At 38.4% G+C, this 72,089-nt stretch overlaps 3 protein-coding genes and 1 long non-coding RNA gene across 5 annotated transcripts in view; 1 reads left to right on the top strand and 3 right to left on the bottom strand.

The window, feature by feature from the left end:
• Positions 1-11,196, bottom strand: part of LOC130075927 (bone morphogenetic protein 10-like) — a 14,562-nt gene extending 3,366 nt beyond the window's left edge. The window contains 2 exon segments of the mRNA XM_056240760.1: positions 2,510-3,088; positions 11,154-11,196. Of these exon segments, the coding sequence (XP_056096735.1) occupies positions 2,510-3,088; positions 11,154-11,196 (622 nt within the window).
• Positions 11,197-22,192: 10,996 nt separating this feature from the next.
• Positions 22,193-38,735, bottom strand: npffr1l3 (neuropeptide FF receptor 1 like 3). The gene is made up of 4 exons (XM_056240754.1): positions 38,647-38,735; positions 36,709-37,057; positions 30,897-30,996; positions 22,193-23,166 (listed from the first exon to the last, which is right to left on the bottom strand). Exons 2-4 carry the CDS (start codon positions 37,040-37,042, stop codon positions 22,230-22,232), a joined length of 1,371 nt encoding a protein of 456 aa, XP_056096729.1. The 5' UTR covers positions 37,043-37,057; positions 38,647-38,735; the 3' UTR covers positions 22,193-22,229.
• An 18,988-nt stretch (positions 38,736-57,723) lies between these two features.
• The window catches only part of LOC130075925 (uncharacterized), a 77,543-nt gene continuing 63,177 nt past the window's right edge, over positions 57,724-72,089 (top strand). The window contains exon 1 of the long non-coding RNA XR_008805587.1: positions 57,724-57,898. This is a non-coding gene — a long non-coding RNA (uncharacterized LOC130075925). The remainder of the gene's footprint in view (positions 57,899-72,089) is intronic.
• The window catches only part of arvcfa (ARVCF delta catenin family member a), a 39,265-nt gene continuing 30,212 nt past the window's right edge, over positions 63,037-72,089 (bottom strand). For both annotated transcript variants that reach the window (XM_056240746.1, XM_056240745.1), the window contains 8 exons: positions 71,747-71,874; positions 68,803-68,953; positions 68,266-68,458; positions 67,333-67,444; positions 66,137-66,224; positions 64,817-64,893; positions 63,676-63,779; positions 63,037-63,060 (listed from right to left, as the gene is read on the bottom strand). In XM_056240746.1, coding sequence (XP_056096721.1) covers positions 63,687-63,779; positions 64,817-64,893; positions 66,137-66,224; positions 67,333-67,444; positions 68,266-68,458; positions 68,803-68,953; positions 71,747-71,874 — 842 coding nt within the window. In that variant the 3' untranslated portion in view covers positions 63,037-63,060; positions 63,676-63,686. The remainder of the gene's footprint in view (positions 63,061-63,675; positions 63,780-64,816; positions 64,894-66,136; positions 66,225-67,332; positions 67,445-68,265; positions 68,459-68,802; positions 68,954-71,746; positions 71,875-72,089) is intronic.

The raw sequence follows: 72,089 nt of genomic DNA on the forward strand, positions 1-72,089 counted from the left end.
TTGTTAAAAAATGATAATAATATATATTTATAATTAATATAAAAATAATAATTATCATTTTTAATTTGAAATAATAATATTAATTTATATATTTATTAAAATAGTATGATATAAATAATATAAATTTAAACACCAGGAGAAAAACAAGAAACATTTTAATTTTTAATTTAAAGAATAACTAACAATAATAAGTATTATTAAAATAATCATTGGATTTAATTGTAAAAAAAAAATGACAATAATATTATATATAAATAGTATAAAAATAATAATTAAACATTTTAATAATAATAAATATATTATTAAAATACAATATACATTATTATAATAATACAAACACCAGAAGAAAAACAAGAATGGTTAAATAATAATAATAAGTATTATTAAAATGACAATAATAATATTATATAATAAATAATATAAAAATAATTCAGATTTTAATTTTTTAATAATAATATTAATTGATATATTTATTAAAATATTGTAATACTAATAATATAAATTATAATAATAATCATCATTTTTATTTTTATTTTCAAATATTAATAATCATATTTATTAAACAATATAAGACTAATAATATAAAACAATATTAAAATAATGATCACATCATTTTTAAATTAAAGAATGGTTAAATAATTTTAATACTAATAATAATTATCATTTCAAAAGTAAGTTCATTCAAGTTTTTTTTTAAGAAAAATCGAATAATGATTTCTGAAATATTGCACAAGTACAAAAGCATGGAAAAGGATGGAAAAACAGAAATACTCAATAATTAATAAATCACAATTGATGAACTTAGCAACATTGAGTTATTAAACTGAATTGATCTGAATAATGACACTGTTGTCTTCTGCTGCTCATTTTGTTTCATAATTGATACATTTTGTTATTTTATTGTTTATTAATGTGAAGCTTCTGTATTTATTGATTCATTTAGTAACATTATTGTTTATTAATGTGAAGCTTCTGTATTTATTGATTCATTTAGTAACATTATTGTTTATTAATGTGAAGCTTCTGTATTTATTGATTCATTTAGTAACATTATTGTTTATTAATGTGAAGCTTCTGTATTTATTGATTCATTTTGTTACTTTATTGTTTATTAATGTAAAGCTTCTGTATTTATTGATTCATTTTGTTACTTTATTGTTTATTAATGTGAAGCTTCTGTATTTATTGATTCATTTAGTAACATTATTGTTTATTAATGTGAAGCTTCTGTATTTATTGATTCATTTTGTTACTTTATTGTTTATCAATGCGAAGCTGTATTACAAAGCCTGTGAAGAGACGACTCAACGCCGCCGATATGGACTCTCTATGGTGGACGGCTCTGATCCTCAATAACTCGTCTCCATACCGGCGTGATTACTTCGACTTCCAACCAGATGGAAATGGGCAAATACTCTAAATGTTCCGATCCAATCTGACCTGTAACGCTGCCCGACTCACACACTGTTCCTCCGTTGGCCAGAGGAGAACTGAGACTGAGTCTGGTTATCTCAAGGGTTTTTCTCCATTCTGTCCCTGATGGAGTTTCGGTTCCTCTCCACTGTTGCCTTGGCTTGTGGCTTGCTTAGTTGGGGACATTTAATATTCAACTATATTATTGATCTGCTTTTCTTAAGGTGGACCCTGACGCAATTTTCTTTTAGAAACAAACTTTGTTGTATTATTTTCATGTTATCACGGTGAAGCTGCTTTGATACAATCTGTATTGTAAAAAACACTATATAAATGAAGGTGACTTGACTATTTATTGATTCATTTTGTTACTTTATTGTTTATTAATGTGAAGCTTCAGTATTTATTGACTAATTTATATACATAATTGTTTATTAATGTGAAGCTTCAGTATTTATTGATTCATTTTGTTACTTTATTGTTTATTAATGTGAAGCTTCAGTATTTATTGACTAATTTATATACATTATTGTTTATTAATGTGAAGCTTTTGTATTTATTGATTCATTTTGTTACTTTATTGTTTACTAATGTGAAGCTTTTGTATTTATTGATTCATTTAGTTTCTTTATTGTTTATTAATGTGAAGCTTTTGTATTTATTGACTAATTTTGTTACTTTATTGTTTATTAATGTGAAGCTTCAGTATTTATTGAATCATTTTGTTACATTATTGTTTATTAATGTGAAGCTTCAGTATTTATTGATTCATTTTGTTACTTTATTGTTTATTAATGTTAAGCTTCAGTATTTATTGACTAATTTTGTTACTTTATTGTTTACTAATGTGAAGCTTCTGTATTTATTGATTCATATAGTTTCTTTATTGTTTATTAATGTGAAGCTTTTGTATTTATTGACTAATTTTGTTACTTTATTGTTTAATAATGTGAAGCTTCTTCTGTATTATATAAAGCACTGTATAAATACATGTGACTTGACAAGCTGCATAAATCCTGTTAAAAACAAACAAGGCAGATTCGTTTGCTTTTAGTAACTACCGTTGTCACGACCCAGACCCGGACTGACCCGTTACCTTCGTTCCTGAAGCTCCTCACGATGCTGGCGGACGGCGTGGCGCTGCGCTCGGTGGCGAACCGGTTGTAAAGTTCCAGCATGTACTCGGGAGGTTTGGTGCGGCTGGAGCGCGGCTTCAATCCGGGCCCCGGATCCGTCAGGTTCAGCATGTGGAGGAACTGCCCCAGAACCTCCTGCATGTCCACACTATCCACACCACCGTCCCGCTGGTCCAGACGGGGAATCGGACCACAGTGACCCGACGACACCAGCAGAACACAGAGACCCAAGACTCGAGGAAACACAGAAAGAGCCATTAGAAGTAGTGTGAGTTGTTAGGATGATGTGATGTGAGTTTCGGACACCTGGTGTGTGCGCCGGCCCGGTTCTCTCCCTCGGCCCCTGACAGGTTGATGTGGTGCGAGAAGAGAAACAGCCTCGTCCTTGTGGATCTTGTGATCGGGGATAGAGGGCAGGACTGCGCTGTCGACCCGCTTGTGCTGACAAGTTTGGAGATGTTGCCACTTGGTCTGTGGGCCTTTCCTGAGGGCCACTGGGTTCCTCACACTCTCTGTATCTTCTTTCCATGCATGCCTTTCTCAAACCTGCAGCTCAAACGTATATACGCTCTGACTACACGTACATTCATATACAGTGAGTAGACGCTCTTATTCACACTCTTCAAAATAAAGGTTTGACAAAGAGGGTTTTCACAGCGACTCCATATAAGGGCCAGTTCTCGAAGTCCCCCTAGTCAATCATTTTATCGCTTAAAACTCACGAAAATTACATATTTAAACGTTTTTTCTTCACGCCTTTTAATATCTTGAATGTATATTACACAATTGTGACTTTATATCACACAATCGTTCACGCAATCGTGACTTTATATCACGCAATCGGGACTATAACGCGCAATTGTAACTTTATATCACACAATTGTGACTATATCACGCAATTGTGACTTTATAACCCAATTGTGACTTTATAACGCAATTGTGACTTTATAACGCAATTGTGACTTTATATCACGCAATTGTGACTTTATATCACACAATTGTGACTTTATATCACGCAATTGTGACTTTATATCACACAATTGTGACTATATCACGCAATTGTGACTTTATAACGCAATTGTGACTTTATAACACGCAATTGTGACTTTATATCACACAATTGTGACTATATCACGCAATTGTGACTTTATAACCCAATTGTGACTTTATAACGCAATTGTGACTTTATAACACGCAATTGTGACTTTATATCACGCAATTGTGACTTTATATCACACAATTGTGACTATATCACGCAATTGTGACTTTATAACCCAATTGTGACTTTATAACGCAATTGTGACTTTATAACACGCAATTGTGACTTTATATCACACAATCGTGACTTTATATCACACAATCGTGACTTTATATCACGCAATCGTGACTTTATATCACGCAATCGTGACTTTATATCACACAATTGTGACTTTATAACACGCAATTGTGACTTTATATCACACAATTGTGACTTTATATCACGCAATTGTGACTTTATAACACGCAATTGTGACTTTATCTCACACAATTGTGACTTTATATCACACAACTGTGGCTTTATATCACGCAATTGTGACTTTATATCACTCAATTGTGACTTTATATCACGCAATTGTGACTTTATATCACGCAATTGTGACTTTATATCACGCAATCGTGACTTTATATCACACAATTGTGACTTTATATCACACAATTGTGGCTTTATATCACGCAATTGTGACTTTATATCACGCAATTGTGACTTTATATCACGCAATTGTGACTTTATATCACGCAATTGTGACTTTATATCACACAATCGTGACTTTATATCACGCAATTGTGACTTTATATCACGCAATCGGGACTATAACGCGCAATTGTAACTTTATATCACACAATTGTGACTATATCACGCAATTGTGACTTTATATCACGCAATTGTGACTTTATAACACGCAATAGTGACTTTATATCACGCAATTGTGACTTTATATCACACAATTGTGACTTTATACCACGCAATTTTGACTTTATATCACACAATTGTGACTTAATATCACGCAATTGTGACTTTTTATCACGCAATTGTGACTATATCACGCAATTGTGACTTTATATCACGCAATTGTGACTTTATAACACGCAATAGTGACTTTACATCACGCAATTGTGACTTTATATCACACAATTGTGACTTTATACCACGCAATTTTGACTTTATATCACGCAATTGTGACTTTATATCACGCAATTGTGACTTTATATCACACAATTGTGACTTTATATCACGCAATTGTGACTTTATATCACGCAATTGTGACTATATCACGCAATTGTGACTTTATATCACGCAATTGTGACTTTATAACACGCAATAGTGACTTTATATCACGCAATTGTGACTTTATATCACGCAATTGTGACTTTATATCACGCAATAGTGACTTTATATCACACAATTGTGACTTTATATCACGCAATTTTGACTTTATATCACGCAATTGTGACTTTATATCACGCAATTGTGACTTTATATCACGCAATTGTGACTTTATAACACGCAATAGTGACTTTATATCACACAATTGTGACTTTATATCATGCAATTGTGACTTTATATCACGCAATTTTGCTTTTATATCACGCAATTGTGACTATATTACGCAATTGTGACTTTATATCACGCAATTGTGACTTTATATCACACAATTGTCACTTTATATCACGCAATTTTGCTTTTATATCACGCAATTGTGACTATATTACGCAATTGTGACTTTATATCATGCAATTGTGACTTTATATCACACAATTGTGGCTTTATATCACGCAATTGTGACTTTATATCACGCAATTGTGACTTTATATCACGCAATTGTGACTTTATATCATTCAATCGGGACTATAACGCGCAATTGTAACTTTATATCACACAATTGTGACTATATCACGCAATTGTGACTTTATAACGCAATTGTGACTTTATAACACGCAATTGTAACTTTATATCACGCAATTGTGACTTTATAACACGCAATAGTGACTTTATATCACGCAATAGTGACTTTATATCACACAATCGTGACTTTATATCACGCAATTGTGACTTTATATCATGCAATCGGGACTATAACGCGCAATTGTAACTTTATATCACACAATTGTGACTATATCACGCAATTGTGACTTTATAACGCAATTGTGACTTTATAACACGCAATTGTAACTTTATATCACGCAATTGTGACTTTATATCACGCAATTGTGACTTTATATCACGCAATAGTGACTTTATATCACGCAATTGTGACTTTATATCACACAATTGTGACTTTATATCACGCAATTTTGACTTTATATCACGCAATTGTGACTTTATATCATGCAATCGTGACTTTATATCACGCAATTGTGACTTTATATCACGCAATTGTGACTTTATATCACGCAATTGTGACTTTATATCACGCAATTGTGACTTTTTATATCACGCAATTGTGACTTTATATCACGCAATTGTGACTTTATATCACGCAATTGTGACTTTATAACACGCAATTGTGACTTTATATCACGCAATTGTAACTTTATATCACGCAATTGTGACTTTATAACACGCAATAGTGACTTTATATCACGCAATTGTGACTTTATATCACGCAATTGTGACTTTATATCACGCAATAGTGACTTTATATCACGCAATTGTGACTTTATATCACACAATTGTGACTTTATATCACGCAATTTTGACTTTATATCACGCAATTGTGACTTTATATCATGCAATCGTGACTTTATATCACGCAATTGTGACTTTATATCACGCAATTGTGACTTTATATCACGCAATTGTGACTTTATATCACGCAATTGTGACTTTTTATATCACGCAATTGTGACTTTATATCACGCAATTGTGACTTTATATCACGCAATTGTGACTTTATAACACGCAATTGTGACTTTATATCACACAATTGTGACTTTATATCATGCAATTGTGACTTTATATTACGCAATTGTGACTTTATATCGCGCAATTGTGAATTTATAACACGCAATAGTGACTTTATATCACGCAATTGTGACTTTATATCACACAATTGTGACTTTATATCACGCAATTTTGCTTTTATATCACGCAATTGTGACTATATCACGCAATTGTGACTTTATATCACGCAATTGTGACTTTATATCACACAATTGTGGCTTTATATCACGCAATTGTGACTTTATATCACGCAATTGTGACTTTATATCACGCAATTGTGACTTTATATCACACAATCGTGACTTTATATCACGCAATTGTGACTTTATATCATGCAATCGGGACTATAACGCGCAATTGTAACTTTATATCACACAATTGTGACTATATCACGCAATTGTGACTTTATAACGCAATTGTGACTTTATAACACGCAATTGTAACTTTATATCACGCAATTGTGACTTTATATCACGCAATTGTGACTTTATATCACACAATTGTGACTTTATATCACACAATTGTGACTTTATATCACGCAATTGTGACTTTTATATCACGCAATTGTGACTATATTACGCAATTGTGACTTTATATCACGCAATTGTGACTTTATATCACGCAATTGTGAGTTTATATCACGCAATTGTGACTATATCACGCAATTGTGACTTTATATTATGCAATTTTGACTTTATATCACGCAATTGTGACTTTATATCATGCAATTGTGACTTTATATCATGCAATTTTGACTTTATATCACGCAATTGTGACTTTATATCACACAATTGTGACTTTATATCATGCAATTCTGAGATAAAAAGTCGCAATTACCTTTTTTATTTTTTATTCTGTGGCGGAAATCCATATGAATTTGCTCATGGTTTGTCTTAAAGCATATTAAAAACACCACATAGACACATAAACAACACTAAAAGCTGTATTTTCACCACAGGGGGACTTTAAAAGAACTATTGTTTTAGCATGAAGAACATTTTAGTAATCTGAACAACCTTTTTCCACTAGAACATTTGAAAGGTTCCATGGATGTTTATGGGACCATCGATGCCAATAAACCTTTTTTCCTTTTTTTTAAGAGGTCAGAGCGACATACGGAAAGATTGTGTGATCAACAGATGACAAACATTCAAGAAAAGTGATTCCTGCACAAAAAACACAAATAAATACTGCAAAACCAGATGCAAACACAATGTTCTCCCGCAAAAAAGGATGGAAAACTGAAAAACTGAATCTGTAACATCACATCATCACAGCAAAACAAGAGAGTCTGCCTGATTTGACCTTGCAATCTGAATTTAATGTTATTCTAAATATTCACAAAGAAATGACTCTTATGAGGCGGTTCCTTTTAACAAATTAATGCATACTTTCTTCCAGTGAAGCTGCTTAGAAACATTCTGAATTGCACAAAGCGCTGTATACACAGTATATAATGACAAGCAGTATTACAAAGCAACCACTAGGCGTCAGTGTAAAGTCATGCAGGTGATATGTAATGTAATGCAGGTTTACTGTAAGACTATTATTTTAATAGCATTATCAGTTTGATGAGATGATGTGCATTCAAGCACCACTTAGAAAGAGGTTTAAAGAGCACAATGAGGGCTAATGAAGGACTGGGTTGCTGTGATTGGGATATCGTAACCAGCTCGACATTATACGGTTCTCCCTGACGCCTGATTCGAGCGCTTGATTAACCCTCCCTGCAGGGGTCTGATAGCAGCATTTATTGTGTTTTTCTGTCGGTATATACAGCGTCAGAGACACACGGTATAGACGCATTCATCCACAACAGCCATGCAGTGATAAACATGGAGTGGTTTTAAAATAAGTTGCAAAATGTACGCCACAATGGAGAAACGGTGGTGCAAATTATCTCGACGGGAAGGGTTTAATCGCAGGATGGACTGAGATACACAGCTGAGATTGCAGTCGTTTTTCCGTTTCCAGCTGTGCTGTTCTGCCAGACTGAGAGATTCAACAACACACAGCCCAAACTACAGAGAAAACACTGATGAACCACTGGAAACCTCAAGGCTTTCCCATTATGAGAGCTTTTTATGATTTTGTTTTAACCTTCATCCTTCCCTCAGGCTATTTTGACCCGGAAAATATTTTTGATTAAACAAAAACAGAAGGGTGTTCATCAGAGAGGTCCAAGACCCCAGGACTTTTGTCGCACAAAATTTGGTAACACTTGAAGGGGTGTGCATAAGACTGACATGACACCTTCATAATCATGACATGACACATGTTATGAATATGAAGGAAGTTTTATGCATGTTTATGACAACTGGCATTAAGTGTCATTCGCTCAATTATGACATTTTTAATGCAAATATGACATTGTTTGAGATGTCTTTGTTATGACACCTTGACATAAACCAATACATCATAACATGTCAGTGTCTTGGTAATGACAACTTGACATTACTAAGACAACACAACCTGTCATAAATATGACACAGCAGATTAATTATCAAACTTAAGAAACCACGGTAACACTTTACTTGAAGGGGTGTGCATAAGACTGACATGACACCTTCATAATCATGACATGACACATGTTATGAATATGAAGGAAGTTTTATGCATGTTTATGACAACTGGCATTAAGTGTCATTCGCTCAATTATGACATTTTTAATGCAAATATGACATTGTTTGAGATGTCTTTGTTATGACACCTTGACATAAACCAATACATCATAACCTGTCAGTGTCTTGGTAATGACAACTTGACATTACTAAGACAACACAACCTGTCATAAATATGACACAGCAGATTAATTATCAAACTTAAGAAACCACGGTAACACTTTACTTGAAGGGGTGTGCATAAGACTGACATTACACCTTCATAATCATGACATGACACATGTTATGAATATGAAGTAGGGTTTATGCATGTTTATGACAACTGTCATTAATGACATAAACCATAACATCATAACCTAGTGTCTTTGTCATGACAACTTGACATTACATTAAGTTAAACTGTCATGTGGCTGGTGTTGACATTGGCTGTCATGAGGCATTATAACTGTGTCATGAATATTTTTCTTGACCTCGACTACAGTGGTACACATTGAATTTGTCATTAAAATGTTATAATGGCCTCATGACAGCCAATGTCAAAACCAACCACATGACAGTTTAATGTAATGTTATTGAAACGTATGAACATGAATATTGCTTGCCACAGCTAGCCATATTTCGATTAGTTAAAATGTATGAGAATTAAACATTGAATTTATATTTATCTGGCTATTGTGTCAAACACATTCAGTTTATTACCAGAAATCTGACCAGTTTCATTTATATATGACTGACAAATATGCATAACATTAAGTTTATTAGTTAGTTAATGCTAAAACAGTAATTTTATATGCAAATCAAATACATAAATCTAATCTTCAATTTGGGCATTCGTATTTTGTGAGAGCAAGAGGAAGATTATGAGGGACAACTTTCTGATAGTCTGACTTCTGACTCTCCTCCTACTGTCAAAAATCAAGCCCATAATTTTAATTTTTTTACAATCAAAAATCTTTATTTTTGTGCAATCATATGATTACAGTTGCATGAGTCCATCAGTCAAAGGCTCGTTCTGTCCTGTCAAAGTGCTTCAGAAATATGCTATTAACCCTGTAAAGCCGGACATGCGAAATAATCTACCTTTATTAAAATGGAAAAGTTTACTGAATATTAAAAAAGTTTCCATATGTGTTTTATGTTGAGTATCATATTTGATCCATCGGGCTTTTATGGCTTATTTAGTTTGATATAGTGAGAATATAAAGGGGAAAACTGAGCAAGAATATGTTGTTTGCTGCAGATGCTGATATTTATATTTTTAAAGAGGCTTTTAACTAGTTTGTAGGGTGGTTAGGCTGGTCTAATCTGTACGTGTTGTTTATTTTATTTATTTATTTTGTTTTTGTTTTTGTGATGCAATGTATTTATGAGAGTTGTTAATGTTTTCTTTTGTTGTGAAGCACTTTGTGATCTTCATCTGAGAAAAGTGCTATACAAATAAATTTTACTTACTTACTATATAAAATGCTGATATCTGTAATGTAAATAAATGAGCTCTTTATAACAGTATAGCAGATACTTAACATGTATATAAATATCATTCATCACTATTTCTGCCAATAATGTCTTAGAAAGATGCTTAGTTTTATGATCAAAGCTCTGTAGTTTTAAAACATAATGCAACGCAATGCAATGGTTATTGATAAACCTTCCTCAAATTCCACATTTCACCTTTAACCCATTATGAAATTGTTTAATATATATATATTTTTTAAATTTGATTTTTGCATTACGTTTATAAAAATGCTTCATATTTGTACATCAAGCGCGCTTTACACTCATGTTTGCAAAAAGTCCTCATATTTGTCATGGAAATAATTGTCACTGTAATTACAACAATCAGTGTTTATAATCCTCAAGGCTCTGTTGTTTGGCATGATGGAGAGTGTGTGAGACCTTGTGGGTGTGCTGGCAGTCGTGGGACGCCACGTCAGAGCGAGAAGGTTGGAAGTAAATGGCAGACAATATTATTCTGCTCAAACACACTATTATTCTGCTCACCCTGCAGGGAAATGAGTTCCTTACACGAGGGACAATAAGACATCGTGTGGCGACAGCAGAGGTCTTTTATTCCTGTCACTGTATGAGACGTGACACACACACACACACACACACACACACACACACACACACACACACACACACACACACACACACACACACACACACACACACACACACACACACACACACACACACACACACACACACACACACACACACACACACACACACACACACACACACACCCATATTTATCTGAAATAGAAAGCTTTTGTAACATTAAACACTGTTGTTCAAAAGTTTTGGGTCAGAAAGAATTTTGTTTTTGGAAAGAAAAACTGAAGAAATTAATACTTTTTCATTCTGCAAGGACGCATTAAATTGATCAAAAGTGAGAGTAAAGACATTTATAATGTTACAAAAGCTTTCCATGTCAAATAAATGCTGTTCTTTTGAAGTTTTTATTCATCAAACAATCCTGAATTTTTTTTACATAACTGTTTTCAACACTGATAATAATCATAAATGTTTCTTGAGCATCAGATCCTCATATTAGAGTGATTTCTGAAGGATCATGTGACACTGAAGACTGGAGTGATATAAAAGTCGCAATTAAGTAATTAAGTCGTAATAAAAAAAAATTCTCCCACAATTCTGTAAGAAAAGTCGACTTAATTAATTGCGACTTTTTCTGACTCTTTTTTCACATTTGCAAGTTTATTTCAATTCTGAGAAGTCAGAACTGCAAGATTTAGTCGCAATTCAGATTTTTTTGTTACAATTATGAGTTTATATCACACAAGACTTACTTTATAACTCAGAAATGCGAGTTCATATCTGTGTTCATATCTGTGAAAAAGGTCAGAATTGTGAGATGTAAACTCGTCTCGCAAGTGCGAGAAAAAGTCAAAATTGTGAGATAAAAAGTTGCAATTACTTTATTTTTGTGTTCTGTGGCATAAACAAGCTTCCATATTGACGAGCCCCATTATGACAAAAGATCCAATTACAAACATCATATTTCCGCACTGTCCTTTTCAACTTTGAATCAATTCAAAGTTATTATACAGTTTAGTTTAGATTTCACAAGTCATGAAACACTGTTCAATTAATAACCACAGACATTTATGCAATCTTACATATTTTCAATTATTTATTTTATTTTCCAATGTATCACACAATTTTACACATCAGGTTCAAACAATTTAGTACAATTTACAAATGTACATATAAATCACAAAAATAATTCAGTGTTAAAGAGCCTAAACGCATCAACTTTAGGGTTCTTGATTTGATTTTAAAGAAGCCAAAAAGTTTATAAATACAGTAAGGAGAAATGTCTTAAATGATTGCATATGATTCATGTTTAACAGGTTATTTAAATTTTTGTCAAGTGAAAGCATGTTTACGAGCCAACACTCAATTAAAACAAAATTACGTAATAATTTATTAAACCTAATTTCATAAAATGACCCCATGATGGAAACTTCTATACATGAAGCTCCTGACAGAACCCTGTAACGTGCCATAACCTTTTCTAATAATAAAGAACCTTTTCTTTTAACTTTTTGTTTTTTTGTAAATATCTCTATTATTGTCTAGCCCACCAGTCGAAAAGCAGATCTACTGTATATAAAGATGAATCACTAGATATACGGTTTGAGTGTTTAAAGTCCCCCTGTGTTAAATCCAGCTTTTAATGTTGTTTATGTGTCTATGTGGTGTTTTTAATAGGCTGTAAGACACACCATGTGTAAGTTCATAAGTCGACAGCATTGCTGAGTATTTTCTGCTTAAAACTGCAGTGAACCAAAGACAGTCTCAAAAACACGGTTTGAAATCGCTGGTGTTTCTGACGTCACAAACGACCTTGTAACCAATCAGATCAACGTGTGATCGTCAACCAGTGGATCTCTGAGCTGAGTGAGTGAGTGGAGGCGGGGCTCATTTGCATATTCATAGAACCGTGCATACTAAATGAGGCGGGGGTGTCGAGTTACATTCAAGATATTTTAAGGCGTGAAGAAATGTTTTTTAAGGAAAAAACGTTTAACTATGTAATTTTGGTGATCAAAGATGAGATTTAAGAGGGAAAATTATTGACTACAGGGGGACTTTAAAGACAGTATAGAAAAATATTTTCAATAATGATTCATATTAAGGCCGTGACACTGACACATGTCTGCGGGAGTTCGCCCGATTCAGATCGTTGGATCGCCATCGAGGAGAGAGAGAACTCTGATTGGCTGTTCAGATTAGCCAACGAGTCGGTGCATGAGAATAAAAGTGAAAGCAAAGAACGCAAGCAATTACTCAGTCAGTAATTACTCTCCCTCATGTTGTTCAACCCCGTAAGACTTTCGTTCATCTTCGGGACACAAATGAAGATATTTGTGATTAGATCTGAGAGCTGGATCACTCCTCCATAGGCTTCTAAGGGATCGAAACTTGCCGGCCCGGAAAGTTATTAAAGACATCGTTAAAATAGTCCGAGTGACTACAGTGGCTCAACCTTCAGTTTATCAAGCGACGAGAATACTTTCTGTGCGCAAAAACAAACAAAAATAACGACTTTATTCAACTCTTCATGTTCCTCTCTGTGGGCCTCGAGTGAGTTCGCGTAGTGTAATGGTGCGTTCACACCGGACGCGAATAGCGCGTCAGGCGCGAGTGATTTCAATGTTAAGTCAATGCAAAGACGCGTTACGCGCGTAAAAAATTCCTGCGGCGCGAATGAGGCGTAGAGCGCGGCGTGGTAGACGCGAATACTCCTCGTTCGCGCGAATTGAGCGTCTGGCGCGTTAAGCGCGTTACGCGCGAATGATTTAGTTAGTGCTATTTGTGCATTCTCGCGTTTGACGCGAATTCGCGTCTGCCGCCCGAGTTGAAAAATCTGAACTTCTGCGTCAATTCGCGCCGCGTTAACCAATCAGGAGCCTAGCTGCTTGCTGCTGTCACGTGGTGAAGTGACCGTTTATAATGTTATTTTATGTTTGGCCTCAATAAATTATTTTGTAATATGACAAAAATGCTTGGTGTGCAAAGCAAATCTTTCACATAACTCGATTTCAATATATGAGAGAAACTCATTTTGTATTGAATGCTATTTATTCCATATCTATTCTAGATTATATGAAACATTATTATTCTAATGTAAAGACAACAAACACAATTTAGTGTATAAAAACTTTTTTTTAAATCACAGGACAGGTTTCACTTTTGGAGGCTGGCTACATTTATTATCAAAACAAAAATAAATGACAGATTAGGTGGATGCGGGCGAGGGTGAACCTCGCGCCGGGCTGTAGAGCGCGGGCTCGACAGGCATAGACCACTCGAGGCCGAGGGCTTATACGGCCTACGCTGTCCTCGTCAGCGTCCTCACCGTTAGGTCCACCAAAGCTAGCTCCTGGAGCCAATTGTGAAACTCCTGAAACCCTCCGGAGGGTCTGGTGGACCCGAGTACAGCGACGATGTCCCCTACGCAGCTGTTTCTGCTCTCCAGAGCATATACCAGCGGTGACTCTCTCGAATAATGCTAGATAAACATCTAAAAAGATGGCCGCCAACGGGTTTCGAAACTTTCGCCTCCGGATTTTGCCTCTGACGCGCGTAAATTTCGCTTCAAACTTTTGTTTTTACGCACGTCAATTTCGCCATTGACACGCAAATTAACACAAAGTGGTCAAGCGTCAAACTAGACGCGGTAGACGCGAATTTGACGAGCTATTCGCGTCCGGTGTGAACGCACAGTTACAGCGCAGCGCTTCTGGGTTGTACGACAGAACGTAGGCTCACTATTGGCCGACGCTGGTCATGTGTGTGATGCGTGTGATGCTGGCCAATAGTGAGCCTACACACCATGAACCTGTATATGAGGATTATTCCTCAGTTAAAGGTCTCTTATATGAACTGTCAGTCTTGCAAGTAACACAACATCAAGACAAACAACTTCCAAAAATAAAAGCGCAACATCGTTCACATCAGTGACCTGCAGAATATTACACTGTACAAGAAACAAATAAAACCATATGAAAATCTCAGTTTCACTCAGTTTCATGATGAATGACTGACTTCATGTGCCATTTTCTTTTGCACATGTCACATATCAAAATTAAAGTGTATAAATCTTACTCAGCATTACATTTTCAGCTCAATTTGCTAAAGAAAATATTTGAAGTCGACATGAAACAGCTCATTTACTTCTGTAATGTGACATTCGGAGTAGAAACTAACAGAACAAAAAAAAAAAAGTAGGGCATTGACTTTAAATCAATCGTTAATATTTAATCAGAATAAGTTCCTCTCGCAGCATCTCTTCTCTGATGATGTGGGCGGAGCAACCTGTCACTCACATGAGATCAGCCAATAGCAAACCACCACAATCCAATCAATTCACAAGGATAAAATCAAGCCCCGCCCACATTTGTTCTTGTTCCTGAAGCGTTTCACTCGAAATACGACACAATACAGAAGAAAACACCAGTGCAACTTCCATTTAATGCCGACTTTAATGAGTTGTGGTGTCTGTCAATATAATACATCTTTAGCTAACTGTAATTTGTATATGTATATTTCTGAAATACATAACTTAGATAGTTTCCTCTGATAACAGATCACTGTAAATTGTAATGTGGATTTTCTGTAAAGCTGCTTTGAAATGATGTGTGTTGTGAAAAGCGCTAAACAAATAAATGTGAATTGAATTGTAAATGACAGTAGAGTGAGATATAGTTTAACCGAAGCACTAAAAACACATCTGAGGCTCTGAGGACATTCGATTTTCATCTCCAGGAACGTAAACAGAGTAATCCTTCATATTCTTCCTGGTCAAGAACACACGCAGCTCGATCTCTCATGGGGAATCATGACTGAGGCGTGAGGAAGGCACACAGCGCTGTCATTTACTGCAGGTGTGTGTAGTTTTTCTGTAATTTTCTCAGAAATTGGTTCCGTTGTCAATAGGTCTTTTGTTTTTCAATAGAGAAAGAGAACAATTCAGTTCGCTCCTTAAATGTCAGCTCGCGCACATTTCACCCGTAAAGCCAAATGATGAAGCGCCTCAGATGATAATTATAATCTGATGCAGAGACAATCGTTTGAACCGTCATTAAGGGATGTCATTTTACTGGTAAAGTTGCTATCATGTTCATCTCGTGTGTTAAACTCTTCTTTGCTGTTTACATGACATTACATGACGTTTAAAAAATGTATGCGTTTGGTCGGTTATTTACACGAAAACGGCGCCTGAAAACACAAACTTTTAGGAAAAGGGTTTCAAAGTGGATGTTTTTGAAAACGGTCTCTGTGTAAACATCAAAAACACGAATATCTGAAGACGCTGACGTCACGCACATGCGTATTACGAGTTCAGTCTATGGTGTTTCATCGCCATCTACTGGCCTGGCAGCAGAATACAGCGCTTTTAGTCGTTTTTGCGGATCCGTGAGAATGAGGATCGTTTTGACAATGTCTGTATGTGGAAAGCCGTTTTAAGCATATCGTTGTTGTGTAAACGTACTCTAATTCACCCTTCGCAGGGAGTTTGATTGACAGGCGATTTGACCAATCATAATCCACCATCCGCCGAATCCGCCTTTTCTGTCCGACAAAGCCGCCAGGAGAGTTAGTAGATTGACGTTAGAGGATTTGAACTTTAAAAGCGGAGTGTACTGACGTCTTTCCGCGGCTAAAACAACATTCCGATGTTCATTCGTGTTTATTTGATGCTATAAATGAACTAGAAGGAAGAGATGATCGGTTCACGAGCGGCTTTAACTGAGCGATCTGTCAGACACATTAAAGAGCCACAAAACGGTATTTATTGTTTAAATATCTTTAAAAAATGGACTTTGTTTCATAACAAAAGTCCTGTCTGTCAGCGCGATGTGTGTTTCACTGCGTGAGAACATGGTGTGTGTGTGAGAGAGGCGTGGCTTGTCGGACATAGCAACAGTAACTAAAGGGGGCGGGTCTTTGCGAACGGTCAATTAACACTCAAGATTACACTTAATTTATCAAACACAGAACTGTATTTTTTATACTATATATACACACACAACACCAGTTACAAACTGAAACACACACATATATATATATATATAAAAAATGTGATCACTGACTACTTTTGACAGTACACTACACTACCATTCAAAAGTTAGGGGTCCGAAATTAATATTGTTATTCAGCAAGCACACATTAAATTGATCAAAAGTGACAGTAAAGGCATTTATAATGTTACAAAAGTTTCTATTTCAAATAAAATCAGTTCTTTTGAACTTTCTATTCATCAAAGAATCCTGAAAAATAAAGTGTTCACAATTTCTACAAAAATATGAACTGTTTTCAACATCATAAATGTTTCTTGAGCATCAAATCATCATATTAGGATCATGTGACACTGAAGACTGGAGTAATGATGCTGAACATTCAGCTTTGATCACAGGAATAAATTACACTTTACTATTCACATAGAAAACAGCGGTTTTACATTGTAATAATATTTTTTTCACTGTATTTTTGATCAAATAAATACAATCTTGAGCAGAAGCGACTTTCAAAGACTTTTGAACAGTACTATTAATAATGTTTTTCCACAGACAAACACCTGATATTTATCAATGTCTGATGCAAATACTGATATTTACAGTCTAATGGTTGCTAAACTGCTAATACATACATTTTAATGAAAATATCACTTATTTTACACAATATTTACTCCATTTCGTTAAAAAAAGGAGGCTCTCTAAATCAATCTGGATAAATTTAAAAGAAGCGTTTCCATTATAAAATGCTCTCCGTCCACAATAGGGCTGTCAAATAAAAATTTGAATACTCGTTGAATTTTAAAAAATTTGCACATTAAGGAAATTATACTTTATTTAAGAACAATTGTTTCAAATGTTAATGCACTTTAAAAATTAAATCTCATTTTAATTTCAATAAATGATGCGGTGCTTGATTTGGTTTATATTGCGCCCTCTTGTGGACACAGGAGACAATACAGTACTTTTTTCCCTCTAACATCAAGTATTGCCTTTAGAATTCGAATATAATTCAAATTTTGCTAATATTTAAGAAAGAAATTTAAATTGAGCTTTCCAGCCATTTTGACAGCGCTAGTAAACACAAAAGCTCACAGAGATTGTACCGAGAATAATTTTTTCAGGCTATTTTTCAGTGTAGACGGAAGGCCAAAACGTAGAGATGCGTTTTTAAATGTATCCGGATTAATGTAGACGTCCACTGTTTATAATCCACTGCCGTGTCTGTCAATCATTTCATTTCATTTATTTATTTATATAGCACATTTGCTTCACAATCACTAAAAACACAAAAATAAGAGTACAGACAGAGCAATTAAAAAAGCGAAAGACAGGGCTGCCAACTGTTGAGGTTAGCTTGGAGCATGTGTTTCACGCTTTCAATTCAATTCAATTATTGTGATTTGATTCAATATTGACTCATTTGGATACATAATAGGTACACAAGATAGGCATAAAATTTTCTCAAGAAAAAAAAAAACCTATTTTCCTGGTAATTTTAATATCACTATATATCGTATACTGTACATTATAAATGTTTTATTGTACTTTTATTGTGTGAGTAGTGTCCTGTTGTTGTATTTAACCTGTGAAGCACCTTGGTCAACGTTGGTTGTTTTAAGTGTGCTATATATAAATAAAATTGATTGATTGATTATGCTGTAATCATACAGAGAGCGTATATATAGCCTATATTTAATATATAAATATATGCATATTTTTTATATTAAATATAATGTGTTTTTTATTATAATAACAACTTTTTTAAATGATATAAATAAATAAATAATAAATATGTAATATAGTACACATATTTAGCACAATACTCTCTATAGCTCTTTTTTCTAGCCAATAACGTGCTATTATAGTCATTAAATGGCTTTCCTGAGGTAAATGTTCTGACATAATTGTTCTCCAGCTGTTTTATTGACCTCTTTCCGTGGTTGAAAAACACTGATTGATCGATATTATGTATGAGGAATATACATTTCGGTAAGTTGTACTTTGTTCATTCGTGTGCTTCATAGGCTTCATTATTCCAAGTGTAAACTGAACAAAATATTTCCAGAAGTGACTCCATTATGTGACAAATGTCAAATTAGAGTTTCTGGAATAAGATTTTTCAGATACATTGGACAAACGATCTGAACCAGATCCTATATTAATTATATTTGGAGTTTCTGAAGAGTTTTTGAGACTTACACTGGTACAACAACATTTTGTTTCATATGCTAAAAAACGTATTCTTTTGTTTTGGAAGAAAAAGGAAGTAAAACGATTAAACTATGGCTGACAGAGGTGACTGGTACACTACATTTAGAAAGAAGAAGGTGTGCTCTAAAAAAATTTGGTCACCTTTTATTTCTTTTCTGCAAGCTAGTGATTAATGTTTACTATGCCTTCATCTCCGGCTTTTACCACTGGATAGCACTTTTAGGTTGAGTTTTTGGGTGGGTTTGGATTTTATTTTTTTATTACATTTTTACATACATATTTGTTAGGATGTACAATACAATATTTATTTATAAAGCACATTTAAAAACAGCCAAGGCCGACCAAAGTGCTGTACAGAGGAGAAGATATAATAAAATGCAGTACAGGACAATAGAAATAAGCAACTAAAAGTCAAGGATGTAAGTTTTATTTGTTTGTATAAAATAAAGTGTAGTTGATCTATTGCTGAAATATCAAATAAAAACATTTAAACACGAACATTGCTCATTCGTGATTGTTCACTATTAGCTAGTCGAGATGATCGGTTCACGTGCCGCTAGGGCTCCGTCACGTCACATGTACAAGCGCCAAACCGGTATTTATTGTTTGAATTTCGTAATAGAATTGACAGAATCTGAGAGCTGGTTTTTTATATCATCAGTATCCTGCTCTGTCGTGTCTGTCGGTCTCCGTGTCCAACGTGCTTCGCGATTTTTCTGTGCGTTAGAAAATGCGTGTCGTGAGAGCGTGTGAAAAGTGTCGGATGCGTTAGCGTTGGCAGCCCTGACAAGAAACGCACACAACATAGAAAAGGTAATGATCAAACACCCATCATGAAGATGCCCAGGAAGTGTTTAAAAGATGTGCTTTTAAAGGGGTCATATAATGCCATTTTTGTACAAGTTAATATGAATGTTTAGGGTCTAAATGAAAACATTGTAATATACTTTTATTAAAAACTCTCATTAGTATTGTAAGAAAACACTAATTTCACCTGGTCAAAAACAGCTCTGTTTTCAGCACGCCGTTTCAGTGCATGTGCCTTTAAATGATAATGAGCTTCGCTGACTCCGCCCCTCTGTTCTGCGGGCACGTGGAGTGTTGCCTTGACAACAGTTGAGGGGATATTTTGGAGAGAGAATGGCAGCGGGAGTCTCTGAGGACACATCTGTGCAACCGTATCAGTTTGAACCGGAGTCGCACCGGGAACAAGATGACGGCCCAAAGAAGTTCGACAGTTTGGGTAGAGTAGTGAGATCCGAACGCTGAGTTTACTGATGTATGGGTTAGTTTGTTGACAGATTGACGTTACAGCTAATGGTCATGAACAACTTTTTTTTGTTATTTGCAAAGATTAATATAAGTAAGCAATAAGGTACGAGAGGCTGTGCTGTATCGTGAATAAGTAACGGCTGGAGGGCGTTGTTAGGCACGACGCGAAGCGGAGTGCCTGCAACCCCTTCAGCCGTTACTTATTCACGATACAGCACTTGCCTCGAGTACCTTATTGCTTTTATAAAACGGTTGCCACACAATAAAAATATTAAAGCCGAAAAATATGTATCTATGCAACTTTCATGAAGTAAAATCACTAAAAGCCTGCCTTCCGCTGGAAAAAATAGTCCCGGAACGTGAACAGCAACAGAAGTTACATATATTATTTCGCCAATAGATGGCGGCAAAGACTGTCTTTATGAGTGAGTGAGTGAGTGAGTCTGTAGAGAAGGCTTTTGAAAGGACTCGAACTTGTGATCACGGAGAAGACAGACGCAACTGACAGATGACTAACGTTATGCACGGAAAACCCCATGACTGTTAAAAGGACAAAATATGCAGCGGACATTCAAACGCATTTTTTTATTATGAATATAGGACTGACCTGAAGGAAAATGCTACGTCTACTGTAAATGCAGGTACACTCGCTTACTCGATCTCTCACAATGCTCTGCTCTAGCTTTAAATGAACAATATCAATGAGATGAAACATCTGTTTAAGTTGCTAAGAGTGGTTGCTAGGGGTGTTGTGTAGTGATACATAGAACCGTTGGGTGAAGCGGTCATAGCCGTGTTTTATCGTGAATAAAGCACAGCTATTGACCAATCAGAATCAAGGATTGGAACTAACCGTTTTATAAAGGTTAATAACACTTTACACTCACTTCTTCTGGAGGTGCAGCAGGGACATGAATAGCTGGTACCGATTCTTTTTTCAGGAGCAGCTTCTTAGCAAAACCAGCTTTACTGAGCCTCTTTTATAAAGCAGTCCGGTGAGAAATGATTCACGCAAACATGAACGCATTGACGTTGCTCGTGGGGAATATCCCCTTCGAAAACTAAACTAAGCGGTTCGGGTTTAGGAACATTAAAATGACTGTGTTCGTTATTACACCCAAGAACAGAACACCACAATCGCTTAGACGCCATTCTGCTCCAGTGTATCAACAATGGCGGATTATGATTGACAGCTCGCTCACAAGCGAGGGCGGGTCTGTGTTGAAACGCTGCTGTCAATCAACACTCGTGGGAGGGGCTTCCGACCGTGTGACGTCACAAAATCGAACGGCTCGATTTGAGGCAGGGGAAACATAAGGAGATTAAAACAAAAACACTGGATGGATTTGTATCATTATATGATGGTTGTGTACAGGCACTGCCAACACACATTTCAGTACAATCAACTTGTAAAAGTGTATGTACCATTATATGACCCCTTTAACATGGCCTTAAATTTCGGTATGACTTCACTGACCCAACAGAAAGAGGGAGATCACTGCACAGTTTGGGTCCGACACGGTTTGTTTTTTTGTATTTGTTTTCAAAGCTCCCAGGCATTATATATTTTACCTCCTGCTTTCTCAATATCTTGGAAGTGGCTTTTTCTTTTAACAGACACGGCGCCACTTCCACCTTCGGCTTTGTCGTCTCCTGAAACGCTCCGATGCTCGAGCTCCAGGCGAACGCATCCGGTGAGATCGCTCTCGGTGAAGATCTGGTTTGTCCGTGTTCCCAAACCGAGCGGTTTTCCGCTAGCACCCGTGTTCAACGGGCTACAACCCTGACTTCCAACCCTGGGCTGTTTAACGCTAAATCGCCGTTTCCTTCGGCTACGGAAACAAGCGTGCTTCTGACACGCGGCTTGAAAGCCTCTCTTAAAGTTCTCGTTGAAGTAGCCGTAGATAATGGGATTGACGCTGGAATTGGAGAACGCTAGCCAATGAGAGATAGGGAAAACATAGCTTGTTAGAAGCTCCAGATTGACCTCGTCTGGACGAGCGTAATCAGTCAGTAGCATTAGCGTCCACAGCGGCAGCCATGATAGCATGAACAGCAAGGCAACCACTATTAGCATCTTTATCACTCGAATCTTGCGTTGAGACGCGGGACATTTCGCCTGTGAAGGAATTTCAGGCTCGGCGCTGGAAAGGACGGTTGTGCCGTACAGTTTCGCCCCGATACGGCCGTACATTAGCATGATTAGCGCGAGGGGAATCACGTATATGTGCACGAACAGGACCGTCGTGTACACCTTCCTCATCTCGGGGTCGGGCCAGGTCTCGTAGCAGGAGTACAGCGGGTACGTGCGGTTGTGGTTGTCACTGTGAACCAGGAAATGGTTTTTTTCTTCCTCGACAGTCAACATTAACGCTGAGGGAAACATAATGGTGAGCGCAAGCACCCAGATCGTCCCAATCGACACCTTCGCGACAAAGAGCGTGAGTTTGGGCTTGAACGGGTAAACGATGCAGCGAAACCTGAGTTTCAGATGAGGAGAAAACACATATGCGGCTCATTAATCTATCTTTTAAATTACTATTACAGGTTTTCTCAGTCGCTTTGGTACATTTCTCAGATCAGAATTGAAATTCTTAAAACTACCCGTTCAATCTTCACATCATCAGTCACTTGTGCACATCAAAAAAGCAGTTTCTCACTTCTTTGAACAAGTTGCAAATGCTTTGGTACATCCATGCAAATGATTACGTGCAATTCTCTGCTGTTTCCTACATTATCAGCTGCTTATGTCATGTTGATCAACATGTATTATAATGGGTCTGATGAATAGCCTCATCGCCCACAACATTAGGCATTAGTTCCTTCATTCACTCCTTCTGCTGACATGTGTGAAGTAGTGTTGCACGGTGCACCGATACTTCAAAAGTATCGCGATACTCGGAAATTAAAAACTTCACGATACCTAAATTTATTAGTATCGATACTTCTAAGAATGACCGCGTTCCAGATTTGTAAGAGAGTATTGCATGTTGGTGTGTGCAACGCACGCTTCCAGTGCCTCCCTATGGACGTCTGTGTTTTTCTCCTCATGCGCGTGTGACAGGGCGCGTAAACTGAACGAGCAGAGAGAGAGAGAGAGAGAGAGAGAGAGAGAGAGCGAGAGAGCGAGAGAGCCCCGGTCGCGCGCGCGCACTCTCTCTCTGCGTAGCCAAGCGAAAGTATAAACAAGGCTTCACCGTCTCTAAACTAAGCGCTGTCTTGCTCTCTCTCTCTCTCTCTCTCCCTCGCACATATTAATCAAATTAATTAAAAAAATGTTTTCCTGAATTACCGCTAGGAGTAAATTGTGGTAAAATACGTTGCCTTATCTTCTCTGAAAAGCGTTCCGCACATTCAGCTGACATAAACCACACTTTAAATAAACGAAAAAAACTATCCAGTCATGAAATGTTTTCTGTGATGACACAAATCTTGTGGGATGTCCTAACCGCCGGGATAATCACACAACGCGCACACGTCCGATAATGACACATCCAATTCGCGAACTAATGACTCATTTGAACCGATTCGTTTTAATGAATGGTTAAAACAACTGATCTGTCTGAATCGGTGTATAACTAATCGCTAACACTTTGTAATAAGGTTTCATAAATTACATAAAAAGTAGGCTACAGTTTGCATACTCAAGTGTAAGTTTTTAAAACAAATAACCCCCCCCCCCCGACTACTTTTTTCCACACAGTGCTATCAGGAATCGTTAAAGAATCGGATCGATAAGCAGAATTGTCAGTGGCATTGATATTGATAAAATCTTATGTTTCTTATGATAACTGAGATAATGCTGCTATATTTATTTATTTTTTTACCTTGAATGTCATTGCTCTAATTTATTTTTTATATTTTTCATATTTCATATTTTGTTCAAATGGTTAATATAGCCTATATGCTGTTCATATGTTCATTTATTAGTGTGTTATATGATTAGAATGTTGTCCCAGTTTTAAAATAAAGCACAGCAATGATATTTGAGTGTTTCTCCCTTTTCAGGAAAAGTATCGAAAAAGTATCGAAATCGCAATTCTTGACTTGGTATTGGTATCGAAACAATAATTTTGGTATCGTGACAACACTAGTGTGAAGAGTTCTTAAACTTTTTTATTGGTAAGGTTGATGGAATTAGATCTCAGATTTCATCTGTTGGCAACAATTTTATTGCTTCGGTTGACCCTACAAACCAATTAAACAGTTTTATACCTGTTTCTTTGCAGCAGCTTAATGATATAACTGCTCATATGAAGCCCACCAGGTCTCCTGGTGATGTGCTCCCTTCTTCTCTGTTTAAGAAGGTACTTGATTCAATTGGCCCAAGTATTCTGTCTATTATGAATACTAGTCTGTCATCTGGTGTTGTTCCGGTTAGTTTTAAGCATGCGGTTATTGAGCCCCTTTGAAAAAAAAGGCTTAGACCCCTTTGACATGAGTAGTTTTCGTCCGATTTCAAAATGGCCTTTTATTTCTAAGATACTGGAAAAAATTGTGAATGCACAACTTAATGCCTTTTTAATGAGAAATAACATTTTCGATAGATTCCAGTCAGGTTTTAGAGCTGGTCATAGTACAGAATCTGCTCTTCTGAGGGTCTCTAATGATATCCTACGAGGTGTTGATTCTGGAAATCGTGTTGTTTTGCTTTTGTTAGATCTTACAGCGGCATTTGATACAGTTGATCATAACATTCTCATTGATCGTCTTAGGGATCAGGTTGGTATTCAGGGCTTAGCCCTGAAATGGTTCTCTTCCTATTTGAAGGATAGGACTTTTTCAGTCAGTTTAGGGAATTACTTTTCTCCGTTGCCCCTCTTGTGTGTGGGGTTCCACAGGGCTCTATACTGGGGCCAATTTTATTTTCCCTTTATATGCTCCCTCTAGGTTCGATTTTTGAGAAATTTGGGATTCAGTATCATCTGTATGTAGCCTAGAAATCTAGACGCACCCTAGCGGCAGCAAAAATCATTTCGCTGCCAGTGTGGTCTAGCAACTCTCCATAGACGTTTTAGCTGGAAAAACCAAAAACTGGTCAGGCCAATCACATCGTGTATAGAGTTGGTGGGCGGGCTTAACACAATGACGGCAGAGTTGCGACGGTCAGAGCAAGCTCGGACATATTCGGTTTGAAGTCATTCATCCTCGGATGCGGCGCCGCGCGCGCTGTTACAAAAAAGCTGTGGCGAAACGATCAACTTGTCATTTTTGCTGCACTCGTGCGGACGCGTCGAGAATAAAGGCTTTATTTACTCCGTGTCAGCGCGCGCTCTGATCGGTAAAGGACCTCCGAATCATCTCCAGCACTCCGAAGCACCACTACTCCGCCTCCGTTTCCCTCGTAAGCTGATATTAGTATTTAAACATTCTCTATGATATTATTATTTTAATGACAAAAAATGTTTTAATGACTCTTTCTCTCTCTCACACACACACACACACACACACACACACACACACACACACACACACACACACACACACACACACACACACACTGTCTCTTTCTCTCTCACACATAGGCTAGTTATAAACTCTTTAGACTTTTAATGATTAGTGTTTTATTTTTAAAGTTAGTGGGTCGTGTAAAAAACAAAAAAAAATCCCTTATTTTGGGGATGGATTCCTGGAAATCTCCCTTATTTTCAATGTTCAATGTTGACAGCTATGGACTGGATACGGTAAAAGTTTAATATATCAACTTGCTCCGCTGACTACGTCCCCTTCTTCGTTGCTCTGATTGGTTGTAGCGCTATCCAATTGCGTGCTGAGAGAATTTGAAAGACAACCGTTTATCCCGCCCATCAGATTGAGCCCTGTCAATGATGAGTTCCCAGACCTAACATCTTGATGTAGGTCTGGCATGCCAGGCTAATCTGTATGCAGATGATTCTCAAATTTATTTACCACTGAAATATGGCCATAACTGTGCCATTCAGTCTCTTCATGCATGTTTGGCTGAAGTTAAGTGTTGGCTTGCGAATAACTTTCTCCAATTAAACGAGGATAAGACAGAGATGATTTTATTTGGAAATAAGGGGTGTGTGGATGATGACTGCCTGGGGTTGTTTCTCGGGAAAAAACTGTCTAGCGTGAGGAACCTTGGTGTCATTTTTGACTCTGAGCTTAAATTCGATCGTCAAATCAATGCTGTCGTTAAGAATAGTTTCTTCCATCTTAGATCAACATCTAAATTGAAATCTATCCTTTACTTTGACGATATGGAGAAGGTTGTTCATGCCTTTGTGTCATCTCGTTTGTATTATTGTAATGTGTTGTATCTGGGTGTGAGTCAGGTCTCTCTCTCCCGTTTGCAGCTCGTTCAGAACTCAGCTGCCAGGCTTTTAACGGGTACTAAGAAGAGAGAGCACATTACTCCGGTGTTAATTAAACTACATTGGTTACCCATACATACGATACAGAGTTCAATACAAAGCGTTGTTGTATGTTTTTAAGTCTCTGCATGGCCTAGCACCTGAGTATGTTACTGATTTAATCAGCCGCTGTCAATCCAGTAGATCTCTGCTCTAATGATCAATTTATTTGTTTTTGTTTTCTTTATGCTGCCTTTCCTTTCTGTATCGCAGTGACATGGTCTGTCAACACATTACAGTACAAACAGTAAAAGTGTAAATGTGAATCTTGTCCAGTCTCTTGCAATCAAACTCCCACACACACTAAGGTGTGTAACCTACAATTTACAATACAGTTTTTCTCAGTCGCTTTGGTACATTTCTCGAATCATCCTCGACATTTGTGAAACAGTAAGTGCATTCACATTTACGCTTTTACTGTTTGTACTGTAATCTCTTGACAGATCATGTCATTGTGATACAGAAAGGAAAGACAGCACTGCAAAGCACAAAGACAAAAAACAAAAATGTGAACATGACAGATTTAGAAAAAAAGTCTAATGGAAGTGTATAGAAATATGCTTGATACTTATTAGATAAACATGTAAGAGAACTGCCTCCTGCTGTTAAAGACAATTACCTAATTAATAATGTTATCAAGACATGGAGTATTTTGAAGAAAATATTTGGGAAGTCCAAGGCTTTTAACTTTCTTGCAATTCTGGTAGATACCCCAGATTTATCAGAAGGGGGCGCTGGTCTCAATCTCAAGTCATGGCAAGAAGCTGGTATTAGGAGAATGTATGATTTGTGGGACAAAGGTAAATTCAAGACATTTGAAGATATAAGATCTCAATATAATATACCTGCCAACAATTTCTACAAGTATCTCCAGATCAGGCATTACGTAAAATCAAAGACTGGATCTCTGGAGCTACCAACGAACTGTTACTTGCTTGAAAAAACTCTACTGGACTGTCGGAAACGTGGACGTTTTGTGTCTAGATTCTATTCTGAGTTACAGAATCTAACGGTAGACAAGCTGAAACACTTACGAACAACTTGGAATATGCTGCTTAAAGTGTCAATTGACTCTGAGTCGTGGGAGGAAATAGTAATACTGCCCTCTAGAATATCAATCTGTAATAGATACAAAGAAATGCAGTTCAATATTCTACATAATGTTTACATATCACCTTATATATACAGTAAGTACACTCCAGGTGTTTCTCCGAATTGTCCTAAATGTAACTTAGCTAAAGGCACTAGATATCACTGTCTTTGGGAGTGCAAGAACATCAAGGTATTTTGGCAGGCAGTATGCAGTGAAATCAGTTTGGTGATAGGACAGACAGCCCCACTCAGCCCACTCATGTGCCTACTGGGGCTTATACCTGACCATCTGAGAGCTCACAAAGAGACTGTTCAGTTTCTCCTGATGCTGGCTCGAAAGGCTATAATGAACAAATGGGTTGGTAGCGACGCCCCCTCTACTCAGATGTGGAAGTCTCTGATATCTGAAGTTGTAACTCTAGAAAGATTGAGGTATTGTCTCAATGGTAAATTGCACCTGTTTAAAAAATGGGAGAATATTTTAAAGTGTCTGAAGATTAAAAGGTCGTAAACACAAAATGGATATAATGTATGTACAACCATATGACGAGATGCTGTATGTAAAATGGAAATTGCTCACATGCCCATAGATATGGTTATTTATATCATTTTCTGTGCTGTGTTCTTGTTTTAGTATGTTTTGTTTGAAATAACTAAAATGTTTAATAAAAAGAATATATAAAAAAAAAAGAAATATGCTTGATTATGACAACTTGTTTAACCATTTTGCATGTAAAGACTTATGCTATGAACTAGGGCTGTCACTTTACGTTCAAAAATCGATTGCACAATCGCTCAGACCAACCAACACAAGTTTCGAAAACGAAAATAGGGAATCTGTTTTAACGGCCTTTTTTTTTTAACCAAAAATGTGTTTTAGATGGACAGATCAGTACAGGACACAGAACATGCCGGATCCTGGAAAATAACAATGTCTTTTCTGTTCACCAAATGCTTTTTAATATTCGCTTTACTTTAATACAAGTGAACAAGCGCGCCGTTATTTGTTGCGTAGTGACGTGTGTGTGTGTGTGTGTGTGTGTGTGTGTGTTCAAGTAAGCCAGAAATGCTGTATTTAATATATCATGAGGATCACGAGTTGCGTATTTGCGCTGAATCCGCGCAGATTTGTCTTACACGAACTTCCCCAGCAAAGTGAGTAAACACAGAAACGCCAGATTGGCTCGTGATTCGACAGCGTTTCCCGCCAAAGTTCATTTGTACCGCATTTGTTAATCTCAATCCCTGAATGTTGCGCTCCTGTTTGTCATTGTGCTGAAACTTCACGCCAATAAATCATCAGGAATATTGCTGACTTGTGCGTCTCAAATGCCTCTTTACGCTCGTCCTAACGCCTGTTAGGTGTCCGTGGATTTGCCTGTATTTGGTGTTGAAAATGGAAACGTCTTTAGTAGGGCTGTCACTTTTGTGAAAAAATCCTGTTTGATTTTTGAGACACAAGTGTTCATTGAATCGATTGTAAAATCAGTTTTCCATGTCTAAAGACGTTTCCATTTTCAACACCAAATACAGGCAAATGCACGGACACCTAACAGGCGTTAGGACGAGCGTAAAGAGGCGCTTGAGACGCACAAGTCAGCAATATTCCTGATGATTTATTGGCGTGAAGTTTCTGCACAATGACAAACAGGAGCGCAACATTCAGGGATTTAAATTGACACCCGCCAAATTCCGATAAAAATGAGCTTTGGCGGGTAATGCTGTCAAATCACGAGTCAATTTGGCGTGTTTCTGTGTTTGCTCACTTTGCTGGGGAAGTTCGTGTAAGACAAATCTGCGTGGATTTAGCGCAAATACGCAACTCGTGATCCTCATGATATATTAAATACAGCGTATTGCGCATAATCTGCGCATATCTGGCTCACTTGAACACACACACACACACACACACACATCACTACGCAACAAATAACTTGTTCACTTGCACTGAAGTAATAGCAAATATTAAAAAGCATTTGGTTAACAGAAAAGACATTGTTATTTTCCAGCATCCGACATGTTCTGTGTCCTGTACTGATCTGTCCAACTAAAACACATTTTTGGTTAAAAAAAAAAAAAAAAAAAAAAAAAAAAAAAAAAGGCAGTTAAAACCGATTCCCTATTTTCATTTTCGAAACTTTTGTTGGTAGGTCCGATCGATTGTGCAATCGATTTTCGAACGTAAAGTGACAGCCCTAGTCTTTAGACATGGAAAACCGATTTTACAATCGATTCAATGAACACTTGTGTCTCAAAAATCAAACAGGATTTTTTCACAAAAGTGACAGCCCTACTATGAACTAATGCCTAATGTTGTGGGCGATGAGACTATTCATCAGAGACCCATTATAATACATGTTGATCAACATGACATAAGCAACTGATAATGTAGGAAACAGCAGAGAATTGTACATAATCATTTCCATGGATGTACCAAAGCATTTGCAACTTGTTCAAAGAAATGAGAAACTGATGTTTTGATGTGCACGAGTGACTGATGATGTGAAGATTGAACGGGTAGTTTTGAGAATTTCAATTCTGATCTGAGAAATGTACCAAAGCGACTGAGAAAACCTGTAATCTATTCACCACTGCATTTCACGAGGCTACATTTCAATCAGCTTTAACAATCTGCTGATTAGCGGCAGTTATGAGCAATACCTGACACAATGCCACTGCTCTATTGTTTCCCTTCAATGGTTATTTGATTTAAATTGACTCTCAAAGTTATTAACACTTACCTGTCCACAGCGATAGCAACTAGTGTGAAGACTGAGGCACAGACGGACGTTCCCTGTACCAGGCCACTCAGCTTGCATATCGTGTTGCTGAAAGGCCAACCTGACGAAGACATAACAAGGTTGTATCTAGAAAGTTGCATTAATCCGGATACATTTGAAGAGTTTTTGCACAGAAACAACAACAAATGTTTAAATCATCTTACTGCACATATCTAAAAAATAATAAAAGTTCCCTGAGATGATGCAGAGAGACCAAATCTCTTATGCTATTCTTCTGGCACAATTTTATTAGCAAAATATCCCACTGCATACTGGTGCATATTAGGGATATGCGAGAGGATTAAAGAGGCTATATTCTGCCCTTTTACAAAGTCTTGTGTTCAGGCTCTACTAGAACAGGTTTTCCTGCTTGAATGTTGATTATTCTCCTCATATTCTCCATTGTTGCGGCTCCTCTCTTCCCAGTCTGTCAGTAACGCTCTGTTTACTTCCTGTCTCTATGAAGCCCCTCCTTCTGAAAAGCACACTGTGCTCTGATTGGTCGCCTGGAGCAGTGTGTTGTGACTGGTCGAGCGCGTCGAGTGTGTTTGGGAAAAGCTGCTGTGTGACAGGTGTACAGCAGACAAGCTAAAAAAAACAGAAATAAGTGTTTATAAGCTGTCGACCCCCAAAAAAACGAGCGTTTAAAGACACAAAGGTGGATACAGGCCAGAGTGAGACAGAGCAACGTGATATATTACTCTGAGAACTCACGTAATCGGCGACAGGATAGCTTAGCTTACAGAAATATAATATATAAAACTGACATTTGGATATTTATCTAAATATCCAACAAACAAGTATTCATTACTTCAATGAGCTCATTATATCTCTTAACCCTCTAGGCGCCACGCTCGACAAGACGCGGCACTGAATAAAACGGCCGATTTTGTCAAATTGGGTGTCAAATTTCATTCGACCTCCCCTCCACTGGATGGCAGACATGTCATACTTCATCCCCGAATCAAAAAAACGTCATGCTTCTATACAAAATGTTCGAGTTTTTGTATCGCATTGAATCAGTGAGATCAAAAGCGGAGCTGGTGTGCGAGTGAGCCATGTTATCAGAGCCTCTCCGCGATCGCGGAGACAGTATTGTGGTGGAGACTTTATCTAATGCCACTGGGTATGTTAGATGAGGTCAAAGTATTCATAGGACAGTTAGGGGGCGACGTGGAGGCAGGGTGAGGAGTCGCAATGACAATGACAGCAGTCTGAGCTGTGCACACTCGATCTGGCCGCGCTGCTCGTGTCATCTCACTCATGACCTGTGCCTTGCCGTGGCGAGTGAGCGTTTGAACTAAACAGGTCTTGTCTACTTGTGTTTGTATGTCATATGAATAATATATATGTGCCCCATACATGGAATCAGAGTGCCTACTGTATTTAGTAAAATGGAAAATCTCTACAGCAAAAGGCAACCACTACATGCATTCGGTTTGTTTCTACCATTTATTAGTAATGATTTACACAGTTTGTTTACTACTTACTATATACCTGAGCATTCAGTATTGTGCAATATAGCATACAGCAGGTGATGGACATTTTGGGGGGAAAGAAGTGCTGCATTTTATCATTAAAACATGTGACTTTTCATGAAAATTCTATAATTCAAGATTCCCGCCACCATATGACGTCATAATATGCAAATTAGATGGGAAAATGTAATCCCTACATAAACTTTGGGTCATCCTTAATATTTCTCTAATTTACAGAAAGTCTCTATCTTTTATCACTTTTAAGATATAGCCTTTTGAAATTAAGATGTCAAAATCGAACGTTTTAGGAAAAAACCTCTGGCACCTAAAGGGTTAAATTATTACATTGTTTAAATTAATACATCTTTAGCTAACCGTGACTTTGTATATGTACATTTCTGAAACACATAACTCAGACAGTCTCCTCTGATAGCAGATCACTGTACACTGTAATATGGACATTTCCTGTAAAGCTGCTTTGAAATGATGTGTGTTGTGAAAAGCGCTGTACAAATAAATGTGAATTGAATTGAATATTTGACTTAGCAGTGACTAAATGTGTCTGCACACGTCGTGTATTTCCAGAGCACACCGAGTGTCAGGATCCCAGTTTACCCATTCGCTCCAGCCATTATCCACTTTTGTGTCTTTAAACGCTTGTTTTTGGGGTCGACAGCTTATAAACACTTATTCCTGTTTTTGTTTTAGCTAGTTTGCTGTACACCTGCCACACAGCAGCTTTCAGACCAGGGTGTCTACAGATATAAACAAGTTAAATTTAAGACTTTTTAAGACCTTTTTAATGCCACCTTCAATAAAATTTAAGACCAAACCTGTGATGAAAATACACATTCTATTACATGCGTATATGTAATATTTAATGTTTAACCTAAGTAATTGAAGTAATTTAATATGAACTGCTTCAATGTATGAATCAATATGAATCAATGTAACATTTGTAATCGTGAGAAGATTCAGCAAAATAGCTCCCGTCATGTTATGTTACTTAACTATATGATATGTTATAAACAAAAAACTAAACATTTTGAGTTTTTACTGTAGTATGTTTTATCTTCTGTGAGTTTTTTTATGTGTGCTGTTATGCTCATTTGTTTTGATTTCTCACTATAAAATCTCTCACAGAGACAGGCAGCGAGTCTCAACAGCGCTACCAGAAATACATTATCAATTGCTGTTTATCAGGGACGTGCAGAGAGTTCCTCAGGGGCAGGGGCTCACATGTAAAAAGGGGCATATATATATATATATATATATATATATATATATACAGTATATATATGTGTGTATATATATATATATATATATATATATATATAATATGTACCGGCCAAAAGTTTGGACACTACTATTTTTAATGTTTTTGAAAGAAGCCTTTTATGCTCATCAAGGCTGCATTTATTTTATCTAAAATACAGAAAAAACTGTAATATTGTGAAATATTTCCACAATTTATAATATATAACTACTATTATAATATACTTATAACCTTTGATACTTTTTTCAGGATTCTGAGTTAAAAAAAAGAACAATTTATTTAAAATAGAAATATTTTGTACCAATATACACGACCGTTCAAAAGTTTGGGGTCAGTAATATTTTTTTTCTTGTAAAAAATTAAAATAAATAATGGGCTATTTTTTGATATGTGCTAAATTGATCAAAAGTGACAGTAAAGACTTTCTATTTTAATTAAATACTGTTCTTTTAAACTTTTTATTCATCAATGAATCCTGAAAAAAGTATCACAGGTTAAAAAAACAACTGTTTCTGACATTCTGAAAAATCATGTGACACTGAAGACTGGAGTTATGGCTGTTGAAAATCCAGCTTTGTATCACATAAATAAATGATATTTTTAAAGTATATTAAAATAGAAAAACATTTTAAATGGTAATAATATTTTTCTGTATTTTTGATCAAATAAATGCAGGCTTGATCACATAAGAGACTACACACAATAGGCCTGTAGGTTGCGCCTGGGTTTCATTTAACCAACTATGATAGTTTGATTAAATGGTAAACGATGCATCAATATACATAGACTAAATAAAAGTGACTTTAATGCTACTTACCAGTAATGTGACTTTTGGTGCTGGTTTTGTGCAGTGCTTTGTAGTCAATTAACATCCATTGTTTAATTCAGATCACTTAATAAATGTTAATTCGTTTGTCCATCTAATTTTCAAACGATTTATGAATGACTGGAAAATTACCGCTCCACTTCACATTGTCTAATGAAATTTTTAACTTCTTGTGCCAGATAACGATTGGTCGGTGTATTATACATTACAAACAGGCTTCAATGAATTCTGTAATATTTTTAATTGAATTGACGCACTACCTTATTATTGAAAAAAAAAAAAATGTTTTGTTCATTCCTTCCTGCCGTCGAGCAATATACTCACTGAAATAACTATATTTGGCTCGAGAACATCAGTTCCCGAGCAGACTGTGGAATACCTATGTTTACACTAGTGCATTGTCATTTTAAAACACATAACTTTTGCTACGGTTACGCCTGCCGTCCATACATTACTCCAGAGTTTTAGACCCTCGTCCGAAGCAAGACACGCAACTTGACGCAAGTGACGCAACCCATAGCAACGCGTTGCGGCAACAACGTCACCTCAGATTGACAGAAACGTAAAAATAAACGTGAATTTTCGCGCTTCGATGCTTCACTGGTTATTTGACGGACATTGGGTCCGTCACACTGGAGAAATGTTAGCGGTAATGTGACCAGAAATATTTAAGACCCATCGAATCTGAATTTAAGACATTTTAATACTTTTTAAGGCCTTTTATTAGGAAAACTTTAAGACATTTTAAGACTTTTTAAGGACCCGCGGCCACCCTGTCAGACATTGTTTTGTTCTTTGTTATAAGTCAGAATAGGGGTGGGTGATATGAGCGAAAATTCATATCACGATATTTTTCACTGTCCGGACGATATCGATATTATATTGCGATATGAGAAGAAAAAAATTGGAATCACATTTTAGTACACCTTAGTTAAATAACAGGCAAAATATGTATTTTAACCCTATTACTAGAAAAAGGTGAGGGATTTAATTGGACATAGACCTGAAAAATCTTTTTTTATTGTGCCATTGTTTTTCTCAAAAAGTGCAAACGTGCAACATGAGGTAGGCCTGAATTCACTAGTTATCTCTTTCCACTTTTTATTTTGCGGGGGTCAAATAATTCCTTCGTTAATAATTCGTAAGATGAGTAACACTGGAGTTTGGTTTATTGAATACGTTATAATCAATACATATGAAATAGTGTGATTTCAGAGAGGTTTGACACTTAGGCCTAATTGAAGACAACATTATGTTAACCGAGAAGTTTTTGTATACTGACCAAAAGAGAGAAGTAGGCTACATCCTGCTAATTCAGTGGTGAGAATTTAATTGTTGTTTTTATATATATTGTTGTCCATTTATCGAACTTCCATACCTCTTATATAGTAATTATATATTACTATGTATCAATTTACTAATGCTCGGACACACGTGGTCTCTCTCGCTGTCGATCGCGGAGTTCGCTTCGCTTTTATCCCGTCCGGCGCCTCATAAACAGACGCTGTGTGTGTGTGTGTGTGTGTGTGTGTGTGTGTGCGAGAGGCGCGTGTGTGACAAGACGGAGTGACACACTGTCACAGTGACAGAGAACGAATACACTGCGTGTTTTAAATAGCGTAAAAATTATAATAATAATAACGAAACGCATTATGTGGCGGCCGGTGTTGATTCTGTGGCGCACCGCCATGAATTAGTCTGTGTGTGGTGGGAAACACTGGACTCTTACCATGCTCTCAGTGTTTGATTATGCCTGTGCATCACGCGAGTTGGACACAAGAGGAAAAGGTTAAGTTCAGCCTCGTTTTCGTATCGTCATTAGTAGTGTTATTTTAACGTTGTAAAGAGTACCAAATTGAACAAAACAATATAACTACAAAATTTGAATTTATGAATATCTAACGGTATTCTCGGTATCGCAAAATCCATATCATGGTACAACATAATACCGGTAGTCACGTTCATACCGGTATAGCGCCCACCCCTAAGTCAGAAATGACCAGGATGCAGCTTCACACAATACAGAGTCAACGGAGGCGGTCGGTTCGTTCCCCGGTGTGGCTTTCAGATCATGACGCGTGTCGCTCTGTTTCTATAGAGAATAACTCCCGCTGGAGGGACTTTTATATTTTCACATTATGCGAATATTGTTTACATTTCAGACATTTTACAATCTCCACGTTAATCTGTCACCTGTGATGAGGTTGTCCACTAACGTGGTGGGAATGCAGAAGATCCCGATCAGTAGGTCGCTGACGGCCAGATTCAGGATGAAGATGTTAGTCACGGTTCTCATGCGCCGGGTCCTCAGGACTATCGCACAGACCAGACCGTTTCCCATCAGGCACAGCAGGAAGATGAAGAGATACGCCAGCGTGAACAGCGTGGCCGTCGGCAGGGAATGCTGGTAATAAGGAGACAAGATGAAGCCCTCGGCTGTGCTGGAGTTGGTGCTGTTGGTCAGGTTCGGGCAGGAGACGAGATCCGAGAGGATGCAGACGGAGCCGGCATCCCATAATCCCTCCATGGATGCACAGAAATCCTGGGAAAACACACACATGAAATTCCTTCTGATGCTAGTGACATTCAGCAGTAAAACACAGTGAAAACTTAGAAACCCAGTTAACTTTACTGATTGAGCAGCTTTTAGCACTTGTTTCCAACAATAACTTAATAAAACAATGAATAAACTATACGTCCACCACATAAGAAAAAATCATGCTTTGGTAAATCATAATTTTGACATAAATCAACATTATGACATACTAGGTCAAAATTATGACGAAAAAGTCGAAATAATGACATTAAAAAAAATCATAATTACGATTTTTGTCATAATTTTGACTTTTAATGTCTTGTATATTTTGACTTGTACGAGATCAAGAACAGACAATTATTGATATCAAAAATAAAGGTTTTAACTAGTAAGAATTGTATTTCTGATATGTGAAATCAGAATTTTAACTAAAAAGAAATAAATTCTTGATATCAACAATCGAATTTGAATAACAGCCTATGGTCACATTTAATTAGTGGAAATACAATTACGGATATCAAGAAGTATAGTTTTTCCAAGGTGAAATTCAATTCTTTGTGTCAAGAATTTGTATTTCTGACGTCATTGTAGATATCAAGAATTAACATTTTTACTAGCGGAAATTTTATTCCTGACATCAAAAAATGCTATTGTTACAAGTAAAAATCTAATTTCTGATATCAAAAATTATGTTGAATATTGAATTGTTGATATCAATAATAGAATAAGAGTCAAAACGGCTTGCCATAAGGACACACAGCTCTACTCTATGACTATATCTCAGCAAGTATAAGGTTTTGAATCAAAAGTCCAATTATGTTTCTTTTCTCTAGCTGGTTTCAAACAACTAATTTAAAACTGTCTTACATTAGAGTGATTTTTGTGAATTCTGGCCTCCAAACTAAATATGAAGCTTTTGGGCATCAGGTAAACAATCAAATCAAGCTTTTATATTGCTCAAAATTGTATTAATTGTATAATTGGGGCAAGTTGTCACAAGTGTTCATGTCATAATTTGTCATTGTACAATTTATGTTGGCCAAAACAATGGTTTGATACTTTTCAAAGTACATGTTCCCAATTTTACTGTTTCATGAATTGCTTTACTGTAAGATTTGCTGAGAAAAAAAAGGGGAAAAAAACATAATTGTTGTGACAACATGCCCCAAAATCTCTTAACGAATGTCAATATTTAGTTTTTTTCCAGGGCAACAACCGTGGAAATAGCTTTTAGATAGCTGTATCTACAGAAATGTTAGTACATAATATGTAAAACTCACTCAGAAATAACGTTAACGTTATTCACTAGAGAAAAAATGTGACAACTTGCCCCAAAGCGCAAATCTCTCATATTTTAGTTCGGATAAGAATATATTCATGTCTAGGACATGTTAATATCTTTATATCAAAACAATTTTCCACATTATTCAGCCGTGAAGATCGCTTTATCCCGCGCATGATGACAAAAAAGCGCGATGAAGCTGCAGTGATTCTGAATGAGAGAACTTCACCTCAGGTGCAGGAACTGATCAAAGTAGCTTAAATACTTGATAACATTTTTGTTTTAACGGTTGATGCGAGTCACAAAGTCTTACCTTTCTGTCCTACAGCTCAACGGGTGAAATAAAGCCAGTAGTGGAATAATATGAGGATAAAAAGAGCTCGATTATAATGGCGTGTCTCTGATAGCGTCTCTTCAGCTCACACCTGTCACGCGCTTCTGCTGCCCGATTCACGAGCCGGTACTTTTCAATGATTCGTGTGAACCGAGTTACAAACCGTGTGTAAATACAGGGGCGTAATTTGTGGGGGGGATGGGGGGGATATAACCCCCCCCCCCCCCCATATTTAAATCTATGCATTACAACCCCCCCATTATTTATACCATGATCACAATATCAGGAGGCATAACGTTACCCAAACTTCAACCCCCCCAATGTTCAAACCAAATCTACGCCCTTGTGTAAATACTTGACCATAACTAAGGCATAATTTGTTTGGGGTAAATTAATAAAGAGGTAAGTTACATACAATTAAACTCTCAATTATGTAACTTGAAACAAAACAAAAAGGGAAACTTCTGAGTGATGACCTAACGAATCGAATCATTTAAATGAACCACCTAAGCGAGTCGACTCCCTGAAATGATTCACTTTTTCACACATCACTCACAAGTCACGACAATTTTCACATTTTGTTAAGATGCTGCAATTAATGTGTGGAGCAATGATTAGACCCGCTGATTAATAATTACTGCCACAGAATTGACTGCGCAATAATTACATTAAATAAAGCGTTGATCATGAATGCTAAAACCAATATAATTAAAGCATATATTTAATTTTGTCGAGATATAATTGATTCACACATATTCATAATTAGGTCGACATAGAGTAGAATTCCTCAAAAGAGTTGCAATACTGTGCTAATTCCTCTGTTTAATACATTAACTAAACACTGAAAGAATGAATCACTTGACTGTAGGCTATGTGAACACATGTGTTCATATTAAAAAGACAGCATAATGAAAGTTGTATGAGAAATACATGTTGTAAGGTTAGTTTATGCCCCATGTCATTATCTGAGTGTCATTATCTGTTGCCAAGCACCTGTGCAGTATGTGGGTGATTCTTCATCAACACCTGTGAAAGATTACAACCCTTTTTTTTTTATTGCCTGATTCAGAATCAGAACATCTCATGTATGCTGATGTCTTTTTTGGAGAGAATATATACACACACACACACACACACACACACACACACACACACACACACAATCATGGACATATGAAATATTAAACGCCTTTCTCCTTCTTAATCTTCTAGTTTTATACAGCTTTTTTCTTCTTATCTCTCAAAAATGTTCATCTTTGATTCCCCAGCTGTGTTCCCTGACATTTCCGAAGGGTTTAAAGACAGCAGGAAAGACTTTTGTGCACACAGCTCAATTTTAAAAGTCTATTAATATCAGCATGAGAGCGAGAGATATGAGAGATATGAGCGTTTTAAATCAACATTTGAGGCTTTTTCACCTCTTGTATGTTGTGTTATATAATATCAGCTCTTGGTGCTGTAATACTGAACTTGATTGACCTGCCCAAATAGATTATTATTGATAGAAAAACCTGTTCAAATCTGTTACTGTTGTGTATTTTCTTCCCTTTATTATTATCTTTTTTCCACCCGGTTTTATATTGTGCATCTGGTGGAAACACAATCTAGTGTAAATGTGAATCCACAGCATGAACAAAAGTTAGACTTTCAGTTATGAAAATGTTATTTGTGAATGTTTTCTGAATGTTCAAAACGTTCTGAATGTTTAAAACGTTTTTTAAATGTTATGAATGTTCTCTGAATGTTCTGAAACAAGTAACATTTAATGACGTTGATTGATAACGTTTTGAGAACATTATTAAAGACCACACTCTAAAAAATCTTGGGTTTTTTTTCTACCCAAATCCTGGGTTGAGCCTTTTGAGTCAATTTTTTGGGTTATTTTTCAGTGTTTGGTTAGTTTTTGTGTTACCCAGCTCCTGGGTCAGACGTAACAACCCAGTGTTTGGTTAGTTTTTGTGTTACCCAGCTCCTGGTTCAGACGTAACAACCAAGTGTTTGGTTAGTTTTTGTGTTACCCAGCTCCTGGGTCAGACGTAATAACCCAGTGTTTGGGTAGTTTTTGTGTTACCCAGCTCCTGGGTCAGACGTAACAACCAAGTGTTTGGTTAGTTTTTGTGTTACCCAGCTCCTGGGTCAGACGTAACAACCCAGTGTTTGGGTAGTTTTTGTGTTACCCACCTCCTGGGTCAGACGTAACAACCCAGTGTTTGGTTAGTTTTTGTGTTACCCAGCTCCTGGGTCAGACGTAACAACCCAGTGTTTGGTTAGTTTTTGTGTTACCCAGCTCCTGGGTCAGACGTAACAACCCAGTGTTTGGTTAGTTTTTGTGTTACCCAGCTCCTGGGTCAGACGTAACAACCCAGTGTTTGGTTAGTTTTTGTGTTACCCAGATCCTGGGTCAGACGTAACAACCAAGTGTTTGGTTAGTTTTTGTGTTACCCAGCTCCTGGGTCAGACGTAACAACCAAGTGTTTGGTTAGTTTTTGTGTTACCCAGCACCTGGGTCAAACGTAACAACCCAGTGTTTGGTTAGTTTTTGTGTTACCCAGCTCCTGGGTCAGACGTAACAACCAAGTGTTTGGTTAGTTTTTGTGTTACCCAGCACCTGGGTCAAACGTAACAACCCAGTGTTTGGGTAGTTTTTGTGTTACCCAGCACCTGGGTCAGACGTAACAACCCAGTGTTTGGTTAGTTTTTGTGTTACCCAGCTCCTGGGTCAGACGTAACAACCAAGTGTTTGGTTAGTTTTTGTGTTACCCAGCTCCTGGGTCAGACGTAACAACCCAGTGTTTGGTTAGTTTTTGTGTTACCCAGCACCTGGGTCAAATGTAACAACCCAGTGTTTGGGTAGTTTTTGTGCTACCCACCTCCTGGGTCAGACGTAACAACCCAGTGTTTGGTTAGTTTTTGTGTTACCCAGCTCCTGGGTCAGACGTAACAACCCAGTGTTTGGTTAGTTTTTGTGTTACCCAGCACCTGGGTCAGACGTAACAACCAAGTGTTATTCATATATAAGCTAGTAAAAAGGAATCCACCCATTATGATGGATTGAATCAACCCATTATGTTGGGTTAAATAAACAACCCAATTTGCTGGGTAAAATGAACCCAACATATGTTCTGTCCTATATTTACCCAGCCCTTGGGTTAAAAACAAACCAAATTGGGTTGTTTTTAACCCAGTGATTTTAGAGTGCCGATAACTTTGAACAAATGTTCTGTTAATGTTCCTGGAAGAACGTTTGCTCATAACTTTGACAGAATGTTCCCTGTTAGCTGATAAAAACTGTTCAATCTGATTTCAAACACACATTCTATCTGAATGTTGCAGTTCACTTCAATGCTCTCCAGCATAATTGATTGTAAAACACAGAAATAGTCTTCAGATTAACCTTTTTGTTCTTGGAACTGCAAGGTCAAGGTATAATCAAGTAATTACTGCCTCCTGCCGAGACGTTCAACTTCATTAAAGCTCCTGACATTATAAATGCAGAGACATTTCATTTCCCATTCTAATCTCACATGTTCTATACTAAAGAAAATAAACTGGTCTTGTCCTACTTGCTTACAGTGGCCTAAAAAACAAATACCGGTATGCATGCACATTAAGAAGCTATTTGCTCTCAACTAATCAAACGAAACTAAAACTATAGTTTATTAGCACTGTATGTCAGTCTCAGGTGCAAGAAGTCCAAAAGCATGAGGTTGTTAGATCTGCTCATGCTGTGTCTCTTCGGATTTTGTTTCTTTCATTAAATTGTTTTTGCAAATAATGATCAGGATTTGCATGAAGAACACGAGGCGTTGGAAGGTGTGGAGTCAAGTAGGTTTCGCCATATTGATCATAAGGAGGTTTGCTGAGGCTAAATTGGCAGTTTAATGAAGCTCAGAAAGTCTCATGCAACCATCAGAAAAGCCGCCCACATTCCCAGCGGATTCAACAGAACAAACACAGGCCACGTATTAGTGAGCCAAAATAGCCCTTCCTTTCCTTGCAAGAAGATGCATAGGAACATTCGTTTCAAACCACGCCTGATCGGTTTCACCGGCCCGTTTACACCAAGAATGATAACTATAATGATAGTTATAAATGAAATTAATTTATACATTTTTAGAATGTTTTACTTCATTGGAATGGTACGAAACTTGGTAAATAGTTCTTGGGCCAAGACCCCAAATTTCACGTCTTGGTACCATCTGGGTGGGCAAATTCTAGTTGCGATTTTTTACATCCTATGCATCCCTAGATAATGTTTTGACATGATAACCCTTGCCAACTGGCAGCTTAGTAGTGGTTATGACCGCTTGAAGTGACTGACCCCTGTAAGCGGAAAAAATGGCAAAAGTACCTCCATGGAAATAATCTGGTTCATCCAGTTGATAATTCATCAAGTGGTTCATTCATCACAAATAAAGTAGGTTCCAAATTAGTGAAATAATGAGATAAAGGCAATCATTCCAAAATAAATGGCTAAAAATGGCTAAATTTGGGAGTTTTAGCACGTCAAACCGTAATACCCCAATATCATGAAATAGTCTAGTAGCCAACTAGGTGAACCCGGAAATGTTGAGTACACCAAAGTTTTATTGCAGAAATGTGAAGTATGGGTCCCCAGCATACAGAAACTGCCGGATGCTAATTTGCATATGTTGAGCAATTAGCATGATTAGCATAATTAGCATTATTAGCTTAATCGTCCATTTTCACCAGATATTTTGCACTGTATGGTCAATTTCTACAATATGTGAGTGGTTTTAGAGGATGCTTATTTCATTTCTGGCATTTTCAGATTTCAAAGAGCTAATTTTATGACATATTTTGATTTATTTAGGCAGATTATGATTACTTTCAGGCATAATTTTAGGTTATTTTTATGGTAAACAAAATAATTTTACATTTCACAATCATGAGTGCTTGTTTTCAGTTTTTTCTTGGTCATCGTGTCGTAGAAAAGTAGCACTCTTGTTTCCAGATATTCTGTCTTGAAATTTTGGTAAACCTCTTCTCCAATCTTCTTGACCTCAAGTAGTTCATTTGCCACATCAGGTGGAATGTGATTGCGTCATCAAGTTTTGATCAGCATTGATTAGTCAAAGAAACCCATGCGGTTTGTTACTCTGAGCCAAACATGAATGATTGTTGATGCTTAGTCCCACCCCCATGCCCAGATTGGTTGAAACTACATACATATATATATATATATATATATATATATATATAAAGTCACTTTTGCTTCAGTGTTCTATGTCAATGTTTATATTATATTCCTGATTTTTTTTTGGACACATCTAAAAAAAAAAAACACCAGCTTTTCACTGAAAATCGCCTATAATAATGTTATAATAAATGGCTATAACTTGCTTAGGCATTGTTACATGTAGTCAAAATTTCATCTGGAAATCTAGAATATCCAAGTACAACTTTCTAAAGGAAAAAATCCAAACTTCAGAAGGATTCGTTTGAGTTGAGTAAAGAAATTCACTAAAAATGTGCTGCCTTTTTTCTTAAATCTGGTATATTCATCCATTCTAAGACAAAATAAATGTAAAATTGGTCATTTAAATTAGCTAGATTGAGACTTCAAGTTCTCCTGTTTAAAATGATGTATGGCACTTGATGCTGACTGCAATAATGGGTTAGAAAAACAAAGAAAAGAGCAGGCGAGTCATGTGCTCCAAAAATGGTCTAGGTCTTTAAGGGTTAATATCTACCTGAAATTCAACATTTCTTATTTTCTTGTGTTACAAAGCTGTTACCTAATAAATTCCACATGAACCTGAAAAAAAAAACTTATTGAAATATATTATACAAAAATTAAGAACAAATCGTACGTACATTTTATGACTTTCCAATGGTAGACAGAGTCGACAATTCGTGTTATTTTTCTTTCTTTTATATTTTTTACAACTCAAAACAACAAAATATCAGTGTGAATTCAAAGATATCGACTTTATTATGCCTGTTAATATTTACAAATATTTTAGTTTGCTTGGTATTAATATTAGATCACTGTTATTATGGTATTGGGCGTTTGTGTATTTTTCAAAAATAATTCTAATTCATAAAAGTAGGAAAATGCAATTCTAAAAAAAATGTATAAAAAGCTGGGACTGTGGAAAGGTTATTAAATTAAAATTGACTTATATTAACCCCATAAACAATTTAGTACAGGTAAGGTTTTGCCCACCCAGATGGTACCAATATCTGGTCTGGCCCATGGACTAAAAGGGTTTGGTACTTGCTGTGTGAACACAACAAAATCATAGACCTGATTCGGAAAGGTTAAATGGTCCTGCAAACAGTCACACTTGTTCTGTTCGCGGTCAGAAATGACGCGTTGGAAATGAATGAGAGTTTCCTCTAGTGGAAGCGTTTGGCACTGCAGTCGAACACACTCTCACTGAACGCTCGTTTATTCAGATTTCAGGCTTAAATTTGGAACGCAACTTGTGTAGATTTATGGCTTTGATTTTCTCACAGTTTCAGAGTAAAACATGTTTTGGAAAATATTTAAAATGTAAGTTATAGCATAAAAAATGCATAAAAAAACAAATAGTATTTGTGTGCATTTTTCATAATACAGGTGAAACTCGAATAATTAGAATATCGTGCAAAAGTTCATTTATTTCAGTAATTCAACTTAAAGGGTGAAACAAATATATTATATAGACTCATTACATGCAAAGTGAGATATTTCAAGCCTTTATTTGTTATAATTTTGATGATTATGGCTTACAGCTTATGAAAACTTTTTCTAATTTTGAATTTGGGGTTTTCATAAGCTGTAAGCCATAATCATCACAATTATAACAAATAAAGGCTTGAAATATCTCACTTTGCATGTAATGAGTCTATATAATATATTAGTTTCACCTTTTAAGTTGAATTACTGAAATAAATGAACTTTTGCACCATATTCTAATTTCACCTGTAATTAACTAAAACTTCTATAATTTTCACTTCAACAATAATCTGCCAAGTATCGTCTTTAAAAAGAGACCAAACTTCATTTTGTGATCTAAAGATTCGAGATTTACCACAGTTTATGATAAATATTTCATTTTCAGGTCTATGCTAAAAAAGTGAATAAATAGATTATAACTGCTGCATTTATATAATCAAGTACCATAAAATCCACTAAAATACAAAATATTTAATAAAAAACATGATCATGAACTATAATATAGTACAATCATGTAATTTCAAAGTCATTTTTGAGGGTTACAGCGATGGATTCTGGATTTAGAAGTATATCTTTATTGTTATGAACGGGCCTCGATCTTCATGTAACCTGCAACTCTCTGCAAATGAAGTCACAAATAGTTCATGCATCTGTTCATTAATGATCATAGTGACGCTGCACACATTTAATATTAATCTTCATTTGGGAGGAAAGTTTTCGCTTGAATTCACAAGGTTTGATTTAGACAAAGTAAAACACTTTAATTCCTTAAATAATTCCCAATAACTCCTTTGTTTCCCTGCAGAATAGACGATCATGACTTTTATGCTAACCCTTAATTGTCATACATATAATTGCAAATAATTATTTAATTCTGTTTTGTTCATGTCACTTACAGTGTAAGCCTAAAGTTATTTCTTTTTACTTGGAATCGTATATAATATAATAATAAAAGATATAATAAATAATGCTGTGAAAATTGGGTAATATAATGTAATATGATATAATAATATAATTAATATAATATAACAATATAATTAATATAATATAAAATAATGCATGCTGATTAAATCCTTAATTTCGAATGAAGGAAGGCCTTTGTTTGACTTTTATACTTTACAAGTTTTTTTCAACATGTTCTTTGGCAAAATGTGATTGAAATTTAAAGTGCCTAATTATTGCAGTTATCTCAAAATATTGCAATTAAATCGAATAACCATTATCAGACGATTAATCAATGATCACATCAGGCCTACATGTGTTTAATATATAAAGTGTTTTCCTTCAAATCATTACTTTGATGAGATAATGTGTGATATTGGCTTTAAGCTGCAGAAGACATGTAATGATGCTCATATTTATTGTGTTCTCTCTGCCATCATGTGGTCGTTCATCGCATTACATATTCATATTCATATTCATATTCATTCTCACAGATGTCAAAGGCACTAAAACATCAGGTCACAGTGTGTCTGACGTCCAACATTCAGTTCCGGACGCGTCTCCTCTTCTGTTCAATAACCCTAAACACATAAACACATAAACATCTGCATTCTTGATTCTCACACTCGTTTACTGTCATTACAATGGAAGCACATTTAAATAAATATACCAAAAATGTATGTGAAATACATTTATTTTATGCTAAGTATACTACAAATACATTTACATTTATGTAGCCTACTTAATGTAAATACATTACAATTTAACGTTTGGTTACTAAACTGATATTCTTCCATTTAAAGAGCTAATTCTGTACTTAATGCACGTTAGTTATCCGGAAACAGCGCTGATAAACTTTAAGCTAAAGTGGAACTATTGCAAGAATACTTTAGATACACTTTAAATATAAATAGGCCTAAAGTCTGATATTGAGATCATACTGTCTTTACTACGAGTGATATTAAAACACATTTTAGGCTTAATATCAAGAAATGTGCATTAAGTAAATGTAAATTATTTATTGCATGTAATGTACATAACATGCAATAAATAAGTGCTCCAAATAAAGTTTAATTATAATATTTATATCAGTAGGTCTCAAGCGATATGTCAGTAAATATGCCAATGGATTTGTAGTATACTTAGTATGAAATAAATATATTTAAAATATATTTTGGTATACAGTAGGTTTTTTTCACTATCCACACAAATTATGTAAGTTAAGATTTTGGCATAACAAATCATATGACATACAAAGTCATAATTATGAGAATAAAAAGCATTTTTAAAAAGATTAAAGTTTTAGTATGTCATAATTTTGACTTTTTACGTCATGATTATAACTTTTAGGTCATAATTTCAACATATTATGTTATGTTGAATTTTGTCAATTTCGACTTATGTCATAATTATAACTTTTAAAGGGACACTATGCAGCTTTTTTAGCTTAACTGAACAGCTTCAGAGTTATTGAAATGGTTATATAACTTCTTTCGGGTTGAATGGTGGGCGTCTCGACCCCCCCCTGGTGCCTGTGAGCGGAAAAATCTCACTTGCAACTTCGGTGCGGCGGGCCGCCGTCCTCAGCGTCAGGAAGTATCGCGTGATATCAGCTCTCGCGATGTAACATATTCCTTTACCGCACTGCACACAGGGCCGTCCATAAGGGGGGATAAAGGGGAACGTTTTCTGGGGCCCAGCCGCTAGGGGGGGCCCATGCAGTCCAGCAATAATTATGTTCATCCTAAATATAAGCAAAGGTTACCATATTTTATTTTTAACCAAAATAGCACCATTTATTGTTGAAAGTGAGAAAAAAAATGCATTTTATTTAATGTTGCTTGAGTAAAATGTAGCCTGTGTCATAATGAAACACCCCTCTCCTGAAAATGGTCTGAGTATGCTATTTTTGTTGTACGTAAGTCAAAACGCCAGTGCTTCGCGCCAGTTCGCGGTCAGCAGCGCAAGTGAGCAATAATAACCAAGTGAGTGACACACGATGGAGTGCGCGAATTGACACGGTAAGACCATAGACAGTAAAAGAAAAAGTAAGACCTATTGCTCACCATCTCCCCAGTGTGATTGAAGCAATCGATTGCCTAAAATCGTCCTGTAAATTATCTAATGAGGCCTTATCAGATGCGCGAGGACTGAGAGAATATTTCATGTCATTTACAGCAGTTGTCATGTGCACTGGACGTCCGGCTAAAACTACTACAACATATCGAAGATAGGATGGAATTTGCTTCTGCTGAGTGGCAGCCTTATGGTGTGTTCACACCGAAAGCGAATAGAGCGTTAAATACGCGTTTATCGCGTCTAATTAGACGCTTGAACATTCGCTCGAGATCAAATTTTTCATCTTGCGCGGAAGACGTTCGCGGCAAACGCGTCGCCCAATTCGCGTCATTCGCAACGCCCGGCGCGAATGATGCGTCTATTCGAGTCTTTGTATTGACTTTGTATGTATCCTAATCTACTCGCGCAAATAATTAAATATGCGTTCGGTGTGAACACACCATTAGATATTGGACAGACAGGTCGCGGGAATGGGGTTGTTTCATGACAATTTTCTTTTCTTTTTTTTATTGGTTGTTGCGTTAAATCATACCCAGATACAATAGTGCTATTTTCTGATTGGCTTTTGTGTAGCTCGACGAACAACACGCAGGGGAGACGCGCTTGATTCATGCCGGGTCCAAAGTGACAGCGGCGCGGCCAGAGACATTTTGGGAGCTGCGGCATATTAAATATATTATAAATCGTTTTTCCGCGTGAGAAATACAATGTGTGGCGGGAGTGCGTGACAAAAGACCAAATGAGTGACTGTCATGCTCAATGCGTGACACTTGAGAGCCCTGTGTGTGTGTGTGTGTGTGTGTGTGTGTGTGTAAATAGACCCCATCACTGAGTAAGTCTAAACGTATGTGTTAATCGTCGTGGATGAGCCGGCATATAAGATGCAGAAAGCTAGGAAAGTATTGTCGGAGGAACAGAGAAAGAGGAAACGGTAGACTGACCGAGCGAGGAGTCGGACACGAGCATAGGCGTAATTTGCGGGTGTGTTATGTCCCCATTGAAACCTCTCGCGGCACGGATGTACCATTACAAACAAATAAAACATCTCCAGGTAACTCTATAGAGCATTCATTTCGTTCGTTTGTTAAATAAGAGTCGATATGAAATGTGTTATTTTTGAAATCAAGTGACCAAAGTGCTCGTTGCCTCTGCGATCAGTGGTGCAGATAAGTTACAGTGTTCTGTTGTGACGCGCGCCTGAATCCGTTGCGTGGACTGAGAGACTCTCTATATTTTGTTATGGTGAAATCACAAAACCTAATGCACAAAAAACATGTCCCTGCTTGAAATACAACCACTAATAAACAATCGGTTTTGATGAGGAAAATAAACTATACTACTAGTACCGATTAGAACCCAGAACCTCTGACACACTTGGCAAAAGTTCTGCCTCTGGACCATTAAAGTTCATGGGGATAATTGTCGGATCTATGTATTTAATCACGTGAAACTTCTCACCACTAACAACATATATTATATCTCATTAAACGACAAATTAAACACAATGTACTATTGTATACTATGTAATAGGCCATGTCACGCTCTGACGTTACTGATCCACTTTTGCGACACGACTGAAGCGTGGTGTCGCGACGCCTCCCCACATTTGTACATTGATGGGCGTTCCTCGTGTTTACCGCTATGGGCGTGGTTTTGAGCCGGCCAGTCTAGAACAGAGGACTTGCGAGAGACTTCCCCCCGTCTCCATATGTTCTACTTCTATTGGATAGACGCTTCGCGTTTGACGGATTCATTTGCATAAAGCTGGGCATCGGCCAGCTTTTGGACGCGCACTCGCGCAGCATTTTTTCAAATGAAGCGCCGCCTTCCCGGGATGCTTTGCGGGCGCGTTAAAGTCGCGTGACGTCACCCATAGGAATAAAGTGGAGTGCGGCGCGGCTGAAGTGTCGCACGGACAAGTGGATCAGTACCGTGAGTAAGTGGTATTTACGACAGTAACGTTAAATTCAAGTACTCCATAGTAACTCCAGGGGTCGCTGTTTGACAAAAACGGGATTCCTGCATAATGCCCCTTTAAGTCATGATTTTGACTTTTTATGTTATAACTATACATTTTCATTTTATAAAGTTTTAATTTCAAGTTTCCATGTCATAACTTTAACTTAATTTCGACTTGTCATAATTGCAACTTTGAAGTCAATTGCAACTTTTTATGTAAATTATAAAGTTTAAGTAATAATTTTGGCCTTTTATCTCATAATTTAGATTTTAGTCTCATAAGTATAAATTTTGAGTTTTCATGTCAATTTGGACTTTTTATATCATAATTATTAAGTTTAAGTAAAAGATTTGGCCTATTATGTCATCATTTTGACTTTATATGTCATAATTACAACTTAAGTCATTTGACTGTCATAATTTCAATGTTTTTCATAATTTAAACTTTTGATCTCATAATTTACTTTTTAATGTCCTAAATTCAACTTTTTATATCATAATTTCAACTTTTTTTCATAATTTAAAATATTTAGGCTATCTCATCGTAATCATGACTTTTTAAGTAATTTCAACTTTGTATTTCAATTATAACTTTTTTGTCAAAATCTCGACTTTTTATGTCACAATTACAACTTTTAAGTCATAATTGAAATACGATATCATGATCATAATAAAGAGCGATTAGACTTGAAAGAATCAGCAGTACCTCGGCCAGTGTGAGTCTCCGGCAGAGCGTTCTCCTTGCCATCTCTCGTCAGGTCGGGCACTGATTCCCAAAGCTAACGGAGAATCTCTGAAGCAGAACGCTCTTCCACTTCACACCGGACCGCCGCGGTGCAGGAGTGTCTGTATCAGACTGTGTGTGTGTGTGTGAAGGCATCTCGATCTGATTAATGTCCACACAGATCTTCAGCTGTGGAGATAAAGATGCTTCAGAGACGGACTGTGGACTCGAGTTGTGTTCCTGCATGGTTGCAGTGATCTTCAGGGGTGATTGAGGAATCAGTTTCTCACTGGTTTGAACGGCCAGTCTGAGATCAGAGGAATCTCGCTTGTCAACATTTTTCTGTTCAGATGCAGAAGCTTCTTTGCTTAAATTAGAGTTAATATCAAGGAAGTGGACCTCAGTCCATGAACAGCCGGGAGTCTTGGACTCATCAGGTAAGAAGAAAGAGACCCGTGTGTGTTGTCTCGTGTGTGTGTCGGGTATCGGGCCCATCGGGCTGGTGTCTGAGCTGTGTGTTCTGGTGTGTGTTTTGGGTCTCGGGTTTATCGGGCTGGTGTCTGAGCTGTGTGTTCTGGTGTGTGTGTCGGGTCTCGGGTTTATCGGGCTGGTGTCTGAGCTGTGTGTTCTGGTGTGTGTGTCGGGTCTCGGGTCCATCGGGCTGGTATCTGAGCTGTGTGTTCTGGTGTGTGTGTCGGGTCTCGGGTCCATCGGGCTGGTGTCTGAGCTGTGTGTTCTGGTGTGTGTGTCGGGTCTCGGGTCCATCGGGCTGGTGTCTGAGCTGTGTGTTCTGGTGTGTGTGTCGGGTCTCGGGTCCATCGGGCTGGTGTCTGAGCTGTGTTGTCTCGTGTGTGTGTCGGGTCTCGGGCCCATCGGGCTGGTGTCTGAGCTGTGTGTTCTGGTGTGTGTGTCGGGTATCGGGTTTATCGGGCTGGTGTCTGAGCTGTGTGTTCTGGTGTGTGTGTCGGGTCTCGGGTTCATCGGGCTGGTGTCTGAGCTGTGTGTTCTGGTGTGTGTGTCGGGTCTCGGGTTCATCGGGCTGGTTTCTGAGCTGTGTGTTCTCGTGTGTGTGTCGGGTCTCGAGTCCATCGGGCTGGTGTCTGAGCTGTGTTGTCTCAAGTGTGTGTCGGGTCTCGAGTCCATCGGGCTGGTGTCTGAGCTGTGTTGTCTCGAGTGTGTGTCGGGTCTCGGGTTCATCGGGCTGGTTTCTGAGCTGTGTGTTTCGGGTCTCGGGTTTATCGGGCTGGTGTTTGAGCTGTGTGTTCTGGTGTGTGTGTCGGGTCTCGGGTTTATCGGGCTGGTGTCTGAGCTGCTGCTGTCCAGTGTCCGGCGCCACAACCGGCGGCTCGTTCTCCTCTCCGGCGCCCGGATCACTGGATCATCTCTCCCATCATCCTGATACTCACAGGAGCCTGTGTGGAGATATTCATGTGTGTGGGAAAGCTGATAAGTAAAATCAGCTCATATTTAGTCAATTTTGTCATTCATAACCCAGACAGCAACATAGTGTCGGCCCAGATCCGGGCCAAATCCAGGCCGTGTGGAATCCATGTGTACCGGATGTGGGCAGGATCTGGGCGACACTATGTTGATGTCTCGGAAGTAACACTAAATTTTATTTTTTAATTCCAAAGGGTGATAACTACATATCAGAAACTCAGAAGACATTGAAGATGAATTATAAAATGATATGATCTTTAGGCCACCTGGTGTTAGACTAGTTAGATATTTACTATGTAGGCCCTCTTTGTCACGGTTTATGAATTCTCTGCCTTCCTCATGTCCTGTGTGTGAGTAGCGTGAGTAGCTGAATTCACTTTCCATCTGCTATATATTCTCAGTGACTGGTCTCTGTTGTTGTCAGATTGTTTTGGTATGTTCCTGTGTTGGTTCCTGTTCTGTTTCGTGGTCGTCGATGTGTTCTTTGACCGATAGGCGGCAAGGCTTCTCGCTGACCTGGAACAAGGCAAGCGTTCGGTATCCGATTACTCCATTGAATTCCGCACGCTGGCGGCTGAGTGCGAATGGAACGAGGAGGTGCAGTGGGATATGTTCCTGCGTGGGCTGGCTGACCGTGTTCAAAGAGAAATTTATATGTTGGATTTACCCACGAGTTTGAACGGACTTATCTACCTGGCGCTGAGAGTGGATGCACGTATTTCCAGGATGGAGCGTCGGGGTATTTCGAACCGATTGCCTGGTGGCATTGAAGCTCTACAGACCAGCGGCAGCGACACGGTCAGCCAAACCAACGATCACGAGCCCATGCAGGTGGGTAGGGCTCGGCTTTCCCGGGAGGAGAAGGAAAGGCGGAGATCCCAAGGACTCTGTCTGTACTGCGGGGGAGCGGGCCACTTCAGTAACACCTGCCCGGTAAAAGGCCAAGCCCGGTAGTAAATCTGAGGATACTATCGGGTGGGATCTCCGCCGAGAAGACCACATCACCATCATCCACGCTCCTCCCGGTAAGACTAAGATGGGCAACCGGCACTCACATCTGTCAAGCTTTACTGGACTCAGGAGCAGAGGGCAACTTCATTGACAGTAAGCTCGTTCAGAGACTTGGCATTCCGGTTCATTCACTCAGTCGCAAGATATCTGTTCACGCACTTAATGGATAAGAGCTTCCTGGTATTTCACACACCACAGAACGTATCACACTTATCACCTCTGGCAATCATACGGAAGACATACCATTTCTCCTCATGGACTCACCTTTAGGCAAATTATCAGTGCTGGTACTACTCGACCTCAGTGCTGCATTTGACACTGTCGATCACAACATACTTCTTGACAGGCTGGAAAACTGGGTGGGGCTTTCTGGGATAGTCCTAAAATGGTTCAGGTCATACTTAGAAGGAAGAGGTTATTATGTGAGTATAGGAGACCATAAGTCTGAGTGGACACCCATGACATGCGGAGTCCCTCAAGGCTCAATTCTTGCACCACTCCTATTCAACCTGTACATGCTCCCAATGAGCCAAATAATGAGAAAGAACCGAATCTCTTACCACAGCTATGCAGACGACACACAGCTCTACTTAGCCCTATCGCCTAACGACTACAGCCCCATTGACTCCCTGTGCCAATGCATTGATGAAGTAAACAGTTGGATGTGCCAAAACTTTCTTCAGTTAAACAAAGACAAAACTGAAGTCATTGCGTTTGGAAACAAAGATGAAGTTCTCAAGGTGAATGCATACCTTGACGCTAGGGGTCTAACAACTAAAAATCAAGTCAGGAATCTTGGTGTGTCTCTAGAGTCAGACCTTAGTTTCAGTAGCCATGTCAAAGCAATAACTAAATCAGCATACTATCATTTGAAAAATATTGCAAGAATTAGATGCTTTGTTTCCAGTCAAGACTTAGAGAAACTTGTGCATGCTTTCATCACCAGCAGGGTGGATTATTGTAATGGACTCCTCACTGGCCTTCCTAAAAAGACCATAAGACAGTTGCAGCTCATACAGAACGCTGCTGCCAGGATTCTGAGCAGAACCAGAAAATTTGAACATATCACACCAGTCCTCAGGTCTCTACACTGGCTCCCAGTTACATTTAGGATTGATTTTAAAGTATTATTACTGGTATATAAATCATTCAATGGGCTAGGACCTCAATATATTGCAGATTTGCTCACTGAATATAAACCCAACAGATCACTCAGATCATTAGGATCACATCAGTTAGAAATACCAAGGGTTCACTCTAAGCAAGGAGAGTCTGCTTTTAGCTACTATGCCAGCCGCAGCTGGAACCAGCTTCCAGAGGAGATCAGATGTGCTCCTACAGTAGTCACATTCAAAGCCAGACTCAAAACACATCTGTTTAGCTATGCATTTACTGAATGAGCACTGTGCCACTGCTCGTCCGACTGTTTTTACTGTACTTTATTTTATTTTTTTATTCTAAACTGTTAATTATTTCCTCCTATGTAAAGCACTTTGAATTACCATTGTGTATGAAATGTGCTATATAAATAAACCTGCCTTGCCTTGCCTTGCCTTGCCTTGCCTTGCCTTGCCTTTAGCCCCTATATTCCTCGGCCACCCCTGGCTTACCGAACATAACCCCCGGGTGGATTGGGGCCAACACTCCATTTCGGCGTGGAGTACTCCGTGTTATGAGTCTTGCCTTGTCTCTGCTTGTCCATCTGTACCTGTTTCTGTGTTTCAGGAGGAGGCAGGGGATTTATCTAACGTGCCCGTCGAGTACCAGGACCTGAAAGAAGTCTTCAGTAAGTCCCGTGCTGCTTCTCTCCCTCCAGACCGTCCCTACGACTGTGCCATAGACTTAGTGCCAGGTAAGTCTCCGCCGAAGGGCAAGATATACTCACTCTCTGTCCCAGATAGGGAGGCCATGGAGAAACACATTTCTGATTCTCTAGCATCAGGGTACATCCAGCCTTCCTCTTCTCCAGCGGGGGCGGGGTTCTTCTTTGTGGGTAAGAAGGATGGGTCTCTGAGACCTTGTATTGACTACCGAGAGTTGAACAACATCACTGTAAAGAATACCTATCCTTTACCGTTGAAGTCTCCGGCTTTCGAGAGGTTGCAGGGAGCATCAGTCTTCACTAAGTTGGACTTATGCAATGCTTATCATTTGGTTCGCATCAGGAAGGGGGATGAATGGAAGACTGCTTTTAACACCCCGAGGGGGCACTTTGAACACTTGGTCATGCCTTTCGGCCTGTCCAACTCCCCAGCGGTCTTCCAGGCACTCGTCAATGATGTGCTGCGAGATATGATAGATCAGTTCATATATGTTTACCTGGATGACATATTGATTTTTTCATCTTCTCTCCAGGAACATGTGCAGCACGTCCGACGAGTACTTCAGAGGTTGCTAGAGAATGGGCTTTTTGTCAAGGCGGAGAAATGCGATTTTCATGCACAGTCTGTTTCTTTTCTAGGATACATCGTCTCGTCTGAGGGAGTACTTATGGATCCTGACAAGGTTAAGGCTGTGGTAGATTGGCTAAGTCCAGATTCCCGTAAGGCCCTACAGAGGTTTCTGGGGTTTGCCAATTTCTATCGCGTTTTATTTGCAATTTCAGCCAACTAGCCGCTCCTCTGACTACCTTGACCTCCCCCAGAACTACGTTCAGGTGTTCTGATACAGCTGAGACTGTATTTTCCAAACTCAAGAGTCACTTTGTTTCTACTCCCGAGTGCATTTTACCAGAGAACCTAATTGTCTCCACACTCACATGGGAGGTCGAATCGAAGGGCAGGACGGCCTTAGAAGGGGTAATGCCTCCGCCCGGGGGACGAAACCGATTATTTGTGCCGGAGGAGTTACGGTCTGACGTTATTCAGTGGGGGCATTGTTCCAACGTAGCATGTCATCCAGGAGTTAATCGTACCAGTTTTTTGACGGTCGTTTTGACCATAGTGGACCGGTTCTCGAAGGCGGCTCACTTTATCCCCTTGCCTAAATTACCCTCTGCCAAGGAGACAGCGGTGTCTGTTGTAGACCACGTATTTCGCTTACATGGCCTCCCGACAGACGTGGTTTCCGACAGGGGATCCCAGTTTGTGTCCAAATTTTGGCGAGAATTTTGTAGATTACTGGGGACGACTGTCAGTCTATCCTCTGGTTTTCATCCCCAGAGCAATGGTCAAACCGAGAGAGCCAACCAAGATTTAGAGAGAATGTTGCGATGTTTGGTGTCCAAGAATCCTTCCTCCTGGAGTCAGAAACTTTCAATGGTGAAGTACGCTCACAATTCGTTACAAGGTGTCATCCATGGGCCTATCTCCGTTGAGGGTAGCTTAGGCTACCAGCCACCAGTTTTTCCGAGTCTGGAATACGCACGCTTTCGTCCAGAGGTGCCACCGCACATGGACCAGAGCCCATGAGACTCTGCTCCAAGTGGGGGCACGCACAAAGGCTACAGCCGATCGCCACCGGTCGAAACCTCCAGTATACATCATCGGTCAAAAAGTGTGGCTTTCTACCAAGAACATTCCTTTACGCACCGTCTCTAATAAACTAGCTCCTAAATTTATTGGCCCATTTGTTGTCACCAAGATCATTAGTCCGGTGACGATCCGACTCAAACTCCCTCCTGCGTACAGGAGGATTCATCCCACTTTTCATGTGTCTAAAATCAAGCCCGTGTTTTATTCTGACATTAATCCGCCTGTCCCAGTTCCCCCTCCGCCGTGTCTCATAGATGGGGAACCTACATATTCGGTTAACCATATTCTGGACTCGAGACGGATGGGACGAGGATTTCAGTACCTGGTGGACTGGGAAGGTTACGGTCCGGAGGAGAGAAGTTGGGTACCTGCTAGGGACATCCTGGATCACTCTCTTATTGATGATTACAATCGACAGTTAAGGGAGTCTGGGAATGCCAGGCGGCATTCCTAGAGAGGAGGGTACTGTCACGGTTTATGAATTCTCTGCCTTCCTCATGTCTCGTGATTGTGTGTGTGTGAGAGTGTGTGAGTAGTCACTCCAGTTCTGTTGTCTCTGTGTCTGACCAGCGCTTCTGTTTATTTATTAACAAACACACTCTACTGCATCTTGCTTCCAGTCGTTTCCTAACACTCTTATTTATTTATACAGTTGTAAACAGTTTGCACATCTGTACATAAGTATTCTGCTTATTTCATCTAGATGCTTAATACTCATTGTTTTTACTTAATTTACTTAATACTTAAAGGAGTAGTTCACTTTTTAAAAAACTTTTGCTGATAATTTACTCACCCCCATGTCATCCAAGATGTCCATGTCTTTCTTTCTTCAGTCGAAAAGAAATTAATGTTTTTGATGAAAACATTCCAGGATTTTTCTCCATATAATGGACTTCAATGGTAGCCAAACGGTTCAAGGTCTAAATGACCGTTTCAGTGCAGCTTCAAAGGGCTTTAAACGATACCAGACGATGAATAAGGGTCTTATCTAGAGAAACGATCGGTCATTTAAAAAATAAATAGAAAAGTTAAAGTTTTATAGGCACAAATGCTCGCCTTGCGAACTCTCCTGTTCGAACTCGTTCATCAAAATGAACAAATCTTTTTTCGAGACTTTAACTTTTCTATTTATTTTTTAAATGACCGATCGTTTCGCTAGATAAGACCCTTATTCATCGTCTGGTATCGTTTAAAGACCTTTGAAGCTGCACTGAAACGGTCATTTAGACCTTGAACCGTTTGGTGCCCAGCAAAGTGCATTATATGGAGAAAAATCCTGGAATGTTTTCATCAAAAACATTAATTTCTTTTCGACTGAAGAAAGAAAGACATGGACATCTTGGATGACATGGGGGTGAGTAAATTATCAGCAAAAGTTTTTTTAAAAGTGAACTAATCCTTTAATTGTATTTTTATTCTCTTGTGTATATAGGTATGTATGTATGTAAGGACCCAGAGCTCCTGGAAACTTTTCAGATTCTTTTTGAGTTTGTGCACACTTGCTGAATAATAAATACATTCAAATAATATTGAAGACTGACCTTTGACCCAACAGGATCCTGCAGGTGACGACTGACCCTGAAATGAAATGGTTAATCATGTAGACTGACAGATCCTTGAACATTGATATAGACATATTCTGATGAGGAAACAACAGTGACTCTAAAAGAAGTTCGACACTTATGTACAAATATTCAGAAACTCCACGGAGCCCCTAAAGCGACACGGGGATGGTAAAAAAAAAAAACGAGATGAGAGGAAAAATAATTTTTCAATCCTTTAGCATAAGACGTTTGCAAAGGCAAAAGGTTTGCAAGCGAATGCAAATGTTTTGTCTTGCAAGCAAAGCAAACGCAAATGTTTTTTGAGTGAAAGCAAAAGTTTTGCAGTTGAACGCAAATGTTTTGTTTTGCAAGCGAACGCAAATGTTTTTTGAGTGAACACAAATGTTTTGTTTTGCAAGCGAACGAAAATGTTTTGTTTAGCAAGTGAACACAAATGTTTCATTTTGCAAGCGATGCAAATGTTTTGTTTTGCAAGAGAATGCAAATGTTTTTTTTGCAAGCGACGCAAATGTTTTGTTTTGCAAGCGAACGCAAATGTTTTGCAAGCGAACGCAAATGTTTTGTTTTGCAAGCGAACGCAAAATGTTTTGTTTTGCAAGCGAACGCAAATGTTTCGATTTTCAAGCGAATGCAAATGTTTCGTTTTGCAAGTGAACGTAATGCAAATGTTTCGTTTTGCAAGCGAACGCAAATGTTTTGTTTTGCGAGCAAACGCAAAATGTTTTGTTTTGCAAGCGAATGCAAATGTTTCGTTTTGCAAGCGAACGCAAATGTTTTGTTTTGCAAACAAACGCAAAATGTTTTGTTTTGCAAGCGAATGCAAATGTTTCGTTTTGCAAGTGAACGTAATGCAAATGTTTCGTTTTGCAAGCGAACGCAAATGTTTTGTTTTGCGAGCAAACGCAAATGTTTCGTTTTGCAAGCGAATGCAAATTTTTCGTTTTGCAAGCGAATGCAAATGTTTCGTTTTGCAAGTGAACGTAATGCAAATGTTTCGTTTTGCAAGCGAACGCAAATGTTTTGTTTTGCGAGCAAACGCAAAATGTTTTGTTTTGCAAGCGAACGCAAATGTCTCGTTTTGCAAGTGAACGTAATGCAAATGTTTCGTTTTGCAATCGAACGCAAAATGTTTTGTTTTGCAAGCGAAGGCAAATGTTTTTTGAGTGAACACAAATGTTTTGTTTTGCAAGCGAACGCAAATGTTTCGGTTTGCAAATGTTTTTAAAGTGAAACTTTAAAGTGTAAAGTTCCAAAAGAACAGAAATGTTTTGCAAAATAACGCCAAGATTCACAAAAGTTTGCAAGTGAATGCAAATGAGCATAAGCAAAGTTTTTCGGGGAAACGCAAAAGCATTCAATACAATACATTCCCCCATCACCATGTCCCCTTAGGGGCCCCTTAAAAAACTTGGTCTAATTAAAGATATTCACTCATTTGGAATTGAACAAACACTTTCCGGGAGCCAGTAAAGATCATTTAATGGATCATGTGACTGACCTCTCGAGGTCTGTACTGTTTCTCATCCCCCTGTTTCCCTCTCCTGGAGAGCATCCGGTGCCGGCGTAACTGCTCCCTGTTCCTGCGGCTCGTGTTGTGGGCCGGTCGTCTGCCGGGCTCTGAGCTCGTGGAGGGCGACGGAGACCAGTCTGTTCCCAGATCTCTGACGGAGCGAGTCCGAGCGTCCGAGACTCCGGAGCGATTCCTGAGCATCTCCACTTGCTTCAGCTGCTCTTGAAAGCTTCTAGGCTTCGGTTTCGAAGACCCGGTGCAGTTCAACATGGGAACTGGCATCTTCCAGATCCGTATTGCTCTCCTGAGGAGTTTGTGCGAGAGTGTGTTCAGGTAAATGGCCGGGTGAGCCGCGGAGATGCTCTTGTTTTGCCGTTGGCCTCGTGGAGCTTCTCTCTTAACATCAGCTCTTCCAACACACTCTCGCTCGGGTTTCACCTTGTGTTTGGCTGCATTTATCCGCTGCGGTTGTGTTAACTGCAGCTGTTTCGTGGCTCTGTAAGCGGGTGAAAGAACACCAGAGGAGATTCTGGACTTGGATGGACCTTCTGCAGCATCGGACGACATAGCTGGACAGAAAATAAACATCTCTTAAAGGGGCGGTTGATTATGATTTCACTTTTCTAACTTTAGTTAGTGTGTAATGTTGCTGTTTGAGCATAAACAACATCTGCAAAGTTACGACGCTCAAAGTTTAAAGCAAAGGGGGATATTTGCTTTAACAGAAATCACTTTTTAAGGACTACAACAAACGGCTGGTAGAACTACACGAGCTTCCTCCCGGGTTAGTGACATCACAAACCCTAACATTTACATAAACCCCGCCCCCGGGACACGATTTATAGATGATCATGACAGAATATGCTAATCAATATTAGACTTGAAGATAGTTAACTCCACATAAGCTACATAAATTCATCAACAAACCATTCAGAAATGTCCTGTTGCTTCTACATGTTGTCACTTCTTGAGTCTCTCCATCTTTGTCTGACTCCGGTTTGAACATTAAAAAGGCTAAAAGTTTTTGAAATGTTTAGTGTGTGTCTGTGTGAGGTAATTGGAGCTGCTAACACACACACACACACACACACACACACAAGCTCCTGGAGCTCCGCCCCCTGTGCGAGAGCAGCAGCTCATTTGCATTTAAAGGGAGACACAAAAACAGCTCTAATGAGAGTTAGGTGCATGTAGTTATCGAAATAAACTGTAACCTTATAGTTATGTAAATATTTTGAATGAGTTTTATGTTTTCATTTGAAATGTTGGGTGACTTTACAATGGTTTTATTAGATAACATGAGCATGAACTAAGAATGAACAATACTTTTACAGCATTTATTAATCTTAGTTAATATCAATTTCAGCATTTACTAATACATTATTAAAATCAAATGTTATGTCTGTTAACATTAGTTAATGCACAGCGAACTAACATGAACAATCAATGAACATCTGGATTTTTATTAACTAGCATAAACTAAGATTAATAAATACTGTAACAAATGTATTGCTCATTGGAGTTATTAATACATTAGCTAATGTTAACAAATTAAACTTTTAACCAAATTTTGTAAGTTGTAGTAATTTTGTTATGGTAGGCCTATGTTTTTTTATCTGTCTATATATTTGTATTCCCGTTTTAGTTTTAATTATTTTAGTAGTAAATTTTAGTAGATTTGAAATGATGCCTTGGCAAATTAACTCAAACTAATATACGTTTTCAATTTAATTTTATGTTATTTTAGTTAACATTTATTTTATTTCAAGAACTTATTTTATTTCAATAACTAATTGTATGGTTTTATTTTAGTTGATAATAACCCTGAAAAACATCTTCCAACATTTTAGAAATATTACAGAATCTTTATCATTTCTCGTTTTGCTGAGTTACAACCACTGATCTATATAATGACACACACACACACACACACACACACACACACACACACACACACACACACACACACACACACACACACACACATATATATATATATAATGTCTATATATATAATGTCATTATATAGATCAGTGGTTACAACCGATTTACTGTAGTAAAACAGCATGCTATAATAATTAAGCAAAAATACGCAAACAGTTCTGAACGGGCATTAGGCAACAAAAGACTTGCTCAAACATCATATAAAGTAAATAATATAAAGAACATTAATTTAAATACATTTGCATATGAACGCCTATCAACTCTGGCTCACCTGTGCAGTTTCTCTGGTTCTCCTCAGTCTGTAATCGATGATTTTCACTCATTTCTGCCGATCAGCATCTGAAGCTTCAGTGATTCTGTAACCGATGCGGTTTCAAAAAACGCGATTCTTTTGAACCGAATCTTTTCTTTTGAATCGCTCAAAACATTCCACTGATGACGAGCGACTCGTTCATCTCGCGCCACGAAATGTGCCACAAAGCAAGTTTTGTTTGATTTTTATTGCATTTTATTTTCTGTTAGATCCATGACGTAACAGATTTATTAAGAACTCATTGATTTTTATTTGTCAAGCCATTAAATCACTGATGTTATGAAACAAATTTAGTATGAATGCATTAAAATCTCTGATATATTCTCTGATTTAGACTATAATAAGTACAATTTTGGTTTTGTCTGGAGTATTAATATAATCATATCATGTTATCATTTCTTTTTGTGCATAAAACTTTAGATACAGAACTGAAATCGTCTGTGTGGATGATTAGAAATATATGGAACACTATTATACAATTTAGAGACTCGTCAACAACAACAACAACAAAAAAAAAGCAATAGAAACAACACAAGATAATAATATGGTGTATAATCAGATCTATGAGTGACTCGTCACATCATGATTCTTGAGTTTAACAGTGAAGATTGCCAAAGCAGCAAAGAGTCAAATTCCCCGTTCAGACGGATCGGATCTTCAGCGTTTGGTTGTTGTGTTGCATGTCGTATTTCTCTCGTTTGATTCTGTGATGAATTGTGCTGAACAAGTCTGAAAGTGGATCTGCAACCTGTGAAAACACAGTGAATGTCAATATTACATCAAACTCGACATGGTTGTATGTGTTAATTTAAAACAGCAATTTTTAGGGGTGTCACAATATATCGCAATACAAAAACGCAACAATATGTGTCGTGGATTCACCCAAATTTTAAATTACTGTGCGTGAAAAATTCAAGTTTTCAGTGTTTTAGTGTCAGTACTACATTAAACTAATATATATAATGTTGAATATAATGTATAATAATGCAATGGGGGAATATTTGTGGGTCCTGATAATGCCAAATATCTTATGTTACCTGTAAAAGTGTCCTACATTATTTTAAATATAATTTAGTCAATGAAAGAGTGCATTTGAGCTTCAGAATCATTAATATTTTGCAATATTTTACCAGCACCAAGTCCAAGCATATTCATTTCCACAGCCAATGTAATATCAAATTCAGCATTTTAATCAGTAACCTTTTATCATGTGTCTTGGAGTATCGCGATAATATGGTATCGTGAGTTCAGTATCGTGATATGTATCGAATCGTGACATGAGGGAATAGTTACACCCCTAGACATTTTCAGTGGATAAATTGGGTGTTTATATGATGATGATGTGTGTGATGGTGTGGTTTACCGTGAGCCGGATCAGACCCATGAGTCGAGTGGTTGAGGCGTTCGCTCCACTAAACCCACTGCTGGCCTGCTGGTCCTGATGAAAGGCCTCTTATCACACACACCCTGAAACACAATCAACAGCAGCTTCTTACACACATACATGACGTCCCGGGGGAGATTGGTGTTTAAACCATCAAAATAGGGATAATCTTTTTTTGACGCGCAGCATTTTTTCAAATGCAGCGCCGCCTTCCCGGGATGCTTTGCGGGCGTTTTGGACCAGCTGGAGTTTGTTTATTAAGCGTGCAGGGCAACCACCCAGTAGAACATTACAATAATCTAGCCTTGAGGTCATGAACTAACTGTTCCGGATTTGTCAATGAGAGCATATGACGTAATTTAGATATATTTTTAAGATGGAAAAATTTGGTTTTACAGATACAAGACACGTGACTTTTTAAATGAAAGATTGGTATCAAAGAGCACACACACACACAGGTTCCTAACCGATGACGAAGACTTGACAGAACAGCCATCAAGTGTTAGACAGTATTCAGAGAAGCAAATGTATCGCTGCAATTTACAGTAACAACTGGACTCGCAGTTTTCATTTAGTGTCAATATGCTGAATTTAGGGGTAAAATCATACCTCATAAATTGTACTGTTGTTATATATTCTATTGACAACTCATCAATTTAATATTTACCATCGTATATTCTGCATAATTGGATGTTTTTAAATAAACTGACAAAAAACTACACAAGATTTAGGGCTGGCGATATGATGATATATAACACTGATATAAGTGATCACATGGATTTAGGCCTATATTGTATTTATATAAAGCGTTCACAGGCAAATTTGCTTTATGTATTTCCCCGGCGTCGAAATCAGGCTCATATAAATGTCAGGAAACACGATTCCTGCTGCATTTCAATATCCACGATCACTGGATCTCTGGTCAGTTGTAAGGAACACTATATCGAGTCCAAGCTTTAGTTTAAACTGATAATCGTTTGTTTTACTGGCGTTTCCTCTATTAAACTCAGTCACTCCGCAGCTCTTCTGCCACTCAGTCCGGCTGAGGGAGTGTGTTCCCGCGGGAGAGTGACGTCAATGCATACCCTCTATTGCTACAGGACACAACATGAGCACTGACCTGAAAAGTTTCTCGTTCGATCATGTGACACGGAGCGTCTCCGGCTCTCTCGGCCTGATCAACGGAGCAGTATCCATCTGAAACAGCAGAACACATGAATTAAAGTGCATGAAACACAGGAGCGGCCTTTGAATACCCGTTAAACTTGAAACAGACCTAAAAAACAGCCTCGCATCAAGCCGCGCACACACACACGCCAAGGTCGGAAATTAACGGAGCTTGAGGCAAAAATGCCACCAAAAATAAAGTCCCCCTGTAGTCAATAATTGTATCCCTTAAAACTCATCTTTGATCACTAAAATGACTTTCCTTTTACAAAATGTATTCATGCCTTAAAATATCTTGAATGTAACTCGACACCCTTGCCTCATTTAGTATGCGCGGCTCTATGAGCCCCGCCTCCACTCACTCACTCCGCTCAGAGATCCACTGGTTGACGATCACACGTTGATCTGATTGGTTACAAGGTCGTTTGTGACGTCAGAAACACCAGCGATTTCAAACCGTGTTTTTGAGACTGTCTTTGGTTCACTGCAGTTTTAAGCAGAAAATACTCAGCAATGCTGTCGACTTATGAACTTACACATGGTGTGTCTTAAAGCGTATTAAAAACACCACATAGACACAATAAACGCTGGATAAAAGGAGGACTTTAATAAAAATGGTTTCAAAATCCAAGATATGGTGCAAAACAAAGTCTCTGTATAAGTTCTTGTTTTCCCGAATATCAGTACATTTATAAATGTGATATTGATCTTATACAACAATTCAGTAAACAATAAGTTAACAGACTATTAGGTGACTCAGTATTGTCTGTTTTTCCTCTATCTTGCCAAAGCAAATAGTTTCAAACTGTAAAGCAGTTTGAGCAGCACAGTTTCAGTTTCCTAACTCAATGAATCCGCATTTTTGAACGAATCGTTCTGATGAATGACTCGATGACTCACTTCTGCTTTGTCCCTGAATGAATCATCCTTGTTGAACGAATCGCTTGAGTGAATGATTCAACGTCTGACTCGTTAAGACGGTGATTTGCCGACACCTACTGGTGGATTTAGTATTATTTGAGATTGAATGCTGTTTTTGTTTGTGATAGTACACAATAATTCTGGTTAAAGAGATAGAATCCGTTCATAAATAGACCATTCAAAGTAAAATATGATATTACATATCTCATATACCATCTGTTTCTTTGAAACGGGCGTGTGAATCTCAAAGGCCGCCTCTGTTTAAAACTTATATGCCATTACATGACAGAAAGGCTCGTGGAAGAGAAGCATTTTTCTCATGAATATAATTCAGTAAATGCTAATCAATGACCTTGGTTTTTCTCCATTAAGGGCAGTGTGATGTCATCGCTCCCTTGCTTGGCGTTCTTCTGCTTTTTGGGCAGGCCGGAGACGGCTGGCTGAAACACCAGATCAATACTCATCATCAGCACAACATGAACATGAACATGAAAGTACGGCTGTAAATCAGCAAGAGATGAGAGATCTAGGGCTGTGACGTATGGATATCTTTCTTACCGCGGTGAAGAAGCAACAAATCACGCGGTCTATCACAATCTATGACTTATGATCAAGATTGCATGTTCTTGTATGTACATATGCACATATAACTTTATCATATTTAACTCTACTTTTTGTCCTCTGCAATAAAATGTATTTATTTCTACACCGTGCCACTACCTCCTTATCGCGACCAGTGCAATGTTCATATCAATCTGTATTTATTAGCCTATATATTATATACTTGTATTCTTATTTTCCATTTCTTTATTTTGTATTTAATGTGTATTTCTGCCATCTGTTGTTTGTGTTGTATCTGAAGCTGCTGTAACAAAGCGAACAAGTCTTATATTATATTATCTTGATCATGTAAATGCATGGGCATCATAAGTTTTGCCAAGTTATTTATGAGATGATGCAATAGGCTATTTCATTTCGCATTCGCTTTAAATTTTTTTAATTATTAATATAATAAAAATATTAACAACATGAAATAATATTTATTTCTATACAGAAAAAACTCAAAAATTTCAGTAATTCAACTTAAAAGGTGAAACTAATATATTATATAGACTCATTTTCAAGCCTTTATTTGTTATAATTGTGATGATTATGGCTTATAGCTTATGAAAACCTTTTCACAATATTCTAATTTTGAATTTGGGGTTTTTATAAGCTGTAAGCCATAATCATCACAATTATAACAAATAAAGGCTTGAAATATCTCACTTTGCATGTAATGAGTCTATATAATATATTAGTTTCAGCTTTTAAGTTGAATTACTGAAATAAATGAACTTTTGCACCATATTCTAGAGTTTCACCTGTAACTTTGTTGTTTTTTCGATAACTTTTGAGTTTAATAGGAATTATGGAACCGTTTTTGTCATTGTTTGTAACCCATTTTTTGTACAATAAATGATTAAAAAAATTCGGTGGTGACCTCAACGCCGCGGTAGGCTTCTCTTTACCGCGGTAATGCGGTTATTGTCACAGCCCTACTGTTACCTTGAAGTGTGTTTTGTTCCAGCCGGCCTTGAACAGTGTGTGTCGGAGATCTTTATAGGCCCAGACGCTCTGCAAGATGTGTGACGCCGCTTTGGTCTCGCGCACTGATTGGCTGAGAAGATAGATAGATGATAGATAGATAGATGGATGGATGAATGGATAGATAGATAGATAGATAGATAGATAGATAGATAGATAGATAGATAGATAGATGGATAGATGGATAGATGGATAGATGGATGGATGGATGGATGGATGGATGGATGGATGGATGGATGGATGGATGGATGGATGGATGGATGGATGGATGGATGGATGGATGGATGGATGGATGGATGGATAGATAGATAGATAGATGGATAGATAGATGGATAGATAGATAAGCAATTCATCCACAAGAAACTACAGTCAAACCAACATTATCCAGACTCCTTCAACATTTCTCACATTATCACAGTTTATTCGCTATAGTTTAGAAAATGTTGATAAAATATGAGCAGAACTCAGTTGATATTTGACTGGTTTTGTCCGTCCTTCTGTTAGACTCTCACACATGAATTATGTTGAATATCTGTCAGCTGTTAAATTTAACTACACAATTAGATAATACCAGTTTAGCTCAACCAGTGACCAAGCAATGCTTCATGTTGTTCAGTGTGTGTGTAAAAAGAGCATTAGCAATTACAGAAAACACACTTCAGCAGAACATCATCAGCTCAAAGTGGAGGAATCATTTTTGGTCCCAAATGTCACTGGTAGTCACTGTATGAAGAATATTTGGGTATAATTTGTCACCTTTTACTTTATTTTGCTCTCCTCACTTACATAAGTGAACTATAGTGTCACTAGTAAAAAAAATATAAAAAACTCTGGTGTCTGAATAATTTTTGGTTTGACTGTACAGCTTTCCTCAAATGTGCTGCGGTTTGTCACCTTGTTTTGTTGATTGACACCAGCTTCTGTATTCCCTGTCCCTGGATGAGGAATCTGGCGTTCTCCAGGTTCTCCGAGACGATCTCCAGGATTGTGTTCAGGACGGCCACCACCGTGTCTCCCTCCAGGTTTTTAGCGGGTCTCTGTTGCCCACAGGGAAGATTGCTGACCAGATCCCTCATGGCGAAGCTCCCTGATTGGGCCACACAGATGATGATGTCAGCCTCATTCACATTTACAAAGCGACTTACAAATGAAGCAATCAGACCAGCAAGAGGACCACAGTATAAGTGCTGTAGAGTCCAGCACAGTACACATAGCAAGGTTTATTTCATTATTAGAAAAACAAAACAAATAGAATAGAATATAAGGTAAGTGCTAGTATTAATTTGTCAGGTGCTGGAGAAAAAGGTGTGTCTTTAGACATTTTTTTGAAAATGGCCAGGTTATTCCTCCAGCTGGGAAGGACATTCACCATCATCATCATCATCATCGCACAGGTTCTGCTGGAGAGTAAAGTCAAAGTAAAGGTCTTACCGATGAGGTCTTTGTTCTTGTGGTCGATGGCCAGGTTTCTGAGCGCGATGGCGATGGCTCGCACCACTTTATCTGCGTCGGAGTGCAGCAGCTCCACCAGCACCGGCAGACCCTTCTCCTTACGCACCGTCACGCGGATGTAACTCGACCACTGGGAAACACACACACACACACTCATTATGAGCAGTAGCTAACTGCGTTACTTTTTTAGAAAACGAATGCGTTACGTTACTTTTGCGTTACTTTTTTTCACCTGGGCTGGGCTTGTTTTCATTTTTGTAACAAAAATTTTATATTTTTGAGCAAATGTAAAGACCCTTTCACAGCAAAAGTTAAATAATAAGCCTCACACTGCAAAAATGCTTTTCTTACTTAGTATTTTTGTCTTGTTTCCAGTCCAAATATCTAAAAATTCTTAAATCAAGATGTATTTACTAGATGAGTAAAATTACATAAGATATTAGGTCCTGCTTTCCGAGGGAATTCATTAAAATTAAGTGAGTTGATGCTTAAAAAAGCAAAACACACACACACACACACACACACACACACACACACACACACTCGTATCACAGGTGTTGTTGTGGTCCACTCACGGCCCAGTGTCCGGCACACACACACACACACACACACACACACACACACACACACTCGTATTACAGGTGTTGTTGTGGTCGACTCACGGCCCAGTGTCCGGCACACACACACACACACACACACACACACACACTCGTATCACAGGTGTTGTTGTGGTCCACTCACGGCCCAGTGTCCGGCACACACACACACACACACACACACACACACACTCGTATTACAGGTGTTGTTGTGGTCGACTCACGGCCCAGTGTCCGGCACACACACACACACTCGTATTACAGGTGTTGTTGTGGTCCACTCACGGCCCAGTGTCCGGCACACACACACACACACACACACACACACACACACACACACACTCGTATTACAGGTGTTGTTGTGGTCCACTCACGGCCCAGTGTCCGGCACACACACACACACACACACACACACACACACACACACTCGTATTACAGGTGTTGTTGTGGTCCACTCACGGCCCAGTGTCCGGCACACACACACACACACACACACACACTCACACACACACACACACACACACACACACACACACACACACACACACACACACACACACACACTCGTATTACAGGTGTTGTTGTGGTCCACTCACGGCCCAGTGTCCGGCACATACACACACGCACACACTCGTATTACAGGTGTTGTTGTGGTCCACTCACGGCCCAGTGTCCGGCACACACACACACACACACACACACACTCGTATTAAAGGTGTTGTTGTGGTCCACTCACGGCCCAGTGTCCGGCACACACACACACACACACACACACACACACACACACACACACACACACACACACACACACACACACACACACACACACACTCGTATTACAGGTGTTGTTGTGGTCCACTCACGGCCCAGTGTCCGGCACACACACACACACACACACACACACACTCGTATTACAGGTGTTGTTGTGGTCCACTCACGGCCCAGTGTCCGGCACATACACACACGCACACACTCGTATTACAGGTGTTGTTGTGGTCCACTCACGGCCCAGTGTCCGGCACACACACACACACACACACACACACACTCGTATTACAGGTGTTGTTGTGGTCCACTCACGGCCCAGTGTCCGGCACACACACACACACACACACTCGTATTAAAGGTGTTGTTGTGGTCCACTCACAGCCCAGTGTCCGGCACACACACACACACACACACACACTCGTATTAAAGGTGTTGTTGTGGTCCACTCACGGCCCAGTGTCCGGCACACACACACACACACACTCGTATTAAAGGTGTTGTTGTGGTCCACTCACGGCCCAGTGTCCGGCACACACACACACACACACACACACACACACACACACACACGTATTACAGGTGTTGTTGTGGTCCACTCACGGCCCAGTGTCCGGCACACACACACACACACACACACACACACACACACACTCGTATTACAGGTGTTGTTGTGGTCCACTCACGGCCCAGTGTCCGGCACACACACACACACACACACACACACACACACACACACACACTCGTATTACAGGTGTTGTTGTGGTCCACTCACGGCCCAGTGTCCGGCACACACACACACACACACACACACACACTCGTATTACAGGTGTTGTTGTGGTCCACTCACGGCCCAGTGTCCGGCACATACACACACACACACACTCGTATTACAGGTGTTGTTGTGGTCCACTCACGGCCCAGTGTCCGGCACACACACACACACACTCGTATTACAGGTGTTGTTGTGGTCCACTCACGGCCCAGTGTCCGGCACACACACACACACACACACACACACACACACACACACACACACACACACACACTCGTATTACAGGTGTTGTTGTGGTCCACTCACGGCCCAGTGTCCGGCACACACACACACACACACACACACACACTCGTATTACAGGTGTTGTTGTGGTCCACTCACGGCCCAGTGTCCGGCACATACACACACACACACACTCGTATTACAGGTGTTGTTGTGGTCCACTCACGGCCCAGTGTCCGGCACACACACACACACACTCGTATTACAGGTGTTGTTGTGGTCCACTCACGGCCCAGTGTCCGGCACACACACACACACACTCGTGTTACAGGTGTTGTTGTGGTCCACTCACGGCCCAGTGTCCGGCACACACACACACACACACACACACACACTCGTATTACAGGTGTTGTTGTGGTCCACTCACGGCCCAGTGTCCGGCACACACACACACACACACACACTCGTGTTACAGGTGTTGTTGTGGTCCACTCACGGCCCAGTGTCCGGCACACACACACACACACACACACTCGTATTACAGGTGTTGTTATGGTCCACTCACGGCCCAGTGTCCGGCACACAGGTTCTGCAGCGCTCCGGCCGCCGCCTCCAGGGTGTTCTGGTTCTGGCTCAGTTTGAGGAGCGACAGGTAGAGGCGAACCACCTCGGGCTGGTACAGGAGCTCCAGGCCTGCAGGAACACACACACACACACACACACACACACACACGTCTGAGGCTCCAGTAGCGTCAATCATTCATGAGCACAGGGACTCATCTCCAATGCATGGTAAGAGCAAATCCTGTACGGTTTACATTATTTCTGAGGACATGGAGGTTTTTATCTTCATGCTGAAGTTTAATACTTAATGTTAGAGGTTTGTTCAAATCACGATGAGCATTAGC

This window comes from Rhinichthys klamathensis, unplaced genomic scaffold (genome assembly GCF_029890125.1).
Source record: "Rhinichthys klamathensis goyatoka isolate OS25496 unplaced genomic scaffold, OSU_Roscu_1.1 h1tg000611l_1, whole genome shotgun sequence".
Lineage (NCBI taxonomy): Eukaryota > Metazoa > Chordata > Actinopteri > Cypriniformes > Leuciscidae > Rhinichthys > Rhinichthys klamathensis.

Bases quoted from the DNA above. Each gene is read 5' to 3' on its own strand.
- npffr1l3 (XM_056240754.1), bottom strand. From the start codon at position 37,042: ATGGAGGGATTATGGGATGCCGGCTCCGTCTGCATCCTCTCGGATCTC. The intron at 30,997-36,708 runs GTGACAGATTAA...TGTCTTCGTCAG, and splicing joins AGTGGACAACCTCATCACAG to GTTGGCCTTTCAGCAACACG. The intron at 23,167-30,896 runs GTAAGTGTTAAT...TCTGAAACTCAG, and splicing joins GTTGCTATCGCTGTGGACAG to GTTTCGCTGCATCGTTTACC.